This window comes from Rutidosis leptorrhynchoides, chromosome 4 (assembly GCF_046630445.1).
Source record: "Rutidosis leptorrhynchoides isolate AG116_Rl617_1_P2 chromosome 4, CSIRO_AGI_Rlap_v1, whole genome shotgun sequence".
Lineage (NCBI taxonomy): Eukaryota > Viridiplantae > Streptophyta > Magnoliopsida > Asterales > Asteraceae > Rutidosis > Rutidosis leptorrhynchoides.
The window spans coordinates 453,980,550-454,052,638 of NC_092336.1; the positions used below are offsets into that span (position 1 = coordinate 453,980,550).

At 32.2% G+C, this 72,089-nt stretch overlaps 1 long non-coding RNA gene and 2 other non-coding genes across 3 annotated transcripts; 2 read left to right on the top strand and 1 right to left on the bottom strand.

The window, feature by feature from the left end:
- The first annotated feature begins 2,366 nt into the window (after nt 1–2,366).
- Nucleotides 2,367–6,227, top strand: LOC139844419 (uncharacterized). Its single transcript, XR_011757935.1, has 4 exons — nt 2,367–2,997; nt 3,377–3,474; nt 3,838–4,101; nt 5,146–6,227. It is a non-coding gene; the product is annotated as an uncharacterized lncRNA (long non-coding RNA).
- Nucleotides 6,228–29,288: 23,061 nt separating this feature from the next.
- LOC139845936 (small nucleolar RNA R71) lies at nt 29,289–29,395 on the top strand. The gene has a single exon (XR_011758688.1). It is a non-coding gene; the product is annotated as a small nucleolar RNA R71 (small nucleolar RNA).
- A 1,755-nt stretch (nt 29,396–31,150) lies between these two features.
- On the bottom strand, nt 31,151–31,257 carry LOC139845937 (small nucleolar RNA R71). The gene has a single exon (XR_011758689.1). It is a non-coding gene; the product is annotated as a small nucleolar RNA R71 (small nucleolar RNA).
- Nucleotides 31,258–72,089: the final 40,832 nt, after the last annotated feature.

The following is a 72,089-nucleotide window of genomic DNA, read 5'->3' on the forward strand; positions in this document are numbered from 1 at the left end:
ATGAAAAAGGGGGTTCCAAAGTGTTATTGGATCCAAACCCTTTATAGAATTAGCTGTTAGCAATTGTGCTTATACATTCAACACTTAGCCAATGTAAAATAGTATCAATTAAAAGTTCATAAAAAAAACTGATCAATACATACATTTACAATCGTTAATTCTCATAAATTAACATTCTATACTTGCAGGGCTTTCTTTGTTTTGCTAAGCTCGCTGTATTTGCTGGTGGTGTGGTCAACAATTACCCCCATAGGTATCACTTGTAGTTTTTACCTCTCATTTTTCCTAAATTTTTCTAATACTTCACAACACTGACCAATAGTGATAACATTCCTTGATTTTAACTTGAAAATAACGGTATATAGTCCTTCTATTTGTTCAGGTTACCAAGACCGCACCTAAATCTCACCCATATTACAGCAGCAAACAACTACTCAATTGAGGTAATGTGGAACAACGTACTGTGATCTCCTTTAATTCTGTTCCTAATTAGGCACATTGTATTTGATTTTGTCCTTTTGTAAACTTTTGGTGCTGATGATTAAAGTATTACAATTGTTTATGTATTACTCTTTATGAGTTATGAAACTAAATGGAGTGAATTACCGGCAGCGTAACCTTCTAAATTAAATATTGATCAAAAGAATGTTTAACCAGTATTGATTAAGCTTGGTTGATAGACATTTGTGAGGTTTGAGCCTATGAGATGTTGAAGCTAACTATAGATATTTTAATTGAATCAGCGCTCGTAACTTTAATTTTTTTCCTTTGCAGGTGACATTATCCTATACTTTTCTTGATGTGGACGTTAAAGAACCAAAAAGGAAGTGTGATACTTGAGAGATCAAATGTAGGTTGTTGAAATTTCCAGCTTAGAAGAGATCAGAAGAGTATTTTGTTTATTGTTGTCTGTTAACTACTGTTTTTGAGATTTTGCAGTTTCAAGTTGAAACTATTTGTTACTGCTTTTAAATGGAATAATGAATATGAAATATGAATTTTATGTATTACATGGTTGCCATAGAAGTAGGCCACTTTTTCCTTCACAAATGGTCGGTGTAAGTGACCGCTTTTTGGTCACAAACGGTCGGTACGAGCTACCGTCTGTGCGAGAATGCCTCTCTCGTTAAGAGATCACACCTTTCGTGCGGTTTCCTTTTGAAAATGTAATGTAGATTATTTTAAAAGTCTAAGTTCCTCGCTATCCTCTCTAAAGGAGTTACCTTAAACGTTTATGATATTTATGTGTTTACTCTAAACATTTCTCTCTTCATTTGTTGCAACTAGATGTTATCCTAGTCGAGTTTCGACCTCTGTTTCAACATATAACTGAAATCATGATCATGAAGTTACATTATGCAAATGTGCTTTATTCCTTCCAAGGATAAGTTCACATGTATTATAATATACTGAACGATATCTTTCATTAATCGCTCAGACTATTCTGAGGGCACTTTAAGTAATTATGGCTTGCCTTGCATATGAGCCTGATTAATGACCCTTCATCTAGCATCTCGATTCGTTTATTCATACTAGACATTTCCTGAATACCAGGGGCATCATGTCTATGGTAACTTTTCAGGATTAAAACCTAGTACCATCTATAACAACAAACACAAGCCATGAATCAAATTTCATGACTGTGATCTCCACGTACTCCTCTTTGTTTGTCTGCCCTAGTATTGCGACATAAACGCTCAAGGTTTTAAATGAGCTCAATATTGTTCGTAACACATTTCATGTGTCCAATTTCCTGAAATGTTTGTATAGCGTCATCATCTCTTTTGAGGAAACTCTTGTTATCCCTTTGGATGACCTCCGCATTGATGATAAAATGCATTTCATAGAACCAATAGAGGTCGTGGACCAAACTGAAAAACGCTTGAAACAAAGCACTATTCCTATTGTCAAAATCCGTTGGAATTCACCTAGAGACCCCGAGTATACCTGGGAACGTGAAGACCAGACTAGGCGGAAATATCCCCATCTCTTCTCAACCGCTGATGCATCCGAGAAGTCTACCTAAAACTTCGGGACGAAGTTTTCATTAACGGAGAGGTACTATAACGACCCTCACTTTTCCGTTAAATCTATATATTCTGTTAAACTTTAAAATATATATATATATATATATATATATATATATATATATATATATATATATATATATATAAAAGTACCTTATATATATAATATAAAAAAAGAAAAAAAGAAATAGACTAAACAAATACCACCTATTGTTTGACTAAAAAAAATAATAAATAAAAAAAATCATAAACTAGTTCCTCCTCTTGTTGACTTAAACTCCATATTGTGTCTTATAAAAAGAAACCCAAACTAGCTCATTCTTTGCATCACAACAATTCACAACAATTCCATCTCCTTCTTTTGTTTCGGCAGTCATATTCCCCAACACCATCACCCTAAACCGATCCCCATCACCATCAAAACAGCCCAACAACCATCGCCACCCTCTGCTGCCATCTGCAGCCTCCAACCGACGCCCAATTACAGCAGCATCCTGCTGCTTCTGCTCGCCAAAACAGCAGCTTTTTGCTGCCCTTTTCGAGCCAAAACAGGCTGCCTTTTTGCAGCTGCAAACCGCCACCATCACAGCTACATTTCCCGCTGTTTTTCTGCAGCTTTTCGCCACTCAAAACAGCCCACAAGCAGGGGCGGATCTACTACCAAGAGAGCGGTAGCACGTGCCACCAGTGAAATAAGTCCATATAGTGTAAAAAATTGGGTTTTTTAGCTAGTGCCACCATTGAATTTTGCTGTTTTTATCTATGTGCTACCAGGAGCGAGCCAGCTCTGTTTGTGAGATTTTATACCAATAGTTTGTGAGAATTTTTTTAAAAAGAGTTTGATGTTTTAATGGAAGGTATATGAGAGTTGTTGAGTTGCAGAGGTTTGGGGTAAAAGAGATGAGAGATGAGAGATGAGAGATGATGAGTGAAAGAGATAATCCTTCTAAGGCCCACAGTATATAATGAAGTATGGTACATATTTCGTATTGAACCTTCATTTTTGAATATATATTCACTTTAAGCCTTATCTTATTTTTAAGTCAAAATACTTGTTTAAAAACCAAACACCTTTATTTGTTACTGTATTGGTTTACGGAGTACTTATTTACGTTTACTCCTAATTTTATTATTTCATGTTCTTAACTTGATATAAAGTGAATTTAATATATAGAGATGTTATCTCATCGTTATAGATGATACAAAAAAAAAAAAAGTTAGAACAGACTTTTATTCAAGCTTAAATGTAGTATGTATAAAGAAAGGAGTCAAAATGAGGCATCCCATGAAATTATAAAAATCCAACAACTAACACGAAAAATATATATGAATCTATACTAAACATCTAGGCATCTTGTTCCAAACAAACAAGCAAATGAGCACGAGAGCAGACTTGACAAAACAAGTGGGAAAGTACATGTGATAGTGCAGATGATACAAAGTTAAGGTATCCGTAAAAAAATACCTACTTTATCCTTTCTAATTTAATAGTCCAATTTTTTTAGTTTGTCCCAAATTCATATATTGTTTCCAGATAAAGAACACCACACAGTTAAATAAAAAAAAATTGTACTCTTAATAAAGTATTCATGTTAAACAAAAATATACACATAAAAAGTCAAAGTCAGTGGTGGTAAAAGTGTAAAGTAAAAAAATACACATTACGATCATGTAATTTATTAAACAGGTGTTTATTATTATTATTATTATTATTATTATTATTATTATTATTATTATTATTATTTAATAGTTTTATTAAATTAATATTATTATTTATTAAAATATTGATTATTATTATGTGTGCTACCAGTGGTCAGGATTCCTAGATCCGCCACTGCCCACAAGTCGCCATTGTTGCTGCTTATTTTGCTGCTGTTCCTACGCGCCAAAACAGCCCCAATTGCGCCCCCAAAACAGGCTATTGCTGCTGCGTTTTTGTTGCTGCTGTCCGCCGCTAAAAGCCACCTCAAACCACAACTTTTTGGCCACGATTTGCTCCTGTTTTTGCTGCTGCTGTTCGGGTTGTTTGTCACCATCAAAACCTCACTTTTTCCTTGTCTATAATCTCTTTAAGGTATCCTACAACCCTAACTAATAATACTTTTATTTGGTTAATTTCTTTAAGTTATATCCTAATGTTTATGAATAATGAATTTGGTTATGAACAATAAATAAGCTTTAAACATGAATAGATGAAGATGGTTAATAAATATGCACATGATTATTAACATGAGTTATGATTAGTAAAGAATGATGAATGTGATTATGAATTATAAGATTAAAAATAAAGATTTTTATGATTAAAAGTTAAGTATGATTAGTATGATGAATATGATATATGTCTGATATGAATTTAAAACATTAGTCATGAGTATTTAAATTAGAAACATGTAATAAAGGTTATGCTATATGTATTATATTATAAGATAATAAATATTGCTAAATATAAGTATTAAGATGATAATGTGATAAAGATGAATAATAAGATTTTAATTAATACTTAGTTGATAAGTTAAAGAGGTGAAAATGTAAAAGATAATTATGGTTAATAATAAAGTGATACTGATAAAAATACATGAGATAAGATAAAAGTTAGACTTATCTAGGTTACTTAAACTTATTGATATAAAATTATAATGATAATAATAAACATAAAAATATAAATTATTATTATACTAAAACCTTTTAATTCAACTAAATTATTATATACTAATTAATAAAACTATAATGTATAATAATACAAAAAATAATATTAACGTGTTATATTCCTATACGCACCTAAAACGTGGAAACTATAATCATACTGATAACGTCTGTCTTATACGAACCTCACTGCTACTTACGGTCATGTGGATGATGTCTAGGTTGCCATGATGGGAATAAGGTTTTGGATTAAACGAAAGGTTGTAGACTTATAGTCCAACTGAAAGATCCTGACCCCCGGTTACATCTGGTCATCCCGACTTACTTGATAGCACCGAGGTTTGAGCAATGTTATACAATATCTAAACTTGATTATAGTGGACACAACTTGATTGCAAACTCAACAACTCATAAGACTCTTATGAAAACTTACTCGTTAGATTGAACAAACTAATGACCAAGCTTATATCTCTAGGTTGAGAACCCGGTCATTTACTCCTGTTCATTCTTCTCTTTCGTGGAAACTTCAACTACTGTTAAGGTGAACTTCATAGCCCCACTTTTTACTATTTCATAACTGTTTACAAACTTTGGGGTGAGACACATGCTTGCTTTTAAAACTGCTTTACGCTTTAGACACAAGTACTCAAAACTGTTACACTGTGCTGCCATGCTATGTTTCATGCTAAATCCCTGCCATGATATCGTTAATTGCTACGCATAACGCAAACTTAGTTATTGTGAGTAGGCTTATTGAGAGCGACGTCTCTAACCAGTTGACCGTTAGTCTTTGGTTACATAATAATGATTTCAACGACACTGACAGTTCAAGGTGTCATAGGGTAACTTTGTTTAGTTTCGATATCATACTGATAATACTAAAAACGAACATATATTTCATAGCCTTATCCTTCCAGAAAGACAAGCTTTTAGTTGCAATTGTTCTATTTACAAGTGATATTCGTTTAAATAATAAAAGGAGAAGACAAAAGGCAGAATTGACGAATTGAAGACGCAATTGACCAGAATGCTCAAAAGTACAAGTTATAATCCAAGTGGTTCAATTTATTGATGTATAACGTCTAAATATTGATAAGAGTACAAGTCGCGGAATGCAAAGTACAAGATATCTAAGCATACGAAAAGACGTTTGAAAATCCGGAACCGGGACATAAACTGAGAAATAACGTACGACTCAACGGAGCTGAAAGTACAAGTCAACTATGCACAAGAATATAATATAATATATAATTAATTATATATATTATATTATATATTATTAAAATTCAGCAGCCCACGTTTTGAAAAGCCAAAAATATCTGATCCAGCTAGCCATGCGATCGCATGGCCTGGAAGAACAATTTCAATGCGATCGCATGGCCCCAAATCCCTGGCCAAGTCTATAAATTGCAACATTTTCAGCCGATTTTGTACACCAAGATTGATTTATTCAATCTTCTTTCTTTCTCTCTATTTTATATTTATATTTATATTATAATTTTAATTTAAGTTAATTTTAATAATAAGGTTATTGTAACAAATGTTTTAAGGTTTTGTAAGTCGAAACTATGTCCGTATAACACTACGCGATTAATACTCATTGTAAGTTATGTTCAACCTTTTTAAATTAATGTCTCGTAACTAAGTTATTATTATGCTTATTTGAGCTGAAGTAATCGTGATGTTAGACTAGATATTAAGACCGGGTTATTGGACTTTGGACCATAATTAATGTTTGGACAAAGACCGACACTTGTGGACATTGGCCTATGGACTATTAATAGATGGGGGGTATTGTCTAATCGAGTGACAACTCATTGGAGTCTGTCGAACCTATCTTCAGATTAATTAACCCAATAATTAATAATGATTATGGTTGTCCTATTTAATGACGTTCATACGAAGTCTATTATAATCATTTAATTAATTATTCGGGTTGGGTAATTGATTATTCAAACTGATCAAGTGGGTAAATTAATATTCATATCTAATTAAAACAGGGGTGGATTACATACAGTGATAACTGGTGTAATTGTTGACAGAAGTGATAACTGCGTCACAGTTTAAATCCTTAATTAGTTGGAATATTTGACTTAGGGTATAAGGTTAATTTGACGAGAACACTCGCACTTTATATTTATGACCGATGGACTATTATGGATAAAAACCAGATAGACGTATCAAATAAACTAGGACAAAGGACAATTAACTCAGGGTAATAAATTAAAATCAAAACGTCAAACATCATGATTACGGAAGTTTAAATAAGCATAATACTTTTATTTCATATTCCATCGCTATTTTATTTACCATCATTTTATTTATCGCAATTTAATTGTCGCAATTTATTTTATTGTCATTTATCTTTACGCAAAATATAAAAATTGACAAACCGGTCGTTAAACGGTAAAAATCCCCTTTTATAATAATAATAATAATAATAATAATAATAATAATAATAATACTATTTTTTATAAATATATATATATATTTTAAAATAAATAAATTTATGTTTTTATAGACACATAACAGCTCCCTGTGGAACGAACCGGACTTACTAAAAACTACACTACTCTACGATTAGGTACACTGCCTATAAGTGTGTATCAAGGTTTAGGTACATCCCATTTGTAATAAATAAATAAAACTTTTGTAAATTGTATCGTAAATAATAGTATTTTATATCCATTTATATACCACTCCGTTGTCACATCAAGTTTTTGGCGCCGCTGCCGGGGATTTGGGGCCATGCGATCGCATGGAAATTGTTCTTCCAGGCCCTGGGTTAATTGTCCTGTCCTAGTTTATTTGATACGTCTATCTGGTTTTTGTCCATAATAGTCCATCGGTCATAAATATAAAGTGCGAGTGTCCTCGTCAAATTACCCTTATACCCGAAGTTAACTATTCCAACTAATTAAGGATTTAAACTGTGACGCAGTTATCACTTCTGTCAATAATTACACCAGTTATCACTGTATGTAATCCACCTCTGTTTTAATTAGATATGAATATTAATTTACCCACTTGATCAGTTTGAATAATCAATTACCCAACCCGAATAATTAATTAAATGATTATAATAGACTCCGTATGAACGTCACTAAATAGGACAACCATAATCATTATTAATTATTGGGTTAATTAATCTGAAGATAGGTTCGACAGACTCCAATGAGTTGTCACTCGATTAGACAATACCCCCCATCTATTAATAGTCCATAGTCCAATGTCCACAAGTGTTGGTCTTTGTCCAAACATTAATTATGGTCCAAAGTCCAATAACCCGGTCTTAATATTTAGTCTAACATCACGATTACTTCGGCTCAAATAAGCATAATAATAACTTAATTACGAGACATTAATTTAAAAAGGTTGAACATAACTTACAATGAGTATTAATCGCGTAGTGTTATACGGACAGAGTTTCGACTTACAAAATCTTAAAACATTTGTTACAATAACCTTATTATTAAAATTAACTTAAATTAAAATTATAATATAAATATAAATATAAAATAGAGAGAAAGAAAGAAGATTGAATAAATCAATCTTGGTGTACAAAATCGGCCGAAAATGTTGCAATTTATAGACTTGGCCAGGGATTTGGGGCCATGCGATCGCATGGAAATTGTTCTTCCAGGCCATGCGATCGCATGGCTAGCTGGATCAGATATTTTTGGCTTTTCAAAACGTGGGCTGCTGAATTTTAATAATATATAATATATAATATAATATATATAATTAATTATATATTATATTATATTATATTATATTCTTGTGCATAGTTGACTTGTACTTTCAGATCCGTTGAGTCGTACGTTATTTCTCGGTTTATGTCCCGGTTCCGGATTTTCGAACGTCTTTTCGTATGCTTAGATATCTTGTACTTTGCGTTCCGCGACTTGTACTCTTATCAATATTTAGACGTTATTCATCAATAAATTGAACCACTTGGATTATAACTTGTACTTTTGAGCATTCTGGTCAATTGCGTCTTCAATTCGTCAATTCTGCCTTTTGTCTTCTCCTTTTATTATTTAAACGAATATCACTTGTAAATAGAACAATTGTAACTAAAAGCTTGTCTTTCTGGAAGGATAATGCTATGAAATATATGTTCATTTTTAGCATTATCAAATATTCTCACACTTGAGCGTTGCTTGTCCTCGAGCAATAGAGAACTTAAATCTTCACACTAATCACTTCTTTATTCTTCACACTTTATACATCAGTGATTTTGATACAGCAGTATGAACAATGATAGTAACGTTGTGGTTTACAGTCCCACATGACTATAAAAATTTAGATCCTTTAGGAAATAGGATCTTTATGAAAACATTTGATCTTTTGAAAATTCAAGCTAGATTTTACCCTAGACAGGTTTTCCGGAATAACCCTTCATCGGTGTTTGCGAAATTGTTTTTGTGGGTTGTGGGTTTCAGATTTTAAAATTTTAGCTCAAAACTTGTGGTTTTGCGTCACCCACTTGCTAACCTTGTATTAGGAAAGCACACGTCCAGTCTACTTGTCCCGTATATTACCTTTCGGTAAACGACCTTCCGGTTGTAAAGGAAAGCGATGAACAAGCAACTGTTAAGGCGATGTCTAATGACATGCAGATAATCATGGTCTAAAACGTGTCGGATGCAGTTACTATCCTTTGTAGGAGCAATAGTAAAGACCATCCTATAGTTTTTCGGTCTGGCACAAGGTCCTGTCTTCGACCATGCTATGCAACCACCGTTCTTACGGTTGACACCCGAATTGGTTCAGGTGACCTAATGAATTCTGATGAAATCTTAGGATTTTACGTTCAATGGTAATGAACGCATTGAAAATAGGTTTTTCAGAAAACAAATCGGTTTTAATTTTGATCAAAATATTTTCTCGTTCAAGCTCGAGTTTAGATATCATTGAATTCCATGAGTTTGAATTCTCAATCTTTAAGGTCAATCTCAAGGATTGAGTAATATCAGGCTTAAAAGCTGATTATTGATCTTTAAGGAGATTATCCTTTCTGGAGATCTGATTCATTACTCTTATCCAGCTAATTTGCACGGCACCCTCCCCATTTTACGAGATAGATCCTCTCATGGTTAGGATAAGTCTGACCACTTGGCGACCCTGTATGATGCTGAGGTCCGTGGATTTCCTGCTGATTTTAGAGATGACTTTTCTAGATTTTTCGTCAACCTACAGCTGGTCTGGACGACAACTTCTTCACCTAAATCAAGAAGCGCTTGTCTTTTTCAGAAGACTTTACTTCCTATAATGATGGAATTGATTCATCGTGTAGATCCATCTTTCTTTCATTTATATTACAGTAAACCGGGTAAAACTGATTAGTTTAGTCCAAAGCAAAAGTACCTGCAATAATCTTGACAAAAAATATGTGATATATGTTTTAAAGAACTTGGTAATTCTTCCCACACTTAGCTTTTATTTATTTTTTTCTTTGCCTTTTTATTCTCCTCTATTTCATTTTAAATGAATTCTCGCATTTAAGGTTGTTTCTCAATTTATGTCCTTTTTGAGGTAACAATAATTTCGGTAATAAAACCTAGTTTTATCGTTCATAAATATGTATAAACATGATTTTGAATTCATTTAATTGAAAATTTTTCAAATTTTTACAAAATTTGGCAATTAAACTAAGTGTATTAATAATATGTTTAAACCAAAAGAATTTAATCCCTTCCCACACTTAAGATCTTGCAATGCCCTCATTTGCAAGAAATCAGTAAAAATTTAAATTTATGAGGGTGATTAGCGTAGAAAAATGATTAAAATTTTACCAAAGTTTCCAAACATATTATTGTTTGTTTGAATGATAAATGGTATACATCATTTGTTCATTCTGTCATTTGTTACATCACATTTGTTTTTCATCTTGTCGTCAAAATTAGTAGCTTTTGCTGAACTTAATGCCAGTCTTTGAAAATGCAATGTTTTACCCTGTTGTGTACAATTGACAATATACATACAATACAGATATAAACATGCAATAATTTGAAATGGGACTTAGAATCCCACTTTCAAATTATAAATACAATATATGAACATAATAATAATAAAAGTTTTAAAAACTACAAAATAAAAAATATAATTGTTTAAACATAACAAGAAAGAAAATGTTAGAAACATAGATAATAAACAATGGAACAAATGATCAATCTGGATACGGGTTCCAGTTCATGTTGTCTTTCGGGTTCCATTATTGGTGATACGTGTCCTGGTAGGCTTGGTTCGGGTCATAAAGGTTGTAGGGTGGTCTCATATCGGGCTGAAATGGTGGATAGTATGCAGGTTGAATTGGAATGTAGTTCTGTGGTACCTGATATGATAGATGGCTCATGATTTGGTGCTGATGAACGTCCCATCTATCATGCTGTCGCTGCCTCGATTGCTCGTACTCATCTGCAGCTCTCCACTGTACATACTGATTATGCCGACTCTCGGCATTCATTTCCAACTCATCTATCCGCTGATATACATCAATATAACTATCTCGTACAACTTCCCTAATATCAGCCGCTTCCTCCATTTCCTCATCTGAGCCCCTTTCCACTTGTGGCCTGCTACCCTGATATGGTACTGCCCTATTCTGTCTCCGTGACAGTACCTGTGCCCCCTGATAAACCGAAAGACCTATAGGTTCGGTTTGTTCCGGAACCTCAATCATTGGACCCCCTTGATACATATTTACACTCAAATACTCTCCTATTAGAGTGACAAATATACCACCCCCTATTATGCCGTCTTCTTGTATACCTTCTACAATTCTAGACAAATAATATCCAACGCCATAGGGGATGTTGAGAAAGCCTCTTGGGTCTCTAATATACTTAAGGTAAAATAAATCATGTAACGTAATCGTTTCCTTATTTTTACCCCGTTGTGTAATCGAGTTTGCTAAAAACCTGTGAATTACGTGAAGCTCTGCTCTGTCAATATCTAAATAGGAGTGTTTTCCACCGCGCTTAAACACATTAAATTTTGACATTCGCCTCCAAATGGCATTAGCGTCAAAATTTCTATCTACCCTATCACCTTCATAAATCAAAGTTGTACAATCAGGTGATAATAAATCAGCGGGGGTGTAAATGAGTAAGGCCCTAGCCATGTCCAATAGGGACATCCTGTACATCCTACCTCCAAGCAAAAATCTAATAAAACTCCTATCTTCTAACAAAGATATATCAGTATTAATTACAATGGTTCTCATCAATTCAACGCACCACTCCTTATATACCAGCCTACGTATGGTAAACAAACGTTCCTAATCATGAAACAAAGAGTTTCCATACCTTTGGATCAGCAAATTCCTAACCGGGTCGGCTAGGTGAACCGTCTCTAAAGGCGCCCAATCTATTACCCTTGGTACTTCCACATTTTTCGTGTAAAGCTTATGTTTGTTGCGTTGGTACCTCTGATAATCTATCCAGTATCATTCAAATCTCAGATTGGGATGTAATTCTTGCTCATGAACAAATGGGTGAACTATTAATTCGAGCGACTGAAACTGTCGGTAGGCATTAGAGAATTCTGGGTTGGGCTCATGGTATGGCAAGTGTTGATCATAATGTTGCTGTTCTTGTTGTTGCTCAGGTTGTGGCTCTGGTTGTGGCTTTGGTTGTGGTTCTGGTTGTGGTTCTGGCTCTGGTTGTCTTGAAGATGATCCACAGCCATCAGTATTTGTATTTCTCTGCAAAACACATTAGAGACAAAATTTTGTGCATCCAAATAATGTATTAGTGTTAGCAAAATAACAAATCAAAATAATTACAATAACATGTTTAATCAATATTAAACCTATAACATTTTCATAAATTTAACAATTCTATATTTTTTTAAATAAGCATATATGAAAATGTATACAATGTTCATAAGCATTCATCTTCTAAAACATGTCAAAAATAATCATTATAGCAATTAAACGAGTTCCAAATCGCATTCATATCAAATTAATCAAGTTCATGCATTTTTGACTTAAAAAGTCAACAATCTTGCTCAAAAATCATGTTTAGGATCAAAGTTTGGATCATTTAGCAACCTAAATGAAATGTCCCGTTCTTATTGATTAAAAACGTTCCATATTAATTGATTTCGTTGCGAGGTTTTGACCTCTATATGAGACGTTTTTCAAAGACTGCATTCATTTTTAAACAAACCATAACCTTTATTTCATCAATAAAGGTTTAAAAAGCTTTACGTAGATTATCAAATAATGATAATCTAATATATCCTGTTTACACACGACCATTACATAATGGTTTACAATACAAATATGTTACAACAAAATAAGTTTCTTGAATGCAGTTTTTACACAATATCATACAAGCATGGACTCCAAATCTTGTCCTTATTTAAGTATGTGACAGCGGAAGCTCTTAATAATCACCTGAGAATAAACATGCTTAAAACGTCAACAAAAATGTTGGTGAGTTATAGGTTTAACCTATATATATCAAATCGTAACAATAGACCACAAGATTTCATATTTCAATACACATCCCATACATAGAGATAAAAATCATTCATATGGTGAACACCTGGTAACCGACAATAACAAGATGCATATATAAGAATATCCCCATCATTCCGGGACACCCTTCGGATATGATATAAATTTCGAAGTACTAAAGCATCCGGTACTTTGGATGGGGTTTGTTAGGCCCAATAGATCTATCTTTAGGATTCGCGTCAATTAGGGTGTCTGTTCCCTAATTCTTAGATTACCAGACTTAATAAAAAGGGGCATATTCGATTTCGATAATTCAACCATAGAATGTAGTTTCACGTACTTGTGTCTATTTTGTAAATCATTTATAAAACCTGCATGTATTCTCATCCCAAAAATATTAGATTTTAAAAGTGGGACTATAACTCACTTTCACAGATTTTTACTTCGTCGGGAAGTAAGACTTGGCCACTGGTTGATTCACGAACCTATAACAATATATACATATATATCAAAGTATGTTCAAAATATATTTACAACACTTTTAATATATTTTGATGTTTTAAGTTTATTAAGTCAGCTGTCCTCGTTAGTAACCTACAACTAGTTGTCCACAGTTAGATGTACAGAAATAAATCGATAAATATTATCTTGAATCAATCCACGACCCATTGTATACGTATCTCAGTATTGATCACAACTCAAACTATATATATTTTGGAATCAACCTCAACCCTGTATAGCTAACTCCAACATTCACATATAGAGTGTCTATGGTTGTTCCGAAATATATATAGATGTGTCGACATGATAGGTCGAAACATTGTATACGTGTCTATGGTATCTCAAGATTACATAATATATAATACAAGTTGATTAAGTTATGGTTGGAATAGATTTGTTACCAATTTTCACGTAGCTAAAATGAGAAAAATTATCCAATCTTGTTTTACCCATAACTTCTTCATTTTAAATCCGTTTTGAGTGAATCAAATTGCTATGGTTTCATATTGAACTCTATTTTATGAATCTAAACAAAAAAAGTATAGGTTTCTAGTCGGAAAAATAAGTTACAAGTCGTTTTTATAAAGGTAGTCATTTCAGTCGAAAGAACGACGTCTAGATGACCATTTTAGAAAACATACTTCCACTTTGAGTTTAACCATAATTTTTGGATATAGTTTCATGTTCATAATAAAAATCATTTTCTCAGAATAACAACTTTTAAATCAAAGTTTATCATAGTTTTTAATTAACTAACCCAAAACAGCCCGCGGTGTTACTACGACGGCGTAAATCCGGTTTTACGGTGTTTTTCGTGTTTCCAGGTTTTAAATCATTAAGTTAGCATATCATATAGATATAGAACATGTGTTTAGTTGATTTTAAAAGTCAAGTTAGAAGGATTAACTTTTGTTTGCGAACAAGTTTAGAATTAACTAAACTATGTTCTAGTGATTACAAGTTTAAACCTTCGAATAAGATAGCTTTATATGTATGAATCGAATGATGTTATGAACATCATTACTACCTTAAGTTCCTTGGATGAACCTACTGGAAAAGAGAAAAATGGATCTAGCTTCAATGGATCCTTGGATGGCTCAAAGTTCTTGAAGCAAAATCATGACACGAAAACAAGTTCAAGTAAGATCATCACTTGAAATAAGATTGTTATAGTTATAGAAATTGAACCAAAGTTTGAATATGATTATTACCTTGTATTAGAATGATAACCTACTGTAAGAAACAAAGATTTCTTGAGGTTGGATGATCACCTTACAAGATTGGAAGTGAGCTAGCAAACTTGAAAGTATGCTTGATTTTATGAAACTAGAACTTTTGGAATTTATGAAGAACACTTAGAACTTGAAGATAGAACTTGAGAGAGTTCAATTAGATGAAGAAAATTGAAGAATGAAAGTGTTTGTAGGTGTTTTTGGTCGTTGGTGTATGGATTAGATATAAAGGATATGTAATTTTGTTTTCATGTAAATAAGTCATGAATGATTACTCATATTTTTGTAATCTTATGAGATATTTCATGCTAGTTGCCAAATGATGGTTCCCACATGTGTTAGGTGACTCACATGGGCTGCTAAGAGCTGATCATTGGAGTGTATATACCAATAGTACATACATCTAAAAGCTGTGTATTGTACGAGTACGAATACGGGTGCATACGAGTAGAATTGTTGATGAAACTGAACGAGAATGTAATTGTAAGCATTTTTGTTAAGTAGAAGTATTTTGATAAGTGTATTGAAGTCTTTAAAAAGTGTATAAATACATATTAAAACACTACATGTATATACATTTTAACTGAGTCGTTAAGTCATCGTTAGTCGTTACATGTAAGTGTTGTTTTGAAACCTTTAGGTTAACGATCTTGTTAAATGTTGTTAACCCAATGTTTATAATAACAAAAGAGATTTTAAATTATTATATTATCATGATATTATGATGTACGAATATCTCTTAATATGATATATATACATTAAATGTCGTTACAACGATAAACGTTACATATATGTCTCGTTTCAAAATCATTAAGTTAGTAGTCTTGTTTTTACATATGTAGTTCATTGTTAATATAATTAATGATATGTTTACTTATCATAATATCATGTTAACTATATATATAACCATATATATGTCATCATATAGTTTTTTTTACAAGTTTTAACGTTCGTGAATCACCGGTCAACTTGGGTGGTCAATTGTCTATATGAAACCTATTTCAATTAATCAAGTCTTAACAAGTTTGATTGCTTAACATGTTGGAAACATTTAATCATGTAAACATCAATCTCAATTAATATATATAAACATGGAAAAGTTCGGGTCACTACAGTACCTACCCGTTAAATAAATTTCGTCCCGAAATTTTAAGCTGTTGAAGGTGTTGACGAATCTTCTGGAAATAGATGCGGGTATTTCTTCTTCATCTGATCTTCACGCTCCCAGGTGAACTCGGGTCCTCTACGAGCATTCCATCGAACCTTAACAATTGGTATCTTGTTTTGCTTAAGTCTTTTAACCTCACGATCCATTATTTCGACGGGTTCTTCGATGAATTGGAGTTTTTCGTTGATTTGGATTTCATCTAACGGAATAGTGAGATCTTCTTTAGCAAAACATTTCTTCAAATTCGAGACGTGGAAAGTGTTATGTACAGCCGCGAGTTGTTGAGGTAACTCAAGTCGGTAAGCTACTGGTCCGACACGATCAATAATCTTGAATGGTCCAATATACCTTGGATTTAATTTCCCTCGTTTACCAAATCGAACAACGCCTTTCCAAGGTGAAACTTTAAGCATGACCATCTCTCCAATTTCAAATTCTATATCTTTTCTTTTAATGTCAGCGTAGCTCTTTTGTCGACTTTGGGCGGTTTTCAACCGTTGTTGAATTTGGATGATCTTCTCGGTAGTTTCTTGTATAATCTCCGGACCCGTAATCTGTCTATCCCCCACCTCACTCCAACAAATCGGAGACCTGCACTTTCTACCATAAAGTGCTTCAAACGGCACCATCTCAATGCTTGAATGGTAGCTGTTGTTGTAGGAAAATTCTGCTAACGGTAGATGTCGATCCCAACTGTTTCCGAAATCAATAACACATGCTCGTAGCATGTCTTCAAGCGTTTGTATCGTCCTTTCACTCTGCCCATCAGTTTGTGGATGATAGGCAGTACTCATGTCTAAACGAGTTCCTAATGCTTGCTGTAATGTCTGCCAGAATCTTGAAATAAATCTGCCATCCCTATCAGAGATAATAGAGATTGGTATTCCATGTCTGGAGACGACTTCCTTCAAATACAGTCGTGCTAACTTCTCCATCTTGTCATCTTCTCTTATTGGTAGGAAGTGTGCTGATTTGGTGAGACGATCAACTATTACCCAAATAGTATCAAAACCACTTGCAGTCCTTGGCAATTTAGTGATGAAATCCATGGTAATGTTTTCCCATTTCCATTCCGGGATTTCGGGTTGTTGAAGTAGACCTGATGGTTTCTGATGCTCAGCTTTGACCTTAGAACACGTCAAACATTCTCCTACGTATTTAGCAACATCGGCTTTCATACCCGGCCACCAAAAATGTTTCTTGAGATCCTTGTACATCTTCCCCGTTCCAGGATGTATTGAGTATCTGGTTTTATGAGCTTCTCTAAGTACCATTTCTCTCATATCTCCAAATTTTGGTACCCAAATCCTTTCAGCCCTATACCGGGTTCCGTCTTCCCGAATATTAAGATGTTTCTCCGATCCTTTGGGTATTTCATCCTTTAAATTTCCCTCTTTTAAAACTCCTTGTTGCGCCTCCTTTATTTGAGTAGTAATGTTATTATGAATCATTATATTCATAGATTTTACTCGAATGGGTTCTCTATCCTTCCTGCTCAAGGCATCGGCTACCACATTTGCCTTCCCCGGGTGGTAACGAATCTCAAAATCGTAATCATTCAATAATTCAATCCACCTACGCTGCCTCATATTCAGTTGTTTCTGATTAAATATGTGTTGAAGACTTTTGTGGTCGGTATATATAATACTTTTGACCCCATATAAGTAGTGCCTCCAAGTCTTTAATGCAAAAACAACCGCGCCTAATTCCAAATCATGCGTCGTATAATTTTGTTCGTGAATCTTCAATTGTCTAGACGCATAAGCAATCACCTTCGTTCGTTGCATTAATACACAACCGAGACCTTGCTTTGATGCGTCACAATAAATCACAAAATCATCATTCCCTTCAGGCAATGACAATATAGGTGCCGTAGTTAGCTTTTTCTTCAATAACTGAAACGCTTTCTCTTGTTCATCATTCCATTCAAATTTCTTCCCTTTATGCGTTAATGCAGTCAAGGGTTTTGCTATTCTGGAAAAGTCTTGGATGAACCTTCTGTAGTAACCAGCTAGTCCTAAAAACTGGCGTATGTGTTTCGGAGTTTTCGGGGTTTCCCACTTTTCAACAGTTTCTATCTTTGCCGGATCCACCTTAATACCTTCTTTGTTCACTATGTGACCGAGGAATTGAACTTCTTCCAACCAAAATGCACACTTTGAAAACTTAGCGTACAATTCTTCCTTCCTCAATACTTCTAACACTTTTCTCAAATGTTCACCGTGTTCTTGGTCATTCTTTGAGTAAATAAGTATGTCATCAATGAAAACAATGACAAACTTGTCAAGGTATGGTCCACACACTCGGTTCATAAGGTCCATGAACACAGCTGGTGCATTAGTTAAACCAAACGGCATGACCATAAACTCGTAATGACCGTAACGTGTTCTGAAAGCAGTCTTTGGAATATCATCTTCTTTCACCCGCATTTGATGATACCCGGAACGTAAGTCAATCTTTGAATAAACAGACGAGCCTTGTAGTTGATCAAATAAGTCGTCGATTCTCGGTAGTGGGTAGCGGTTCTTGATGGTAAGTTTGTTCAACTCTCGGTAGTCGATACACAACCTGAATGTACCATCTTTCTTCTTGACAAACAAAACAGGAGCTCCCCACGGTGATGTGCTTGGTCGAATGAAACCACGCTCTAAAAGTTCTTGTAATTGGCTTTGCAGTTCTTTCATCTCGCTGGGTGCGAGTCTGTAAGGAGCACGAGCTATTGGTGCAGCTCCTGGTACAAGATCTATTTGAAATTCAACGGATCGATGTGGGGGTAATCCCGGTAATTCTTTCGGAAATACATCGGGAAATTCTTTTGCAATGGGAACATCATTGATGCTCTTTTCTTCAGTTTGTACTTTCTCGACGTGTGCTAGAACAGCATAGCAACCTTTTCTTATTAGTTTTTGTGCCTTCAAATTACTAATAAGATGTAGCTTCGTGTTGCCCTTTTCTCCGTACACCATTAAGGGTTTTCCTTTTTCTCGTATAATGCGAATTGCATTTTTGTAACAAACGATCTCCGCTTTCACTTCTTTCAACCAGTCCATACCGATTATCACATCAAAACTCCCTAACTCTACTGGTATCAAATCAATCTTAAATGTTTCGTTAACCAGTTTAATTTCTCGATTCCGACATATATTATCTGCTGAAATTAATTTACCATTTGCTAATTCGAGTAAAAATTTACTATCCAAAGGCGTCAATGGACAACTTAATTTAGCACAAAAATCTCTACTCATATAGCTTCTATCCGCACCCGAATCAAATAAAACGTAAGCAGATTTATTGTCAATAAGAAACGTACCCGTAACAAGCTCCGGGTCTTCCTGTGCCTCTACCGCATTAATATTGAAAACTCTTCCACGGCCTTGTCCATTCGTGTTCTCCTGGTTCGGGCAATTTCTAATAATGTGGCCTGGTTTTCCACATTTATAACAAACTACATTGGCATAACTTGCTCCGACACTACTTGCTCCGCCATTACTCGTTCCGACACCATTTGTTCCTTTCGTTCTATTAACCCCTGGTCCGTAGACCTCACACTTCGCCGCGCTATGACCATTTCTTTTACACTTGTTGCAAAATTTGGTGCAGAAACCCGAGTGATTCTTTTCACACCTTTGGCATAGTTGCTTCTGATTGTTGTTGTTGTTGCGGTTATTATTGTTGTTGGGATGATTGTTGTAGTTGCTGTTGTTGTTGTTGTTGTTGTTGTTGTTGGGCCGTTTGTTGTAGTTGCGATTGATGTTGCGATTGTTGGGATAATTGTTGCGATTATTGTTGTAATTGCTGTTGTTGTTGTATTGGTGATTCTTATCACCGTTTTCCTCCCACTTTCTTTTGACTTGCTTCACATTGGCCTCTTCAGCAGTCTGTTCTTTAATTCTTTCTTCAATCTGGTTCACTAGTTTGTGAGCCATTCTACATGCCTGTTGTATGGAGGCGGGCTCGTGTGAACTTATATCTTCTTGGATTCTTTCCGGTAATCCTTTCACAAACGCGTCGATCTTCTCTTCCTCATCTTCGAATGCTCCCGGACACAATAGGCACAATTCTGTGAATCGTCTTTCGTACGTGGTAATATCAAATCCTTGGGTTCGTAACCCTCTAAGTTCTGTCTTGAGCTTATTGACCTCGGTTCTGGGACGGTACTTCTCGTTCATCAAGTACTTGAATGCTGACCACGGTAGTGCGTACGCATCATCTTGTCCCACTTGCTCTAGATAGGTATTCCACCATGTTAACGCAGAACCTGTGAAGGTATGCGTAGCGTACTTCACTTTGTCCTCTTCAGTACACTTACTTATGGCAAACACCGATTCAACCTTCTCGGTCCACCGTTTCAATCCGATCGGTCCTTCGGTTCCATCAAATTCCAAAGGTTTGCAGGCAGTGAATTCTTTGTAGGTGCATCCTACACTATTTCCTGTACTGCTAGATCCAAGGTTATTGTTGGTATGTAGCGCAGCCTGTACTGCGGCTATGTTTGAAGCTAGAAAAGTACGGAATTCCTCTTCATTCATATTCACGGTGTGTCGAGTAGTCGGTGCCATTTCCTTCAAAATAGTTAAATGGAACAAGTTAATCATACAGAATATTAAGAGTAGTTAATAGTATTTCGTAGCATAATATGAACTCATTTATAAAAGCTTTTTCTTCATATTAGCGTTTTATAAGTTTAAATTCGGGTAGTACCTACCCGTTAAGTTCATACTTAGTAGCTAATATACAATTCAACTACTACAATTCTATATGAAAAACTGATTATAATAATATTTCGCGTTCAAACTTTTATACAATATTTTACAAACTTACAATACCGCTTATTTTACATAAAGCATGAAATATAGCACACAATAACTTTGATACAAGATAGTTGTGAAGACAATTCTAGCTAGTACACAAGTCGTTCAGCAAAGGCAATAAATACACGTAATTCATACGTCCAGAAACAAGTCATGCATTCTGGTTTTACTAGGACTACTTCCCATCCTTGGTCTTGTGCAACATAACCGTTATGGCCGTTGATAAGACAGCGTGTTGTAACGTCATCAAAGGGACGAGGGTTACGTAATGTCCAACAGTCCCGTAATAATCTAAAAACCTCATTTCTTACCCCACTCCGTCACTTGTGGAAACGTTTTGTTTAATAGTTGTAGCCCGATGTTCTTGTTCTCACTTTGGTGAGAAGCGAACATTACTAATCCGTAAGCATAACATGCTTCTTTATGTTGCATGTTAGCCGCTTTTTCTAAATCACGAAGTCCAATATTCGGATATATTGAGTCAAAATAATTTCTTAACCCGTTGCGTAAAATAGCATTTGGGTTCCCCGCAATATATGCGTCAAAGTAAACACATCGTAACTTATGGGTTTCCCAATGTGATATCCCCCATCTTTCAAACGAAAGTCTCTTATAAACCAAGACATTCTTGGAACGTTCTTCGAATGTCTTACAAACTGATCTCGCCTTAAATAGTTGTGCCGAAGAATTCTGGCCGACTCTAGACAAGATTTCATCAATCATGTCTCCGGGTAGGTCTCTTAAAATATTGGATTGTCTATCCATTTTGTATTTTTAAACTGTAAAATAGACAAGAGTTAGATTCATAAAAAAAAAATACTTATTAATACAAGCAATTTTTACATATATCATAAAGCATAAGAACACTATATTCCATATATTACACCACACGAATACAACTATCTTATTCCGACTCGCTCGTTTCTTCTTCTTCGGTTTTGGTTCGTTTTGCCAAGTTTCTAGGGATATATGATGTTCCCCTAATACGAACCGTCGTTGTCCACATTGGTTTAGAAAAACCTGGTGGTTTAGAGGTTCCCGGGTCATTGTTACAACTTAAGGACTTCGGGGGTTGACGATACATATAAAGTTCATCGGGGTTGGAATTAGATTTCTCTATTTTTATGCCCTTTCCCTTATTATTTTCTTTTGCCTTTTTAAATTCAGTTGGGGTAATTTCTATAACATCATCAGAATTCTCGTCGGAATCCGATTCATCGGAGAATTGGTAATCCTCCCAATATTTTGCTTCCTTGGCGGAAACACCATTGACCATAATTAACTTTGGTCGGTTGGTTGAGGATTTTCTTTTACTTAACCGTTTTATTATTTCCCCCACCGGTTCTATTTCTTCATCCGGTTCCGATTCTTCTTCCGGTTCCGATTCTTCTTCCGGTTCCGACTCTTCTTCCGGTTCCTCTTCGGGAACTTGTGAATCAGTCCACAAATTATTCCAATTTACATTTGACTCTTCATTATTATTAGGTGAGTCAATGGGACTTGTTCTAGAGGTAGACATCTATCACATAATATCAAACACGTTAAGAGATTAATATATCACATAATATTCATATGTTAAAAATATATAGTTTCCAACAAAAATGTTAAGCAATCATTTTTAAAGAAAACACGGTCGAAGTCCAGACTCACTAATGCATCCTAACAAACTCGATAAGACACACTAATGCAAATTTTCTGGTTCTCTAAGACCAACGCTCGGATACCAACTGAAATGTCCCGTTCTTATTGATTAAAAACGTTCCATATTAATTGATTTCGTTGCGAGGTTTTGACCTCTATATGAGACGTTTTTCAAAGACTGCATTCATTTTTAAACAAACCATAACCTTTATTTCATCAATAAAGGTTTAAAAAGCTTTACGTAGATTATCAAATAATGATAATCTAATATATCCTGTTTACACACGACCATTACATAATGGTTTACAATACAAATATGTTACAACAAAATAAGTTTCTTGAATGCAGTTTTTACACAATATCATACAAGCATGGACTCCAAATCTTGTCCTTATTTAAGTATGTGACAGCGGAAGCTCTTAATAATCACCTGAGAATAAACATGCTTAAAACGTCAACAAAAATGTTGGTGAGTTATAGGTTTAACCTATATATATCAAATCGTAACAATAGACCACAAGATTTCATATTTCAATACACATCCCATACATAGAGATAAAAATCATTCATATGGTGAACACCTGGTAACCGACAATAACAAGATGCATATATAAGAATATCCCCATCATTCCGGGACACCCTTCGGATATGATATAAATTTCGAAGTACTAAAGCATCCGGTACTTTGGATGGGGTTTGTTAGGCCCAATAGATCTATCTTTAGGATTCGCGTCAATTAGGGTGTCTGTTCCCTAATTCTTAGATTACCAGACTTAATAAAAAGGGGCATATTCGATTTCGATAATTCAACCATAGAATGTAGTTTCACGTACTTGTGTCTATTTTGTAAATCATTTATAAAACCTGCATGTATTCTCATTCCAAAAATATTAGATTTTAAAAGTGGGACTATAACTCACTTTCACAGATTTTTACTTCGTCGGGAAGTAAGACTTGGCCACTGGTTGATTCACGAACCTATAACAATATATACATATATATCAAAGTATGTTCAAAATATATTTACAACACTTTTAATATATTTTGATGTTTTAAGTTTATTAAGTCAGCTGTCCTCGTTAGTAACCTACAACTAGTTGTCCACAGTTAGATGTACAGAAATAAATCGATAAATATTATCTTGAATCAATCCACGACCCATTGTATACGTATCTCAGTATTGATCACAACTCAAACTATATATATTTTGGAATCAACCTCAACCCTGTATAGCTAACTCCAACATTCACATATAGAGTGTCTATGGTTGTTCCGAAATATATATAGATGTGTCGACATGATAGGTCGAAACATTGTATACGTGTCTATGGTATCTCAAGATTACATAATATATAATACAAGTTGATTAAGTTATGGTTGGAATAGATTTGTTACCAATTTTCACGTAGCTAAAATGAGAAAAATTATCCAATCTTGTTTTACCCATAACTTCTTCATTTTAAATCCGTTTTGAGTGAATCAAATTGCTATGGTTTCATATTGAACTCTATTTTATGAATCTAAACAAAAAAAGTATAGGTTTCTAGTCGGAAAAATAAGTTACAAGTCGTTTTTATAAAGGTAGTCATTTCAGTCGAAAGAACGACGTCTAGATGACCATTTTAGAAAACATACTTCCACTTTGAGTTTAACCATAATTTTTGGATATAGTTTCATGTTCATAATAAAAATCATTTTCTCAGAATAACAACTTTTAAATCAAAGTTTATCATAGTTTTTAATTAACTAACCCAAAACAGCCCGCGGTGTTACTACGACGGCGTAAATCCGGTTTTACGGTGTTTTTCGTGTTTCCAGGTTTTAAATCATTAAGTTAGCATATCATATAGATATAGAACATGTGTTTAGTTGATTTTAAAAGTCAAGTTAGAAGGATTAACTTTTGTTTGCGAACAAGTTTAGAATTAACTAAACTATGTTCTAGTGATTACAAGTTTAAACCTTCGAATAAGATAGCTTTATATGTATGAATCGAATGATGTTATGAACATCATTACTACCTTAAGTTCCTTGGATGAACCTACTGGAAAAGAGAAAAATGGATCTAGCTTCAATGGATCCTTGGATGGCTCAAAGTTCTTGAAGCAAAATCATGACACGAAAACAAGTTCAAGTAAGATCATCACTTGAAATAAGATTGTTATAGTTATAGAAATTGAACCAAAGTTTGAATATGATTATTACCTTGTATTAGAATGATAACCTACTGTAAGAAACAAAGATTTCTTGAGGTTGGATGATCACCTTACAAGATTGGAAGTGAGCTAGCAAACTTGAAAGTATGCTTGATTTTATGAAACTAGAACTTTTGGAATTTATGAAGAACACTTAGAACTTGAAGATAGAACTTGAGAGAGTTCAATTAGATGAAGAAAATTGAAGAATGAAAGTGTTTGTAGGTGTTTTTGGTCGTTGGTGTATGGATTAGATATAAAGGATATGTAATTTTGTTTTCATGTAAATAAGTCATGAATGATTACTCATATTTTTGTAATCTTATGAGATATTTCATGCTAGTTGCCAAATGATGGTTCCCACATGTGTTAGGTGACTCACATGGGCTGCTAAGAGCTGATCATTGGAGTGTATATACCAATAGTACATACATCTAAAAGCTGTGTATTGTACGAGTACGAATACGGGTGCATACGAGTAGAATTGTTGATGAAACTGAACGAGAATGTAATTGTAAGCATTTTTGTTAAGTAGAAGTATTTTGATAAGTGTATTGAAGTCTTTAAAAAGTGTATAAATACATATTAAAACACTACATGTATATACATTTTAACTGAGTCGTTAAGTCATCGTTAGTCGTTACATGTAAGTGTTGTTTTGAAACCTTTAGGTTAACGATCTTGTTAAATGTTGTTAACCCAATGTTTATAATAACAAAAGAGATTTTAAATTATTATATTATCATGATATTATGATGTACGAATATCTCTTAATATGATATATATACATTAAATGTCGTTACAACGATAAACGTTACATATATGTCTCGTTTCAAAATCATTAAGTTAGTAGTCTTGTTTTTACATATGTAGTTCATTGTTAATATAATTAATGATATGTTTACTTATCATAATATCATGTTAACTATATATATAACCATATATATGTCATCATATAGTTTTTTTTACAAGTTTTAACGTTCGTGAATCACCGGTCAACTTGGGTGGTCAATTGTCTATATGAAACCTATTTCAATTAATCAAGTCTTAACAAGTTTGATTGCTTAACATGTTGGAAACATTTAATCATGTAAACATCAATCTCAATTAATATATATAAACATGGAAAAGTTCGGGTCACTACACTAAACATGTTACACTACTTAATTTAGCATGAATTCGCAACAAAAATCGGCCATAACCCCTTTATATCAAAAAGCCCCAAATTGCTCAATAACACTAACCCTAAATTTCTAAAAATTTTGAAGTTTAAGGCTTCAAATCATGACAAATAGCTTCAATCTAGGCTATACAAGCATAATATACAAACAATTTAACTATAATTAAGCTAGAAATTATCAAAATTAAATTAGATAAAAATTGCTCATAATCACTAAAATTGAGAATTTAATGAATTTAGGGGTGAAATCGTTACCTTTTTCTTCCCAAATCCGAGGAAAGGTATGTTTATAGCGGATTGTAGCAACAAATTTGGAGTAATTTGGTGAAAAAATTCGTGATTTTAGAGAGGTTTTGAGGTTGAGTTCGTGTTTGTGTGTGTGTGAAATGGGAACCAGAGACAGTCGACTGGGAATTTTAATCCTGCCCAGATTTTGGTCCCCATGAGATCGCATGGGGTACCAGTGCAAATCCCATGCGATCGCATGGGGCCTGGTATTTTTTTTTTTTTAATAAAACCTTTAACATGTAAAACAATTAATTGATTAAATTTAAAATTTTGTTTTCCTTGGTAGGATGAGGTAGTTTCGGTACATTCACCTAGTTCGTCCCTCGACAAAATTTTAAAATTTGTCATTTTAAAGCGATTGTTTTAACAGCAAAGATTTTTGAATTTTTTTTTAATATTTTTGGCATACTTTATATCAATAAGATTAGAAATAATGATAACAAAATTTTTCGCCCCACCCTCGGGTAAAGCAATTTCGGTTCAAGACCTAGTGTTTAACTCACGACGAATTTTAGAAATCATTTTTTTAACTTAATGAAATAAAGTAGATTTTGTTTTTAATATCACACAAAACTTAAATTTAAAATGCATATTAATTTAAAAATAAATATTATTAATATTTATATACATTAATTTTTTTTAATTTATAAAAAATATATTATAATAAAATATTAAAATAAAATAGTTATATATTAATTATAAAAACAAGGAAAAATAAAAATAAAAATCTTTTTGTTCTTTTATCCCACTTTAATTAATCAAATATTAACAAAAATATACGTCCGTCTTTTGGGTAAAGTAATTTCGGCTATATTACCTAGTTTTACTCCTGACGAATTTTTGAAATATTTTGAGTTGATTGATTAAAGATATTAATACCTTATGAATAAACGTTAAATTTCGCAGTGATGGATTAAATTTTTGTCTTAATATTAATAATTTCGGTTTATTATACCTATTTTTAATGAATATCAATTTAATGCTTTATAGCGACAATTTAGCGTTTAAAAACAAAAGGTTAAAAGCATAAAATAAATAAAAACTTACCTTTGAAGCTTATTAGACCATGGCTGATATGATATGCATGCTTCATCTTGTAAAACCTAAAAACAAAAATTTCAGAATGGGGGGAGAAAACTAGTTCTTTAGGGTCTGCTAGTAGAAAAAACCAATCGGATTCCATTCTTGGAACTACACAAAAACAGAATATCTCACTTTAGATAGCATGAAATTATCTTTAAAACTTTTGAATCTCCCCACACTTAGTTAGCTGTGGTGTCGAAATTGTAATTAACTTCATCGTCAACTTCCATCGGACCATTATCAACTTGCATATCTGTGATTTTTGCTTTAAGCCATTGGTCGGTTTCTTTTGTAATCTTCACAAAATCAACTAATTTCTCTTTTTCTTTGGATGACAGATTGGATACTAACCGGTTACATAACTTAAAGTTCCCCTTAATCCTAGCATCGTGAACTCGTTTATAAAGTTTTTTCATTGAACTGTTAATAACGAGGTCATCTAATTTCGTATCAATAATGGGGTTCTTTGTTATCTGGTCATCATTAGGTGTTACTTCATCTTCCCCACACTTAGGCGTTTTATCATTGTTAAGCACTACCGTTGGAGTTATTGGTTCAACGATTTTGGTTGGTGGAGATTTAGACTTTGGAATCACAAAGGTGATCGATTTTTCACCATCATTAAGTGTCATTCTACCTTCTCTTACATCATTTAACACCTTGGTGGATGCTAAGAATGGTCGACCTAAAAGTAGAGGAAAGTTTGAGTCCTCTTCTATATCTATGACAACAAATTCGACTAGAAAGGTTAAATTACCTACTTGAATGGGTAGGTTGTCAGCAATTCCAATTGGGTGTCTAATGGTTTGGTCAAAGAATCGAACACTCATATTTGTTGGACTTAACCCACCTATACCTAATCTCTTATATAATGAAAGAGGCATAATACTCACACTTGCACCTAGATCAGCTAGTGCATCATACAAAACACAATCACTAAGTAAACAAGGAACAATAAATTCACCCGGATCACCCGACTTGGGTGTAAATTCCGGTGGAACTGTATTCAATGGTTTTATTTTTACGGCTTTAGTTTCTTGTTCTTGCTTATTCTTCCTCTTCCTTCCTGAGGTATCACCAACACAAACTTTATTACCTATTCCTTGCTCATATTCAACTTTCATTGGAAACAGAGTAGGTGGTCTGTATGGTGCATACATTAGTTTTTCAAAACCTGGTGGTGGTGTGATTTCTTCATCGTCACTCATATCTGAAATCTTCCTATCTTCTATTTGTGGTTTTTCAGAATTCGTTGAAACCATGTTAACATTCTCATTCCGACAATTTACTTCAGTATTACTTGGTAGTTTTCCTTGTTTCCTTTCACTCATCAGGCCCGCTAGAGTACCTACTTATTTTTCTAGATTTAAAATGGAAGCTTGTTGAGTTCTAAATGACTGATCAAACCTCTCATTCGTTTGGGTTTGAGATGCAATAAATTGTTTTTGAGATTCAACTAGCTTTAATACCATTTCTTCCAGATTTGACTTTTTCTCTTCGGTTTGTTGTGGTGGTTTATATAAGCATGGCCTTTGTTGATTGAAAGTGTTGTTTTGATTATTCGAGTTATTGTTGGATCCATTTGGATTGTAAAGAATGTTTTGATTTCCATTGTGGTTTTGCCTTGGCGGTTGATAATTATTTTGATAATTATTTCCCTGCATTTGGTTTATGTAGGAAACATTCTCACGTTGTTCCATCGTTTGCTCGACATTACAATCTTTTGTTAAGTGTGGTCCACCGCATTGCTCACAACTGATTTGTATTGTGTGAATATCTTTAGTCATCTTTTCCATTCGTCTTTCAAAAGCATCTATTTTTGCGGAAACGGAATCAAAGTCATGGCTAGAGTTGGCTCTAGCCGCTTTAGATGAATGTAAGATATCTTTCTCTTGGTGCCACTCATGCGAGTGGGAGGCTGTTTTATCGATAATCTTGTGAGCTTCGATTGAGGTTTTCTTCATAATGGAACCACCATCGGCTGTGTCGATGTCTTTTCTTGTAGCGACATTGATGCCTTTATAAAGTATTTGAACTATTTGGAAAGTGTCTAAACCGTGTTGAGGACATCCTCTCAACATCTTTCCGAATCTTGTCCACGCCTCAAATAACGTTTCATTTGGCTTTTGTGCGAACGTGGCAATTTCTCCTTGAAGTCTCACGGCTTTAGATGCTGGAAAGAATCTTTGAAGAAATTTTTCCACTAAGACATCCCATGCATCAATTGCTCCTTCGGGTAATGATTCTAACCAATCTTTAGCTTCCCCAATTAAAGTCCAAGGGAACAACATAAGATAGATTGTTTCATCCTCAATTTCTCGGATTTTAAATAGAGTACAAATCCTATTAAAGGTTCGAAGATGTTCGTTTGGATCTTCTTTTGCTGTACCACCGAATTGGCATTGATTAGTAACCATGTGTATGATTTGTCCTTTGATTTCAAAATTTGGTGCATTAACATCTGGCTGATTAATGGCATGACCTTGGCACGTACGTGTGGCTCTCATTCGGTCTTCCATAGTTTGAGGTTCCAGATCTTCCATATTTTGAATAGTTGAATCCGAATCACTAGAAGATTCTGATTTAATGGTTCCTTCTTCGACAACCTCGAGATAAATAATTTGTGGCTCAGGAGGAATGTTTAGTGGTTCAGGATCTTGGAATTGTCCTTGAATATCCTCCGGGTCCTCAATTGTGAAGTCAGGTTTAAAAAATGGATTATCGGAAATTTGAATTGAAGTACTTGTTCGACTAGATGATTCTAAAGAAAAATCAATGGTGGCAATATTGGCAAGATGTCTTGATCGAGTTATAGGTGGTGAACGTATGAAAGGTTGTGAACGTTTTGCTCGGTACATTCACTGAATATCCTATTAGTTGAAAAGATAAAAATTATATAAGTTATCAAATTAATAGACTTTTCTGATTTTACCCACGTTTCGAATAGCCAAAAGATGCAGCAGGTAGCCAGGACCCTTTAAAGGGAGTTGTGGACTTCCGATTTAAAGGGTCCTGGCTACCTGCTGCATCTTTTAAAGGGACCCTTTAAAGGGAGTTGTGGATTTGTTAGTGGCGAGTTGTGGACTTCCGATTTAAAGGGTCCTGGCTACCTGCTGCATCTTTTGGCTATTCGAAATGTGGGCAAAATCAGAAAAGTCTATTAATTCGATAACTTATATAATTTTTATCTTTTCAACTAATAGGATATTCAGTGAATGCACCGAGCAAAACGTTCACCACCTTTCATACGTTCACCACCTATAACTAGATCAAGACATCTTGCCAATATTGCCGCCATTGATTTTTCTTTAGAATCATCTAGTCGAATAAGTACTTCAATTCAAATTTTCGATAATCCATTTTTTGAACTCGACTACACAATTGAGGACCCGGAGGATATTCAAGGACAATTCCAAGATCCTGAACCACTAAAAATTTCTCGTGAGCCACAAATTATTTATCCAGAGGTTGTCGAAGAAGGAACCATTAAATCAGAATCTTCTAGTGATTTGGATTCAACTATTCAAAATATGGAAGATCTAGAACGTCAAACTATGGAAGACCGAATGAGAGCCACACGTACGGGCCAAGGTCATGCCATTAATCAGCCAGATGTTAATGCACCAAATTTTGAAATCAAAGGACAAATCCTACACATGGTTACTAATCAATGCCAATTCGGTCGTACAGCAAAAGAAGATTCAAACGAACATCTTCGAACCTTTAATAGGATTTGTACTCTATTTAAAATCCGAGAAATTGAGGATGAAACGATCTATCTTATGTTGTTCCCTTGGACTTTAATTGGGGAAGCTAAAGATTGGTTAGAATCATTACCCGAAGGAGCAATTGATACATGGGATGTCTTAGTGGAGAAATTTCTTCAAAGATTCTTTCCGGCATCTAAAGTCGTGAGACTTCAAGGAGAAATTGCCACGTTCGCACAAAAGCCAAATGAAACGTTATTTGAGGCGTGGACAAGATTCGGAAAGATGTTGAGAGGATGTCCTCAACACGGTTTAGACACTTTACAAATAGTTCAAATATTTTATAAAGGCGTCAACGTCGCTGCAAGAAAAGACATCGACACAGCCGCTGGTGGTTCCATTATGAAGAAAACCGCAACCGAAGCTCACAAAATTATCGATAAAACAGCCTCCCACTCGCATGAGTGGCACTAAGAGAAAGATATCTTACATTCATCTAAAGCGGCTAGAGCTGACTCTAGCCATGACTTTGATTCCGTTTCCGCAAAAATAGATGCTTTCAAAAGACTAATGGAAAAGACGACTAAAGATATTCACGCAATACAAATCAGTTGTGAGCAATGCGGTGGACCACACTTAATGAAAGATTGTAATGTCGAGAAAATGATGGAACAACGTGAGAATGTTTCCTACATAAACCAAAGGCAGGGAAATAATTATCAAAATAATTATCAACCACCAAGGTAAAACCTCAATCGAAATCAAAACATTCTTTACAATCCAAATGGATTCAACAATAACTCGAATAATCAAAATAACACTTTCAATCAACAAAGGCCAGGCTTATATAAACTACCACAACAAACTGAAGAGAAAAAGTCAAATCTGGAAGAAATGGTATTAAAGCTAGTTGAATCTGAAAAACAATTTATTGCATCTCAAACCCAAACGAATGAGAGGTTTGATCAGTCATTTAGAACTCAAAAAGTTTCTATTTTAAATCTAGAAAAACAAGTAGGTACTCTAGCGGGCCTGATGAGTGAAAGGAAACAAGGAAAGCTACCAAGTAATACTGAAGTAAATCCTCGGAATGAGAATGTTAACATGGTTTCAACGAATTCTGAAAAACCAGAAATAGAAGATAGGAAGATTTCAGATATGAGTTTTGATGAAGAAATCACACCACCACCAGGTTTTGAAAAACCAATGTATGCACCATACAGACCACCTATTCCGTTTCCAATGAAAGTTGAATATGAGCAAGGAATAGGTAATAAAGTTTGTGTTGGTGATACCTCAGGAAGGAAGAGGAAGAATAAGCAAAAACAAGAAACTAAAGCCGTAAAAATAAAACCATTGAATACAGTTCCACCGGAATTTCCACCCAAGTCGGGTGATCTGGGTGAATTTATTGTTCCTTGTTTACTTAGTGATTGTGTTATGTATGATGCACTAGCTGATCTAGGTGCAAGTGTGAGTATTATGCCTCTTTCATTATATAAGAGATTAGGGAAGTTGTACGAGATAGTTATACTGATGTATATCAGCGGATAGATGAGTTGGAAATGAATGCCGAGAGTCGGCATAATCCGTATGTACAGTGGAGAGCTGCAGATGAGTACGAGCAATCGAGGCAGCGACAGCATGATAGATGGGACGTTCATCAACACCAAATCATGAGCCATCTATCATATCAGGTACCACAGAACTACATTCCAATTCAACCTGCATACTATCCACCATTTCAGCCCGATATGAGACCACCCTACAACCTTTATGACCCGAACCAAGCCTACCAGGACACGTATCACCAACAATGGAACCCGGAAGACAACATGAACTGGAACCCGTATCCAGATTGATCATTTGTTCCATTTTTTATTATCTATGTTTCTAACATTTTCTTTCTTGTTATGTTTAAACAATTATATTTTCTATTTTGTAGTTTTTAAAACTTTTATTATTATTATGTTCATATATTGTATTTATAATTTGAAAGTGGGATTCTAATTCCCATTTCAAATTATTGCATGTTTATATCTGTATTGTATGTATATTGTCAATTGTACACAACAGGGTAAATCAACGCATTTTCAAAGACTGACATTAAGTTCAACAAAAGCTACTAATTTTGATGTGCACCATTTATCATTCAAACAAACAACAATATGTTTGGAAACTTTGGTAAAATTTTAATCATTTTTCTACGCTAATCACCCTCATGAATTTAAATTTTTACTGATTTCTTGCAAATGAGGGCATTGCAAGATCTTAAGTGTGGGAAGGGATTAAATTCTTTCGGTTTAAACATATTATTAATACACTTAGTTATTGTGAGTAGGCCTATTGAGAGCGATGTCTCTAACCAGTTGACCGTTGGTCTTTGGTTACATAATAATGATTTCAACGACACTGACAGTTCAAGGTGTCATAGGATAACTTTGTTTAGTATCGATATCATACTGATAATGCTAAAAACGAACATATATTTCATAGCATTATCCTTCCAGAAAGACAAGCTTTTAGTTGCAATTGTTCTATTTACAAGTGATATTCGTTTAAATAATAAAAGGAGAAGACAAAAGGCAGAATTGACGAATTGAAGACGCAATTGACCAGAATGCTCAAAAGTACAAGTTATAATCTAAGTGGTTCAATTTATTGATGGATAACGTCTAAATATTGATAAGAGTATAAGTCGCGGAACGCAAAGTACAAGATATCTAAGCATACGAAAAGACGTTCGAAAATCCGGAACCGTGACATAAACCGAGAAATAACGTATGACTCAATGGAGCTGAAAGTACAAGTTAACTATGCACAAGAATATAATATAATATATAATTAATTATATATATTATATTATATATTATTAAAATTCAGCAGCTCACGTTTTGAAAAGCCAAAAATATCTGATCCAGCTAGCCATGCGATCACATGGCCTGGAAGAACAATTTCCATGCGATCGCATGGCCCCAAATCCCTGGCCAAGTCTATAAATTGCAACACTTTCGGCCGATTTTGTACACCAAGATTGATTTATTCAATCTTCTTTCTTTCTCTCTATTTTATATTTATATTTATATTATAACTTTAATTTAAGTTAATTTTAATAATAAGGTTATTGTAACAAATGTTTTAAGGTATTGTAAGTCGAAACTCTGTCCGTATAACACTACGCGATTAATACTCATTGTAAGTTATGTTCAACCTTTTTAAATTAATGTCTCGTAACTAAGTTATTATTATGCTTATTTGAGCCGAAGTAATCGTGATGTTAGACTAAATATTAAGACCGGGTTATTGGACTTTGGACCATAATTAATGTTTGAACAAAGACCGACACTTGTGGACATTGGACTATGGACTATTAATAGATGGGGGGTATTGTCTAATCGAGTGACAACTCATTGGAGTCTGTCGAACCTATCTTCGGATTAATTAACCTAATAATTAATAATGATTATGGTTGTCCTATTTAGTGACGTTCATACGGAGTCTATTATAATCATTTAATTAATTATTCGGGTTGGGTAATTGATTATTCAAACTGATCAAGTGGGTAAATTAATATTCATATCTAATTAAAACAGGGGTGGATTACATACAGTGATAACTGGTGTAATTGTTGACAGAAGTGATAAATGCGTCACAGTTTAAATCCTTAATTAGTTGGAATATTTGACTTCGAGTATAAGGGTAATTTAACGAGGACACTCACGCTTTATATTTATGACCGATGGACTATTATGGATAAAAACCAGATAGACGTATCAAATAAACTAGGACAAAGGACAATTAACCCAGGATAATAAATTAAAATCAAAACATCAAACATCATGATTACGGAAGTTTAAATAAGCATAATACTTTTATTTCATATTTCATCGCTATTTTATTTACCGTACTTTTATTTATCGCAATTTAATTATCGCAATTTATTTTATTGTCATTTATCTTTACGCAAAATATAAAAATTGACAAACCGGTCGTTAAACGGTAAACCCTCCCCCCCCCCCCCTTTATAATAATAATAATAATAATAATAATAATAATAATAATAATAATAATAATAATAATAATAATAATAATACTATATTTTATATATATAAACTTATATTTTAAAATAAATAAATTTATGTTTTTATAGACACATAGCAGCTCCCTGTGGAACGAACCGGACTTACTAAAAACTACACTACTCTACGATTAGGTACACTGCCTATAAGTGTGTAGTAAGGTTTAGGTATATCCCATTTGTAATAAATAAATAAAACTTGTGTAAATTGTATCGTAAATAATAGTATTTTATATCTATTTATATACCACTCCGTTGTCACATCACATACACTTTAGCACTACTTACAACTGTTTTAAACTAAATCTTGTGATCTAAAAACAAAAACTTGGTTACTATTGATAAACCTATGAATTCACCAACCTTTTTGGTTGACACTTTTAAGCATGTTTTGTCTCAGGTACCTATATATTATGCTTCCGCTGTAGAACTTTGTTGTACTTAGAAGTCAAGTCATGCACTGGGACCAAATGTTAACATCTGTGTCAATGGCGATTTTGACAGGGTGTTACATGATGTTGATGAAATAACATGCGTACGTACTCTACTGTTATTTTAGATCTTGTTATCTCGTCCAACTATATAAAGCAAATAAATAAATGATAGTTCACTACAATAAAAAATACTTTTAGTGACAAGCACTATTTGGTCACTAACCACACAAAAATGGCCACTAAGTCAAATTAGTGACCAAAATAAGTTGGTCACTTCTCGTCACTATAGGTCCGTCACAAAATACAATTAGAGACCAAAATATCAAATTGGTCACTATAGTGACTACTCTATAGTGGTCACTTTATATAGTCACTATTATTAGTGACCAAAAAATGGTCACTTACATTGGCCATTTGTGACCAAAGAATGGTCACTAACACCGACCCTTTGTGACCAAAAAGTGATCACTCACACCGAACGTCTGTGACAAAAGAAGTGGTCACTCACACCGACCGTTTGTGACCAAGAAGTGGTCACTCACACTGAACGTTTGTGACAAAAGAAGTGGTCACACACCTACCGTTTGTGACCAAAAAGTGGTCACTCGGTGAGTCGATCTATGATTCACTTATGAGTTTAAGTGCGGATGAGAAGAAATGTGAATCATTGGCTATAAAGAATAGTTTCCACCAGGTGAGAAAATCTTCGAAAGATGATTTCTCGTGCCACAAAATATAGAATTGACATTTGCGAGGGTGTTGCGGTTTAGCAGTGAAATATCATAAGTAGAAACTTCTCAACGAGCTTAGAGAAATCTCTATCTGTGATACCCACTGTAATAACAGTTAGGGTAGAAACCTACTAAGTGTATTTCCAATAACTAGGGTGACCACTGATCGTACTTCAAACATTGATTTTTACAGCCCGCATTTATGCCAAGACCGATCCTAAAAGGAATAGTTGAGGAACACAAAGAGGTATGTTGTGTTCTCGCACGGAGGATGAGAAGAACTGTGATCCAATCATAGTGTAGAGTAATACAAAAAAAAAATTACAAAATGCGCCGAAGAAATTTTGAAAAAGTTTAAGTCTTTTAATGTTACAATAGTAATGGAACGAAGTTCTTAGTAAAATGTGTACCATTTTAAGTAGAATAAGTTGAGCTAGTTAAACCACCAATAAAAGAATTTGATTTGAAAGAAAAGAAAATATGTACTAACTAAAAAAAATAAGTAAAGGTAATTTTATTTACTTTATTTTATATATATATATATATATATATATATATATATATATATATATATATATGTTTTATAAAATTTGCACGAGTGGCAGTAAATAAATTTATTGATAAAATTTCGAGAGGACCGCACAAGGAAATGATGTGTGTAAAAATTTGATAAACAGAATAATCATATTTTGGAGGTTACGAGTCGGAGAAAGATAGAGGAAAAATAAAGTGAAGAACCTTGAAAATTGCGAATGACATTTGAGTAACAAATGTTACCAATGAATTTAAATGTGGTTCATGACTATTATCAGGGCATAGGTGTCTTGGACCTAAAACATTCATGTGTGAAGCTGTTGCTGACAAGTGAGGTATGAATAATGGAGTATGAGGATGAGAAGTTATTTACCTATTAATTTTGTAAAATGCCAAACTGGTTATTTTAAGTCGGAAATGTGGTCTTAATATCACCAAGTGAGTAATCTTTTGGATTGAGTTAAGGTTTAGAGTTATGTAAGAAAGGGTATTATTCCGATAGGTGTGGAAAATAAGATCCTTGGGTAGTCCGTAACTTAGAATTTGAATCATTCAAGTGATAATTGATGTTCGAGGGCTCTGTATGACGTGTCATGAATCGCCTGATTCTGATGGTCCTAAAGATTTCAAGATCACTTGAATATGAATAATCCGATGTCCGCTTAGACAAGTATGAGGACATGCTAAAGCAGTGGCTTTTGTGATAATTTGAAAATTCAATTTATCACATTCTTAATAAAGATGTGATTATTGCCAGGATAGTATGAATTCCCCAATGGGTAAGGGTGATGTAAAGGCATGATTTCATGTGCTACTAACATGCGTGGATAGGTCTATTGTAACGAGTAAACTTCGCAGCTCTTATGAACCAACAAGCATAAGGTTCACTCACTAAAGTGAGTGTTCGGATGGTGAGGTTATGACGTGAAATTGAAGATTGCAACTTTTATCTATGTGGAAGTTTGTGTGAGAAGAATATGATATCTAACACACATTGTTGTTAATGAGGAAGTGCCAATCTCAATGTGAGGTTAGGCAATGCAATCTAACGGGACTGAGGTATTGCGAGCAATATATCCGTTACAAAACGTAAGCTCTACACTTCTATAAAGTGAATAGTGATTAATTAGAGCAAGTCATGATTTTAACACCGAGGCAAAAAGAAGTATCGTAAGATTTTCAGGAATTGGTTAACTATTCAAAGGTCGTGATTTATTGTTTAGGTACAACAAATTACGCAATATTTGACCTTAGGTAACATAATGATAATCACATCAATGCTACCCATGATCATATTGAGCGTGTGAAGGATCACATGATTCCAATGTAGTGATAGAACACATATTTAAACTGCAGCCTTTACCGGCCCGAGGGGAAGTTACGTTAGTTTGTGATGGAATTTCTATCATAGTTTTCAGATGTGATTAGGATGAATTTGGCTCATGCCGCATCCCGTAGGCAAAAAGAGAAACTTCTGATGGTGTACCTCACCTTAGATTTAGATTTTGAATTGACAGGGATCGATTATCATTTAGGTACGATAGCATTACTCGCATGATGCAAAGTAATCGAGCGTGAAAATTTTCTTGATAATCAAAAAGATACCCGCAAGAAGGTTCTATTCTTTAAAAGGTTATGCCTGTGAGATATTTACCATCTCGGCATAGAGACCGTGATAGTGAATGGATTCGTGAAAATTATATGAAAGTTTACACCAAGGGCGTAATAATAGAGTGAACCCGGATACAACAAGTGATGATTAAACGTCAAGGATAAAGAGATATGTCGTTAGGAAAAATGAACGTAAAGTTTCAAGGTTCCTTGGTTCACAACCTTTATGGCGTGGGAGAGATTGTCAATCTACTCATAAGTATGAGGTAAATAGTTTGGTTAAAATGAGTTCTACGAATAAGAAGATGATTATTTTTCACCCGTTATGTAATAACATTGGGATTTTTGAATGAATCACATGAGAAGTTTCTTTGATTCACTTTCTATTCCTCATGTCATGATATTGGAATTTCTATATGAATTACCGTAATGTAATCACGTTGATCAGGTGCCATTACATTTCACTAATTCATACTTCCATTCCAATCACACTCCATAAGGTCAGGATACGTGATCAAACTTCGATGGTTGACGTTGGAGTGTCGAGCATTTCAGAAGTCATGAGTGACATTCCTCGGTTTCACTAACCAAGGTGGTCTTATAAAGATAATTCGCGTGAGTCAAAGAATATCTTGAATCATAATGGGAGTTCCTCCCGGATTCAGAGAGTAAGAGATATGTATTTATATGATGCAAGTAATAATATTCTAAAGCTATAGGTCAGGCTGTAGACTAGACTCTAATGCACCCTATTAATCAGGGTTATCCACATTAAGACTGCCTAGTTCCCTACAACCACCGCTCTGATACCAACTGTAACACCCTGTCAAAATCGCCATTGACGCATATGTTAACTTTTGGTCCCAGTGCATGGCTTGACTTCTAAGTACAACAAAGTTCTACAGCGGAAGCATAATATATAGGTACCTGAGACAATACATGCTTAAAAGTGTCAACCAAAAAGGTTGGTGAATTCATAGGTTTATCAATAGTAACCAAGTTTTTGTTTTTAGACCACAAGATTTAGTTTAAAACAGTTGAAAGTAGTGCTGAAGTGTATGATATCGAAACTAAACAAAGTTACCCTATGACACCTTGAACTGTCAGTGTCGTTGAAATCATTATTATGTAACTAAAGACCAACAGTCAACTAGTTAGAGACATCGCTCTCAATAGGCCTACTTACAATAACTAAGTTTGCATTATGCATAGAAATTAACGATATTATGCTAGATATTTAGCATGAAACATAGCATGGCAGCACAGTGTAACAGTTTTGAGTACTTTTGTCTAAAGCGTAAAGCAGTTTTAAAAGCAAGCATGTGTCTCACCCCAAAGTTTGTAAACAGTTATGAAATAGTAAAAAGTGGGGCTATGAAGTTCACCTTAACAGTAGTTGAAGTTTCCACGAAAGAGAAGAATGAACGGGAGTAAATGACCGGGTTCTCAACCTAAAGATATAAGCTTGGTCATTAGTTTGTTCAATCTAATAAGTAAGTTTTCATAAGAGTCTTATGAGTTGTTGAGTTTGCAATCAAGTTCTGTCCACTATAATCAAGTTTAGATATTGTACAACTTTGCTCAAACCTCGATGCTATCAAGTAAGTCGGGATGACCAGATATAACCGGGGGTCAGGATCTTTCAGTTGGACTATAAGTCTACAACCTTTTGTTTAATCCAAAACCTTATTTCCATCATGGTACCCTAGACATCATCCACATGACCGTAAGTAGCGGTGAGGTTCGTATAAGCCAGACATTATCGATATGATTATAGTTTCCACGTTTTAGGTGCGTATAGGAATACGACACGTTGATATTATTTTTTGTATTATTATACATTATAGTTTTATTAATTAGTATATAATAATTTAGTTGGATTAAAAGGTTTTAGTATAATAATAATTTATATTTATATGTTTATTATTATCATTATAATTTTATATCATTAAGTTTAAGTAACCTAGATAAGTCTAACTTTTATCTTATCTCATTTATTTTTATCATTATCACTTTATTATTAACCATAATTATCTTTTACATTTTCACCTCTTTAACTTATCAACTAAGTATTAATTAAAATCTTATTATTCATCTTTATCACATTATCATCTTAATACTTATATTTAGCAATATTTATTATCTTATAATATAATATATATAGCATAACCTTTATTACATGTTTCTAATTTATATACTCATGATTAATGTTTTAAATTCATATCATACATATATCATATTCATCATACTAATCATACTTAATTTTAATCATAAAAATCTTTATTTTAAATCTTATAATTCATAATCACATTCATCATTCTTTACTAATCATAACTCATGTTAATAATCATGTGCATATTTATTAACCATCTTCATCTATTCATGTTTAAAGCTTATTTATTGATCATAACCAAATTCATTATTCATAAACATTAGGATATAACTTAAAGAAATTAACCAAATAAAAGTATTATTAGTTAGGGTTGTAGGATACCTTAAAGAGATTATAGACAAGGAAAAAGTGAGGTTTTGAAGGTGAAAAACAACCCGAACAGTAGCAGCAAAAACAGGAGCAAATCATGGCCAAAAAGTTGTGGTTTGAGGAGGCTTTTAGCGACGGACAGCAGCAACAAAAATGCAGCAGCAATAGCCTATTTTGGGGGCGTAATTGGGACTGTTTTGGCACGCAGGAACTGATGGAAAATCATGTATACTTTTAGATTTTATAAATGCAGCGGAACAATTAAAATAAACATATTTTTATTTATTAATAAATATCTTTTATTAACATTAAAATAAACATCATTTATTTTATTATAAACTTTTACACGATTAACGATTTCCAACAAGATCCAATTACACCATTAATAATTGTCAACTAATAAATTCACAAAGAAAAGTTTAGATATACCTTTAGTGAGCGATGCAAGAGCGGTAGAATCAACTGTCCACGTCTAGGTTGAAACATATATTTAAAGTGTATGAATATCTCTATGGTTGATCCACACAGCAAGTCAAACAACACCAATTGGATGCTAGTCCGTATATAACCCAAAAACAATATTTCTATACTACTTGACAAACGTTTGAGATGTAAAACAAATAGAACAAAACCCTTTTGTTTATTTGCTTTATGTCGACCAAAGAAAAGAACCACAAAGATGTGGTGTTTTGATAGTTGATAAAAAGAAAAGTGTTCTCATATTTTGTATCACGTCAATCAAAAACCACAGCCGAAGAAACGAGAGGGATTAGCAGCAGAAAGAATGTTGTTAAATCAAAATGTTTAAGAACGCCATAACTTGTGTGTTTTTAATGTGTATAGATTGCTGGTTTATATAATTGATCAATAATTGCATAGAAAGTGAACTTGAAAAACAAATGTATTGGACGGTAGTACAAGTTGCAAGTTGCAAGTTGCAAGTTGATATTTACTCTACAAGTTGCAAGTTGATATTTACTCCGTACAACTCAATTATTTACATGTTCTATTTGCAATTTTATATAAGCCAAAAGAGATTTTGCTTTTAACACAAATCACGGCTAAAATTGAGGAGACTTTTCTTAGCCGTAGTTTAATTAATTACATATTAATTAAAATTGAAATAAAACTAAAACTCTTATTATTTAATTTAATTAAATCATATTTAATTAAATTATGTTTTCTTAAACTATAGGTTATAATTATGTATCAACAATATATAATAACTGGTGTCTAAATGCTAAAGTGTGTGACCCCATAGGCCTGTACATAATCGGTAGTATAGATTTGTGTTATGATGTTCACACTAAACCAACAAACTCCCACTTGTTCATGACATAACATCTAGAAAAATATACAGGCATATATTGGCGTCTTGCAACACGTCAATGCCCCCGAAAACATACAAGTGTTTGTTTCATCTAAACGAACTATCATTATTATTTAAAATGATTTAATGATTGAGTGTCTAATGTTCCTTTATTGCGAGATACCAAGTTGACATGAGACATGGATCTAGTCATTCTCATTTGTCAACTAATTCTATTTCTCGATCTAGAAAGATTGAATGTGATTACAAAGTTAAAATTGATCTACAATCAATATAGCCTGGACACGGCCGTGTAAATATCCATTCACTTTCATCGAGGGGCCCAGTGGTATCATACTCTCATGTAGAGGAATAAATCCCATTTTGATTATATGTGTTTGTCATGTACTTCACATCATACCCAATGATGGCCTTTATAACTACCTTGTTCTGGACAGCGTTTAACCATATCAAAGTATAATATGTCATACAATCGAAAACCAACATATACATCTCAGGTCTAAGGACACAAAGACATAACCATTATGAGATTCACTATTGACGACGATCCATGTAGTGATATCTCATGATTGGGTCATTCCAATATTCATCATCAATGAATACATATGAATTTTGGCCTCAGCTAGTTAACTATTCACCATCAGTGAATAAAACCAAATTTCATAATAATCTTAATTCATGTTACTCCCATAACATGACCGATTATGGAGATTTAGAATAATCAACAATTATTCATGGATTAAACATGCTAATATAGAACACAATGATATAAATAAAAACGACCATACCAAGTATCTCAATTCATTAAGATAAAACTGCTTAATGTTCTGGAAATATCCAAATACTAAATTACATATGAAAAAGATTAGTAGCTTAACGAAGTTCAATATTACTAGCATGATCATCATGCTGGTTGTGCATCAAGGACTTCGTGAACGGGTCAACCACGATATCATCTGTATGAACCTTAAGAATACTTATTTCATTCCTCGTGACTTCACAAATGTAGTCAAACTTTAGAAGAATGTGTCGTCGAATACTTTTATGTACTTGTGATTATTTTGATAGTATATTAACACTCGAATGATCACAATACACCTTTAGTAGAAGATTTAATGTTGTGAACTACTCCGGGTTCATCAACAAACATCTAAATCCAGACAGCTTCCTGAGCAGCTTCTCAAGCAACAATGTATTATGCTTTTGTTGTAGATTGTTCAACCGTGCTCTTCTTAGAGCTCTTCCAATTAACTGTCTCATCCATCATGACAAAGACACAACCTGACTGGGATCGAGAATCATCTCGATCAGTTTGGAAACTAGCATATGTATTATGGTTAATACTTAATTCCTTTTTCAAACCATCGTAAACCAAGAACATATCTTTAGTACTCTACAAATACTTAAGAATGTTCTTAACAACAATCAAATATTTTTAACCTAGATTTTGTTGATAAAGACTCGTCAAACTCAAAAATAATGAGACATCATTTTAGTACATAACACGGTATACATAATGGATCCTATAGCCGAAGCATATGGGATACATTTCATTTGTCTTATCTCATCATGTGTGATAAGACTTTAAGACTTGCTCAAGGATATGTCCTTTTAAACATGCAATGTTCCAAGGTTGGAGTAATGCATGCTAAATCTCTGCAAGATAAGATATGTACATTAATTCAAAACAATAAGCCATTTGAATTTATTTCTATAGATCATGATTCCAAGTATATAAGTAGCTTCACCAAGATCCTTTATGGAAAAACATTTTCAAGCTAAGACTTGACATCTTGCAAGTTGAAATGTTATTTCCAGTAAGCAGTATGTCATCAACATACAAGATCAAGAAGACTACTTTGCTCTCACTAGATTTAATGTAAACACATAGCTCATCTTGTTTTTGAGAAAAACCATACTCTTCGATATTCTCATCAAACTTAAGATTCTAGCTCCTGAATGCTTGCTTTAATCTATAATTGGATTTTAGAAGCTTGCATACTTTATTAGGATGCTTAGGATATATAGATCCTTTCGGCTGAACCATATATAAGTCCTCGCTTAGGTCACCATTTAGAAAAGCGATTATGATATCCATTTACCATACTTCATAATCATGAAAAGTAGCTATGGCAATAAGTATCCTAATTTATAAAGCTCGCGATCAGTGAAAAAGTTTCATCATAACCTTTTGCTACAAATCGAGCTTTAAAAGTGTTTACATTACCGTCCATGCTAGTCTTCTATTTGAAGACTCATTTACACCCCATTGTCTTACAATTGGGTGGAAGATCAATCAAGTCACATACTTGATTATCTTTCATGGACTGCATATTTGCATTCATAGTATCTTGCCATTTTTAAGATTCATGATCTTATATGGCCTCACGGTAGCTAGAGGTTTCATAATCCTTTAGGTGAGGTTCATCCGAATTAATCAGATAATCAAACCTATTATGCCGATGAGAAGTTCTACCAGACCTATGAAGTTCAGGTGCAACACGTTCTGACTCACCAACAATGCATTCAGATTCAACGTGTGGATTACTAGTGCTTAAAGAAGATATGTTACTTTGTGGTTCTTGAATTTCTTCAAGATCTACTTTACTCCCACTAAATCCTTATAAGAGAAGATCTTCTTTTTAAGAATTTAGTAGACCGTGCAGAAAACACTTTGTTTTCAGCTTCGTAGTAGAAGTAGTAACCCATTATTTCCTTTGGGTATCCCATAAAGTGAAATTTAATACTTCGGGGTTTTAATTTGTTTGAAGTGTCATGCTTCACATACACTTCACAACCCCAGAATTTCAAATAAGACAACTTGGGAATCTTCCCATGCCATACTTCATATGGTGTCTTTTCTACCTTCTTGGTTGGAACCATATTGAGTATGCGTGCAGCAAACTCTAATGCATAACTCCAAAAAGACATTGGTAGAGTATTTAGACTCATCATAGATCGAACCATATTAAGTAAAGTTCGATTCCTCCACTGACACACACCACTGTTTTGTGGTGTCTAAGATGGAGTGAATTGTGAGACAATCTCATAATTCTTCAGGTGGTCCAAAAACTCTTGACTCATAAATTCATCTCCTCCATTAAAGTGAAGTGATTTAATGGTCTTTCCAAGCTGACTCTTTACTTCATTTTGAAAGACTTTTGAACATTTCAAAAACTTCATGTTTATGTTTCAGCAATTAAAACATAACCATATCTACTATAACCATCGGTTATTGTAAAGAAGTAAGACTTACCATTTCTAGACATTGTTCTAAAGGGCCACATACATCAATATGTATTAGTCCTAAAAGATATGTAGCTCTTTCACCTAAGTCGGAGAAATGAGCTTTTGTCATCCTTTCACATAAACATTACTCACATACATCAAATGACTCAAAGACATTTGATTCCAAAAGTCCATTAGAATAGATTTTGAAATGCATTGTTTGTTTATATGACCAAGATGACGATGTCATAGATTGGTCTTATTCATCTCTTTCTTGAATCGTTTAGCAGTACAAGTATACATAGAATTCTCATTTGAAATCACACCATACATATCAATTTCAAAAATACCATCACTTGGATAGGCATTAAGGTAAAAAAAAAATTAACCTTAGAAACTGAAATACCAAAGTGCGTAAATGCAAGTTCAAAACCAGCATCTTTCAAATCATATTGCTCCTAATACTAGGAGCCTAATAACATTGTTTCAACAAAACAATAAGACCACTTGGAAGAGTAAGCTCATAGTGACCAATGGCTTCAATCGAAGCTTGATTTCCATTGCCCACTCGCAAATCCAGTGTGCCTTTCTTCGGTCTATTATTTCTTCTCATTCCCTTTATATTGTGACAGGTGTGAAGACCACAACCGGTTAACAATGATCTATGAATCACTAGAAGAAGTATATAACTGTATATGAAATATACTTGAGATTTCTAGTCTTACCAGCATTGCCTTTTCTCAGCTCAGATTGGTAGATAGAACAACTTCCTTCTCCAATTGCCAACCTTTCCACAATGGAAACATTCGGCGTCTTTTGTTGGGATTTCCTTATTGGAAGTTGGAATATTTTTCCTGAAAAATGATTTGTCATTTCCCTTTCACAAGGTATTCGACTTACCCTTCCATCATATTTCTTCCTGATCATCAAACAACATCCGATAAGCATTTTGCTGAGCAGCAGGAGCTGCGCAAACAGGAGGATCGGATAAGGGTTCTAATTTTGTTCAACTTCCATTCATGCTTGAGTGCAATTCCCTGGTTGTTGTGCCAGTAGAGGAAGTTTGAACATTGAGTTTGTCCTTCTCCAACAAAGAAGGAAGTGTGTTTTGATTATTTGACATCTACAATAGATATAAGATTCAATTTAGTATTTTCGATATTGAGCTTTAATAAATTAACTACCCAAGTTTTTATAATATATATATTTTTTTAAACAATTAATTTACGAAAGCCTAAGATCCACATAGAGGTTCCATAGCCACATCTGTTAATCAGCTAGCAGTTATGGAGTCTATTGGTAGGTAGCGGGTACCAATTGCATTACAAGTGCAACTCTTAGATCTTTATGGAACCTAGAGATATATGTAGTCTAACAAACCACTATTATCTACTGGCATGTTTGTCCCATCCTTGCCTCGAACTCAGGTCTCACTGAATACGATTAAATCGTTCAATTTGGAAACAGTGAAAATTCACGCTAGTCTCAGTAGATCGAAAAATCCACCTCGTGGCAATAATTCAGCCTAGTCTCACTAGATCAGAAAAAAAAATAACGAGGAGTGTTTGCAAGCTCATTGGATGGCATGACTTAAATTTGACGGGTATTTTGAAAATGTTTGTGTCAACGAATAATGCATGCACACAAGATTCGCTACACTATTAGTTAAAAACAATTTAACCAATTATATATGTCGATTATGTTTGTGTGACTAATTTGTTATTTAATTTATAGGATATAAAAATAACAAATACACAAACGTGTATCGTTTTAAAATAATTTTAAAAGATGTCATCCATATATATTATTTGACTTTCAAAATCATTTAACATTAAACTCGTTAGAGTTTAACTTATTTTCAAATCATCAATTATAATCTTTGAAACTCGTTTAGAGTTTTATTTAATGTTTCCATAAAAAAAACATTTAGCATATATTATAATCAACAATTATATATAAATGCAAAAATAAAATACAACCATGCATCACACACACACACACATAGCCTAGCCCAAAAATCATATGCTTGATCCCATGAGCCGACATGGGATCAAGAGGTCAAACTAAGGATATTATCGTAGCTCCCACTTGATTCAAGAATCAAGTGAAAACTTATCGAACGCCATTGTTGTTAACTTGATCTATTCGCCATCTTCTAAGCCAATCTCCATGTTGCATCTTTATTTTCAATCTTCATCTTGTTACATTTATTTAAATTTAAAAATACAACTAAACTAGTACTTTTACAAATTGAAATAAACTTAAATACAATACTATGAAAATGAAAAATAAATATAATACAACTTTGGCTTCAAAATGGTCTTTCTAATAAAATAAATAATCAACATGACATAATATTGCCGTAATCAACAATCACAACAATTATACATAGGTCGGGGCATTATGGGCTATGTGTGCAATCACAATTTTGATAACTACATTATTAAAAATTATATATGGCTTGTCCATGGTTACAATGTATGTGTACAACCATGGAATGAAATAAACAACAATTATTCAATCCATAATAAATAAATTCAAAATTTATAACAGTGATTTTTTTCAGATCTTATTCGTGCATCATGAGGTAATCAACAAAGTTGACTTTCAAAACCATAAAGGTTTTGACTTTTACCAATTCACCACAAAGCTAAATCTAAAGAAAATCACGCGACAATTAAGATGGTGTAAAAGCGGCTCGGATACCACTGATGGAAAATCGTGTATACTTTTAGATTTTATAAACGCAGCGGAACAATTAAAATAAACATATTTTTATTTATTAATAAACATCTTTTATTAACATTAAAATAAACATCATTTATTTTATTATAAACTTTCACATGATTAACGATTCCCAACAAGATCCAATTACACCACTAATAATTGTCAACTAATAAATTCACAAAGCAAAGTTTAGATATACCTTTAGTGAGCGATGCAAGAGTGGTAGAATCAATTGTCCACGTCTAGGTTGAAACATATATTCAAAGTGTATGAATATCTCTATGGTTGATCCACACAGCACATCGAACAACACCAATCGGATGCTAGTCCGTATATAACCCAAAAACAATATCTCTATACTACTTGACAAACGTTTGAGATGTAAAACAAATAGAACAAAACCCTTTTGTTTATTTTCTTTCTGTCGACCAAAGAAAAGAACCACAAAGATGTGACGTTTTGATAGTTGATAAAAAGAAAAGTGTTCTCATATTTTGTATCACGTCAATCAAAAACCACAGCCGAAGAAACGAGAGGGATTAGCAGCAGAAAGAATGTTGTTAATCCAAAATGTTTAAGAACGCCATAACTTGTGTGTTTTTAATGTGTATAGATTGCTGGCTTATATAATTGATGAATAATTGCATAGAAAGTGAACTTGAAAAACAAATGTGTTGGACGGTAGTACAAGTTGCAAGTTGCAAGTTGATATTTACTCTACAAGTTGCAAGTTGATATTTACTCCGTACAACTCAATTATTTACATGTTCTATTCACAATTTTATATAAGCCAAAAGAGATTTTGCTTTTAACACAAATCACGGCTAAAATTGAGGAGACTTTTCTTAGTCGTAGTTTAATTAATTACATATTAATTAAAACTGAAATAAAACTACAACTCTTATTATTTAATTTAATTAAATCATATTTAATTAAATTATGTTTTCTCAAACTATAGGTTATTATTATATATCAACAATATATAATAACTGGTGTCTAAATGCTAAAGTGTGTGACCCCATAGGCTTGTACATAATCGGTAGTATAGATTTGTGTTATGACGTGCACACTAAACTAACAGGAACAGCAGCAAAATAAGCAGCAACAATGGCGACTTGTGGGCTGTTTTGAGTGGCGAAAAGCTGCAGAAAAACACCAGGAAATGGAGCTGTGATGGTGGCGGTTTGCAGCTGCAAAAAGGCAGCCTGTTTTGGCTCGAAAAGGGCAGCAAAAAGCTGCCGTTTTGGCTAGCAGAAGCAGCAGGATGCTGCTGTAATTGGGCGTCTGTTAGAGGCTGCAGATGGCAGCATAGGGTGGCGATGGTTGTTGGGCTGTTTTGATGGTGATGGGGATCGGTTTAGGGTGATGGTGTTGGGGAATATGACTGTCGAAACGAAAGAAGGAGAGGAAATTATTGTGAATTGTTGTGATGCAAAGAATGAGCTAGTTTGGGTCTCTTTTTATAGGACACAATATGGAGTTTAAGTCAACAAGAGGACGAACTAGTTTATGATTTTTTTTTGATTATTTTTTTTAGTCAACAATAGGTGGTATTTGTTTAGTCTATTTTTTTATATATTATATATAGAAGGTACTTATATATTTATATATATATATATTTTATATATATATATATATATATATATATATATATATATATATATATATATATATATATATATATATATATATATATTTTAAAGTTTAACAGAATATATAGATTTAACGGAAAAGTGATGGTCGTTATACATCATCTTCAAAATCTACCTCTTCTGAATCAACATATTCTTTTTGCATCAAATAAGGAGGTGGAAATGGATCATCGGATAATTGGTACTCTTCCTATAGAAATAATCAAAACACATGAATGTAAATAAACATGCAAAAAAGTAGTAACGAATATGTGATTTTTAACTAGACTCTTAAATCTGTGCGATTAAATTATTTAACTTACAAAATAAAGATATGTATGTAAGCTAATTAGTGTAAAGGCCCGTCCTAAACCATCTGGACGAAGTCTTCAATATCTGGTCCCATTGCGAGGTTCTGAACTCTATATGATACGTTTTGCAAACATTGCATTCGTTTAAAAGACAAACTCATTTTAAAATATAATCTTTTGATACAAATGATATATGAATCTCATAATATGAATGACTAACGGTCATTGACTTGATAATACTCTTGTTGAACTCAAATGAATTGAATGCAACATCTTTTGAAATATGCCATGAATGACTCCAAGTAATCTCTTTAAAATGAGCAAATGCACAGCGGAAGATTTCTTTCATACCTGAGAATAAACATGCTTAAAAGTGTCAACCAAAAGGTTGGTGAGTTCATTAGTTTATCATAAATAATCATTTCAATAATTTTAATAGACCACAAGATTTCATTTTCATTTTCATTTCCATAATCATTACACAGGCATTTCGCAATCTGCATAAAGATAAAATCATTCATATGGTGAACACTTAGTAACCGAACTAACAGGATGCATATAGAATATCCCCCGCATACAGGGATTTCGCAATCTGCATGCTATATACCGGCCGTCGCAATCAGTATATATATATCGAAGTACTAAAGCATTCGTAACCCGAATGGGACGTGTCAAGGTCCATAGATCTATCTTTAGGATTCGGGTCAATTAGGGGCCATTTCCCTAATTCTTAGGCTACCAAGCTAACAAGGGGCGATATTCGATATTCGTAATCCAACCATATAATATAGTTTTAAGTACTTGTGTCCATTTCGTAAAATAGTTTATAAAAACCAGTGCATGTATTCTCAGCCCAAATATATATATATATATATATATATATAAAGGGAGTAATGAAACTCACGATACGATATTTTATAGTAAAAATATGCATACGACTGAACTCAACAATTGCAGGGTTGGCCTCGGATTCACGAACCGATATCATTCATATATATATATTAAAACATATACTTGTAATCGAACAAATATATATATATATATATATATATATATATATATATATATATATATATATATATATATATATATATATATATATATATATATATATATATATATATATATATATATATATATATATTATTAGTGATATAAATTTGTATATCAATAACTTATATATTTCATTATATATTCATTTTATATATTTTAAATAAATAAAAGTATTAATATATTTAAATTATGTATATTGATATATTTTTATATAGATAATCTTTTGTTTGCAAAATAATAGTTATAATAGTATTAGAATAAGTATAATAATAGTAATAATAATTTTAATAATAATAATAATAATAATAATAATGATAGTAATAATAATAGTTTTAATAAAAATGATAGGTTTAAAGTAATGATAATCTTAGTAATAATTATAATAATCCTAATTATAATTATAATAATAATACATATATTAGCAATAATAATAATAATAATAATAATAATAATAATAATAATAATAATAGTAATAATATTTATAATTGTAACTATAATCATAATAATAATAATAAATGATAATTAACACTTATATTAGTGACAAAATTAAATTTTTAATGATAATAATAATATTAGTAGTAACAATAATGGTAATAATATTAATTGTACTAATAATCTTGTTAATAATAATAATAATTACTTAATAACAAAAATAATAAATAATAATAATAATAATAATAACAATAATAATAATAATAATAATAATAATAATAATAATAATAATAATAATAATAATAATAATAATAATAATAATAATAATATTACTAATACTAACAACAATGATAATAATATTAATTGTACTAATGATAATAATAATTATATTTTTAATCTTAGTAATAATAATATTTAACATAATAATAACAATAATTAATTAATAATATCTAAGATAATAATAATAATAATAATAATAATAATAATAATAATAATAATAATAATAATAATAATAATAATAATACTTATTAAGATAATAATACTACCTTAGAAGCTTTTCCAAAAAAAATATGCCTCTGACCAGGTTCGAACCCTCGACCACTCACTAAACTGTCAACACCCTAACCATTCCTCTAATCCTTCATTTCTGTTATAGATTATAACTTAAATCCTTTAAACTAACTGTCTGTTTTTCTTCCTCTTCTTCAAGCATCGTTCGACCAGAGGTAAAAACGTATAACCAAAACAATAACAACTAGTTTAAATTAAAATTCGTATTTGAAACAGAACAACCGATTGAGATGATTTCGATTGACAGAGAAAAAAATATATGTAAAAAAAAAACTGCAGTAGGTTCATTTCCTCTTATGAACTCCAAAATTAAATTCGATATTTGAATGACTTTTACGAATTAATTTCTTCATGAAACTGGATCATAATCCCTCTAGTAACACTCGTCAATAATTCTTATTAACTTAAATAACATAAATCGTGCGAATTTGATTGATTACAAAACAGTTGACTTTTTGAAGGAAACTTTGACCTCGAAAATTCATCTTCGTTTTATCGAATTAGATTCTGAGATTGTACATACACATTCACGTCATGAAGTAGAAGAGATCTTCATTTTTACTTTCCTTCAATTTGGTCCGAATCAATTCGAATGTTAAATGCTTTCGGGTTTATGAAAGAAGAGAAAAAAAATATGAAAAAGCTTTTGGATTTTTCAATTAACAATAAAGGATTTCAAGCGTACAAGTTGTGATTGAAGCATCAACAAATATAGATCGAGAGCTTGTTTTGTAGTGAATGATTGGGTCAACAGCACTTCACGAGCAAGAAGAAAAAAAAGCAGAAAAAAAAGGATGATAGGGATCTATTAATCAATTACGCGTAAATATATATTTATATCTTATATTTATTTAATATTGATAATTAATAAATACAATTATATTAACAATATTACTTTTAATATTAATAATTAATATTAACAATAACATTAATGATAAATATAACAAGTTGTATTATAATATTAACATTATTTATAATAATTTTAGTAATAATGATAATACTATTATATTAATAATTATATTAGAAATAATATCAGTGATAATAATAATTAATAATAATAATAATAATATTAATAATAATGATAATAATAATTATCAATGATAATAATTATAATAATAATAATGTATCAAGTTACATGTATCAAAATCTATATAATAATTTTATTAGTATTAATAATATAATAATATTAATATTTACTATAATTTAACTTGTAATCAAATTTAATATACTATTGTTACATTTTATTCATTATGTAACATTTACTAATTATATAATATATCTTATAACATATTTAAAATATTAATATTTATACATTTTAATATATTATAACATACATTCAACAATTATGTTTTAAATATTAAGTAGATAACTATATTAATTGTATACATTGAAACAAATAACTCCAAGTACACGTTTAATACTTTGTTAACGTTGATCAATTATGTTCAAAATCATTTACCTTCAGTATACTCTTTATAATAAACTAAACAGTTTTAAACAACAAGTTTTAAGTTATATTAAGTTATCTTTCATTATAACTAAATCACATAATAGTTTAATTTATAATATATAATTATTTACATATATAATTTATACATTTCTATTTACCATTAATGGTTCGTGAATCATCGGAAATAGTCACATGGTAATTTAATATATAAAAGAGTTCAAAAATTTTGAGACTCAACAATACAGACTTTGCTTATTGTGTCGAAATCATATAAAGATAAAGTTTAAATTTGGTCGGAAATTTTCGGGTCGTCACAGTACCTACCCGTTAAAGAAATTTCGTCCCGAAATTTGAGTGACGTTGTCATGGCTAACAACTAGAATATTTTTATAACGAATATGATTTGATAAGTAGAGTTTATCACCATTGATTATATTGAACATAATAATTAGATTACTCGAAACGTATGAGAGAAGTTATCGCAAAAGATTTGAAATAAGAAAAATAAAGATTCGCCTTAGCTTTTGACGTAGTCATGGTTGAATTCCGGAATTCAAGGGATTAAAGAAAATCTTCATAATCTGAATAAGATCTGGTTCTCCGGGATTCAAGGAAATTAGGATCTCTATAATTAAATGCGGTGATCTGCCTCGATTGCTACCTCTGATATTTCCATTATAAATTAAATCTTCCGTTCCATTATTCTTACCATTCCTATACTTTCTTTCTTAGTTCATAAATCCAAAAGTTTTGAAAATGCTTAATCCAGTTCTAATCCGTGATATTTTTCCTAACTATCGCATATGTTATTTTTCTTTTCAATCTTCCACCAGAAGAATCTGTTTACTTTTACTATTACCTTGGGGTGATACTATTCTTAATTCTACCGTGTCTTTATATTGCTATTCGTATTAATATCCACGGTTTGTAATCTCCGTGTTGTTATTGGGCTTTATATTTTCCCTTATATTTCGGAGCTCTTTGCCTTTTTATTCTCTTCTCGACCTCTAGTAAAGCGAGTAATGGTCCAGAATTCGTAAGTATGGAATTTCGAATGATCACAATGTTCTAAGCAGAAAGGAACGTAGTAGCACGATTTGATTTGTTATATTACTAGAATCACTGAGGATGGAACTATCAAGAATATATTTTCTTGATATGTTCCGAAGTTAAGCAGAATGAAAGAGTTATGTAACATGGCACATGATGACGGTATGATCTGTGAACCATCATCACGTTCCATTAAAAATTTTCCTATGACTTACTGTAATATAACCATGTTGGCCATGCGCCATTATATTATACTAACTCATGCTTCAATTCTCAACACTTCTCCAGAAATCATTCATAATTTAATCTTTGAATTTTTACAGAATAGAGAAACTAAAACAGTTTCCTTTATGATGCAATACTGATAGCACGAAGAGATAGATAATTTCGGACAAGAATATCTATGAAAATATCCTCAGAAATATCGAAGATATTTATGATGATATTTTCATAAATTTCTAAGATCGAAGGTCGATGAATAAAGATTTTTCGCAAGATTTAACATGAGTACGGAGCAAGATACTTGCTAAAGATTTCATTGGATACAGAATTATCTGGATTCTTTGAATATAGGGTTTGGTCCTTGTATTTATCCTTGGTCTCCTTCATGGTTTGCTCAATCTGTTTTTCCAGTACCAAATTTTCTATCGAGCATTCCTAACACTCCATTCTTTATCGTCAAACTTTTGGCCATTAAGACCATCTACAATTTTGTTGTTTCCTCTGCATTTAATGTTACCATATCTGAATCAGTGGTTATCAATTCGAGGTGTTTTGAGAAGATTTTGTTTTTAGATGATTGAATGCTGATTGTAATCGTCAAGATTCATATGATGTTTACGATGAAGTCAAGTGGCAAACTCGAAGAAATGTTTAGTTTCATATATTATAATCAATATTTTAATACCTTTTAATTGTCCACAGTTAGTAGTCCACAGTTAGTAGTCCAAATATAGTCCAATAGTCCATATATAGTTTATTATATAATCTTCGAATTAATTAAGACGTATTGTATATGTAATATCTGCGACCCATTGTACAACTATTGTCTTTGAAGTAATCTCGACGTATTGTGTACATGTGTCTTAAGATTTATTCGACGTATTTAATTCGAAGATTATATTATATTGTCCCAGGATTAACCAAGACTAGTAAATTATAAGGAATAGTCATAAAGGATATAGGAATAGTTAGCTAGGATATTGTTAGCGTGGGTTCTTAACAAAATTCTCATACAGTATTAGTTTGTTTTCTAATAAATTTTATTGTGTCCATTATTTCTTCATTATGCCACTTGTTAAATCTTGACTTAGATTCTGATCGGTCAAAATCCGAATATGTAATTGAATTGGAATGAAAGTGGTTATTATTTGAATGAACGGATACGTATATCTGTGCTTGTAAAGAGTATAGCTAATGACGGTTGAATCAGAATTGAAGAATGTACAGTGTAGCATATTAATGTGAAATCTAAATTTTTTCGGGTATTACCTACCCGTTAAAATATTTCCACAATTAATTGTTTGTACGAACGAATTTTCAATTACAAACTTTATGAAAATATATATACATATATATCTTTTCTTCAGATGTAATCATGGATGTAATGGGTTAATATAATACTAACTCATATGATTTACGATTAGAACTAGAATACATAATCTCTAAAACTTTAAAGATTACATAATCGTCATTTAGAACAAAGATAAACGATGTAGAATAATATGTATCACGAAGATAATCGATATAGAAAGATACGTAGAACGAAGATAAATGATATAGAACGATAGGTAGAAAGAAGATTATACTTGAGGTATAGTTTGTGATGTTGTGGTGTGTGATGTGGAGGCTTGTGTTATTGGTGGTACAGGTACTGTTGGTGCCGGTGATGTTGCTGGTGGTGCCTCTGAGGCCTTCAAGTTATGCATTATACTCTCCAAATCCACTACTCGAGCACGAAGCTCGTTGACTTCTTCTATTACCCCGGGATGATGAGTGGTGGAAACGAGCGGATGGATAAGGTTTAGAATAGTAGATAATATGTAATTGTTGCGAGCTGCTCTGGCAATGAGGGTGAAAATGGTGTTTCGGACGAGTTCGCGGTAAGTGCTTTAGGTTCGTCGTCAAGAGGTGAATTCGATTGGTGGAAAGGATCGCCTTCTTCTTGTCTCCATTGATTAAGTCGACTATGAACCCATACCCAATTCATCCAAAATTGATGATGGCTAATCGGTTGCTCCATTCCGGTTACACTGCTTTCAGAGTTCGAATGAATATCCAAATCGGAATAGCTGTCGGAGTCCGAGGAACTCGAACTAGTTGCAGGATCCATCTTACATGATCAGATAGAGGATTTTTGATATGAAATGATTTTCGGATATCAGATGATATTCTAATTACATAGAATACCTTTATGTAGTACAGAAGATCTCGTAGATTACGGCGGAACTTTCGGGAGCTGTCAGGCAAAGTTAAAATAACAGATACGCTAAGATATGAATTTTGTCTATACACTATCTATGCAGTAAATGCAGTAAGACGTGTCTAGACTAAGAATGATAAGCTGGTAATTTTCGACAAGAAATGATAAGCAAAACTTTTGACATGCAGACACGGTCAAAGTTCAGACTTACTAATGTATCATAACAACTATCAGTTAGACACACTAATGCAAGACCTGGTTCGCTAAGACCAATGCTTTGATACCAACTATAAAGGCCAATCCTAAATCATCTGGACGAAGTCTTCAACATCTGGTAACATTGCGAGGTTCTGACCTATATATGATACGTTTTGTAAACATTGCATTCGTTTAAAAGACAAACTCATTTCAAAATATAATCTTTTGATACAAATGATATATGAATCTCATAATATGAATGACTAACTGTCATTGACTTGACAATACTCTTGTTGAACTCGAATGACTTGAATGCAACGTCTTTTGAAATATGCCATGAATGACTCCAAGTAATCTCTTTAAAATGAGCAAATGCACAGCGGAAGATTTCTTTCATACCTGAGAATAAACATGCTTAAAAGTGTCAACCAAAAGGTTTGTGAGTTCATTAGTTTATCATAAATAATTATTTCAATAATTTTAATAGACCACAAGATTTCATTTTCATTTTCATTTCCATAATCATTACACAGGCATTTCGCAATCTGCATAAAGATAAAATCATTCATATGGTGAACACTTGGTAACCGAACTAACATGATGCATATAGAATATCCCCCGCATACTGGCATTTCGCAATCTGCATGCTATATACCGGTCGTCGAAATCAGTATATATCAATCGAAGAACTAAAGCATTCGTAACCCGAATGGGACGTGTCAAGGTCCATAGATCTATCTTTAGGATTCGCATCAATTAGGGGCCATTTCCCTAATTCTTAGGCTACCAAGCTAACAAGGAGCGATATTCGGTATTCGTAATCCAACAATAGAATATAGTTTTAAGTACTTGTGACCATTTCGTAAAATAGTTTATAAAAACCAGTGCATTTATTCTCAGCCCAAAATATATATATATATATATATATATATATATATATATATATATATATATATATATATATATATATATATATATATATATATATATATATATATATATATATATATATATATATATATAAAGGGAGTAATGAAACTCACGATACGATATTTTGTAGTAAAAATATGCATACGACTGAACTCAACAATTACAGGGTTGGCCTCGGATTCACGAACCTATATCATTAATATATATATTAAAACATATACTTGTAATCGAACAAATATATATATATATATATATATATATATATATATATATATATATATATATATATATATATATATATTATTAGTGATATAAATTTGTATATCAATAACTTATATATTTCATTATATATTTATTTTATATATTTTAAATAAATAAAAGTATTAATATATTTAAAGTATGTATATTGATATATTTTTATATAGATAATATTTTGTTTACAAAATAATAGTTATAATAGTATTAGAATAAGTATAATAATAGTAATAATAATTTTAATACTAATAATAATAATAATGATAGTAATAATAATAGTTTTAATAAAAATGATAGGTTTAAAGTAATGATAATCTTAGTAATAATTATAATAATCCTAATCATAATTATAATAATAATACATATATTAGCAATAATAATAATAATAATAATAATAATAATAATAATAATAATAATAATAGTAATAATATTTATAATTATAACTATAATCATAATAATAATAAATGATAATTAACACTTATATTAGTGATAAAATTATATTTTTAATGATAATAATAATATTAGTAGTAACAATAATGGTAATAATATTAATTGTACTAATAGTCTTGTTAATAATAATAATAATTACTTAATAACAACAATAAATAATAATAATAATAATAATAATAATAATAATAATAATAATAATAATAATAATAATAACAATAACAATAATAATAATAATAATAATAATAATAATAATAATAATAATATTAATTATAATAATAATATTACTAATACTAACAACAATGATAATAATATTAATTGTACTAATGATAATAATAATTATATTTTTAATCTTAGTAATAATAATATTTAACATAATAATAACAATAATTAATTAATAATAACAAAGATAATAATAATAATAATATTAATAATAATAATAATAATAATAATACTTATTAAGATAATAATACTACCTTAGAAGCTTTTCCAAAAAAAATATGCCTCTGACCAGGTTCGAACCCTCGACCACTCGCTAAACCGTCAACACCCTAACCATTCCTCTAATCCTTCATTTCTGTTATAGATTATAACTTAAATCCTTTAAACTAACTGTCTGTTTTTCTTCCTCTTCTTCAAGCATCGTTCGACCAGAGGTAAAAACATATAACCAAAACAACAATAACCAGTTTAAATTAAAATTCGTATTTGAAACAGAACAACCGGTTGAGATGATTTCGATTGACAAAGAAAAAAAATATATATATAAAAAAAACTGCAGCAGGTTCGTTTCCTCGTATGAACTCCAAAATTAAATTCGATATTTGAATGACTTTTACGAATTAATTTCTTCATGAAACTGGATCATAATCCCTCTAGTAACACTCGTCAATAATTCTTATTAACTTAAATGACATAAATCGTGCGAATTCGATTGATTACAAAATAGTTAACTTTTTGAATGAAACTTTGACCTCGAAAATTCATCTTCGTTTTATCGAATTAGATTCTGAGATTGTACATACACATTCACATCATGAAGAAGAAGAGATCTTCATTTTTACTTTCCTTTAATTTGGTCCGAATCAATTCGAATGTTAAATGCTTTCGGGTTTATGAAAGAAGAGAAAAAAAATATGAAAAACCTGTTGGATTTTTCAATTAACAATAAAGGATTTCAAGCGTACAAGTTGTGATTGAAGAATCAACAAATATAGATCGAGAGCTTGTTTTGTTGTGAATGATTGGGTCGACAGCACTTCATGAGCAAGAAGAAAAAAAAGCATAAAAAAATAAGGATGATAGGGATCTATTAATCAATTACGCGTAAATATATATTTATATCTTATATTTATTTAATATTGATAATTAATAAATATAATTATATTAATAATATTACTTTTAATATTAATAATTAATATTAACAATAACATTAATGATAAATATAACAAGTTGTATTATAATATTAACATTATTTATAATAATTTTAATAATTTTAGTAATAATGATAATACTATTATATTAATAATTATATTAGAAATAATATCAGTGATAATAATAATTAATAATAATAATAATAATATTAATAATAATGATAATAATAATTATCAATGATAATAATTATAATAATAATAATGTATCAAGTTACATGTATCAAAATCTATATAATAATTTTATTAGTATTAATAATATAATAATATTAATATTTACTATAATTTAACTTGTAATTTAATATAATATTGTTACATTTTATTCATTATGTAACATTTACTAATTATATAATATATCTTATAACATATTTTAAATATTAATATTTATGCATTTTAATATATTATAACATACATTCAACAATTATGTTTTAAATATTAAGTAGATAACTATATTAATTATATACATTGAAACAAATAACTCCAAGTACACGTTTAATACTTTGTTAACGTTGATCAATTATGTTCAAAATCATTTACCTTCAGTATACTCTTTATGATAAACTAAACAGTTTTAAACAATAAGTTTTAAGTTATATTAAGTTATCTTTCATTATAACTAAATCACATAATAGTTTAATTTATAATATATAATTATTTACATATATAATTTATACATTTCTATTTACCATTAATGGTTCGTGAATCATCGGAAATAGTCACAGCGTAATTTAATATATAAAAGAGTTCAAAAATTTTGAGACTCAACAATACAGACTTTGCTTATTGTGTCAAAATCATATAAAGATAAAGTTTAAATTTGGTCGGAAATTTCCGGGTCGTCACAGTACCTACCCGTTAAAGAAATTTCGTCCTGAAATTTGAGTGACGTTGTCATGGTTAACAACTAGAATATTTTTATAATGAATATGATTTGATAAGTAAAGTTTATCACCATTGATTATATTGAACAGAATAATTAGATTACTCGAAAAGTATGAGAGAAGTTATTGCAAAAGATTTGAAATGAGAAAAATAAAGATTCGCCTTAGCTTTTGACGTAGTCAGGGTTGAATTCCGGAATTCAAGGGATTAAAGAAAATCTTCATAATCTGAATAAGATCTGGTTCTCCGGGATTCAAGGAAATTAGGATCTCTATAATTAAATGTGGTGATCTGCCTCGATTGCTACATCTGATATTTCCATTATAAATTAAATCTTTTGTTCCATTATTCTTACCATTCCTATACTTTCTTTCTTAGTTCATAAATCCAAAAGATTGTGAAAATGCTTAATCCAGTTCTAATCCTTGATATTTTTCCTAACTATCGCATCTGTTATTTTTCTTTTCAATCTTCCACCAGAAGAATCTGTTTACTTTTACTATTACCTTGGGGTGATACTATTCTTAATTCTACCGTGTCTTTATATTACTATTCGTATTAATATCCACGGTTTGTAATCTCCGTGTTGTTATTGGGCTTTATATTTTCCCTTATATTTCGGAGCTCTTTGCCTTTTTATTCTCTTCTCGACCTCTAGTAAAGCGAGTAATGGTCCAGAATTCGTAAGTATGGAATTTCGAATGATCAAAATGTTCTAAGCAGAAAGGAACGTAGTAGCACGATTTGATTTGTTATATTACCAGAATCACTGAGGATGGAACTATCAAGAATATATTTTCTTGATATGTTCTGAAGTTAAGCAGAATGAAAGAGTTATGTAACATGGCACATGATGACGGTATGATCTGTGAACCATCATCACGTTCCATTAAAAATTTCAGCATGACTTACTGTAATATAACCACGTTGGCCAGGCGCCATTATATTATACTAACTCATGCTTCAATTCTCAACACTTCTCCAGAAATCATTCATAATTTAATCTTTGAATTTTTACAGAATAGAGACACTAAAACAGTTTCCTTTATGATGTAATACTGATAGCACGAAGAGATAGATAATTTCGGACAAGAATATTTATGAAAATATCCTCAGAAATATCGAAGATATTTATGATGATATTTTCAGAATTTCTAAGATCGAAGGTCGATGAATAAAGATTTTTCGCAAGATTTAACATGAGTACGGAGCAAGATACTTGCTAAAGATTTCATTGGATACAGAATTATCTGGATTCTTTGAATATAGGATTTGGTCCTTGTATTTGTCCTTGGTCTCCTTCATGGTTTGCTCAATCTGTTTTTCAAGTACCAAATTTTCTATCGAGCGTTCCTAACACTCCATTCTTTATCGTCAAACTTTTGGCTATTAAGACCATCTACAATTTTGCTGTTTCCTCTGCATTTAATGTTACCATATCTGAATCAGTGGTTATCAATTCGAGGTGTTTCGAGAAGATTTTGTTTTTAGATGATTGAATGCTGATTGTAATCGTCAAGATTCATATGATGTTTATGATGAAGTCAAGTGGCAAACTTTAAGAAATGTTTAGTTTCATATATTATAATCAATATTTTAATACCTTTTAATTGTCCAATGTTAGTAGTCCACAGTTAGTAGTCCAAATATAGTCCAATAGTCCATATATAGTTTATTATATAATCTTCGAATTAATTAAGACGTATTGTATATGTAATATCTACGACCCATTGTACAACTATTGTCTTTGAAGTAATCTCGACGTATTGTGTACATGTGTCTTAAGATTTATTCGACGTATTTAATTCGAAGATTATATTATATTGTCCCGGTATTAACCAAGACTAGTAAATTATAAGGAATAGTCATAAAGGATATAGGAATAGTTAGCTAGGATATTGTTAGCGTGGATTCTTAATAAAATTCTCATACAGTATTAGTTTGTTTTCTAACAAATTCTATTGTGTCCATTATTTCTTCATTGTGCCACTTGTTAAATCTTGACTTGGATTCTGATCGGTCAAAATTCGAATATGTAATTGAATTGGAATGAAAGTGGTTATGCTTTGAATGAACGGATACGTATATCTGTGGTTGTAAAGAGTATAGCTAATGACGGTTGTATCAGAATTGAAGAATGTACAGTGTAGCATATTAATGTGAAATCTAAATATTTTTCGGGTATTACCTACCCGTTAAAATATTTCCACAATTAACTGTTTGTACGAACGAATTTTCAATTACAAACTTTATGAAAATATATATATACATATATATCTTTTCTTCAGATGTAATCATGGATTTAATGGATTAATATAATACTAACTCATATGATTTACGATTAGAACTAGAATACATAATCTCTAAAACTTTAAAGATTACATAATCGTCATTTAGAACGAAGATAAACGATGTAGAATAATATGTATCACGAAGATAATCGATATAGAAAGATACGTAGAAAGAAGATAAATGATATAGAACGATAGGTATAACGAAGATTATACTTGAGGTATAGTTTATGATGTTGTGGCATGTGATGTGGAGGCTTGTGTTGTTGGTGGTACAGGTACTGTTGGTGCCGGTGATGTTGCTGGTGGTTCCTGTGAGGCCTGCAAGTTGTGCATTATACTCTCGAAATCCACTACTCGAGCACGAAGCTCGTTGACTTCTTCTATTACCCCGGGATGATGAGTGATGGAAACGAGCGGATGGATAAGGTTTAGAATAGTAGATAATATGTAATCGTTGCCAGCTGTTCTGGCAATGAGGGTGAAAATGGTGTTTCTGAAGGGTTCGCCGGTAAGTGCTTCAGGTTCGTCGTCAAGAGGTGAATTCGATTGGTGGAAAGGATCGTCTTCTTCTTGTCTCCATCGATTAAGTCAACTACAAACCCATTCCCAATTCATCTAAAATTGATGATGGCTAATCAGTTGCTCCATTCCGGTTACATTGCTTTCGGAGTTCGAATGAATATCCAAATCGGAATAGCTGTCGGAGTCCGAGGAACTCGAACTAGTTGCAGGATCCATCTTACACGATCAGATAGAGGATTTTCGATATGAAATGATTTTTGAATATCGGATGATATTCTAATTACATAGAATACCTTTATGTAGTACAGAAGATCTCGTAGATTACGGCGGAACTTTCGGGAGCTGTCAGGCAAAGTTAAAATAACAGATACACTAAGATATGAATTTTGTCTATACACTATCTATGCAGTAAATGCAATAAGACGTGTCTAGACTGAGAATGATAAGCTGGTAATTTTTGACAAGAAATGATAAGCAAAACTTTTGACATGCAGACACGGTCAAAGTCTAGACTTACTAATGTATCATAACAACTATCAGTTAGACACACTAATGCAAGACCTGGTTCGCTAAGACCAACGCTCTGATACCAACTGTAAAGGCCCATCCTAAACCCTCTGGACGAAGTCTTCAACATCTGGTCCCATTGCGAGGTTCTGACCTCTATATGATACGTTTTGCAAACATTGCATTCGTTTAAAAGACAAACTCATTTCAAAATATAATCTTTTGATACAAATGATATATGAATCTCATAATATGAATGACTAACTGTCATTGACTTGACAATACTCTTGTTGAACTCGAATGACTTGAATGCAACGTCTTTTGAAATATGCCATGAATGACTCCAAGTAATCTCTTTAAAATGAGCAAATGCACAGCGGAAGATTTCTTTCATACCTGAGAATAAACATGCTTAAAAGTATCAACCAAAAGGTTGGTGAGTTTATTAGTTTATCATAAATAATCATTTCAATAATTTTAATAGACCACAAGATTTCATTTTCATTTTCATTTTCATAATCATTACACAGGCATTTCGCAATCTGCATAAAGATAAAATCATTCATATGGTGAACACTTGGTAACCGAACTAACAAGATGCATATAGAATATCCCCCGCATACAGGCATTTCACAATCTGCATGCTATATACCGGCCGTCGCAATCAGTATATATCAATCGAAGTACTAAAGCATTCGTAACCCGAATGGGACGTGTCAAGGTCCATAGATCTATGTTTAGGATTTGCGTCAATTAGGGGTCATTTCCCTAATTCTTAGGCTACCAAGCTAACAAGGAGTGATATTCGGTATTCGTAATCCAACCATAGAATATAGTTTTAAGTACTTGTGTCCATTTCGTAAAATAGTTTATAAAAACCAGTGCATGTATTCTCAGCCCAATATATATATATATATATATATATAAAGGGAGTAATGAAACTCACAATACGATATTTTGTAGTAAAAATATGCATACGACTAAACTCAACAATTGCAGGGTTGGCCTCGGATTCACGAACCTATATCATTCATATATATATTTAAACATATACTTGTAATCGAACAAATATATATATATATATATATATATATATATATATATATATATATATATATATATATATATATATATATATATATATATATATATATATATATTATTAGTGATATAAATTTGTATATCAATAACTTATATATTTCATTATATATTCATTTTATATATTTTAAATAAATAAAAGTATTAATATATTTAAATTATGTATATTGATATATTTTTATATAGATAATCTTTTGTTTGAGAAATAATAGTTATAATAGTATTAGAATAAGTATAATAATAGTAATAATAATTTTAATACTAATAATAATAATAATAATGATAGTAATAATAATAGTTTTAATAAAAATGATAGGTTTAAAGTAATGATAATCTTAGTAATAGTTATAATAATCCTAATCATAATTATAATAATAATACATATATTAGCAATAATAACAATAATAATAATATTTATAATTGTAACTATAATCATAATAATAATAATAAATGATAATTAACACTTATATTAGTGATAAAATTATATTTTTAATGATAATAATAATATTAGTAGTAACAATAATGGTAATAATATTAATTGTACTAATAATCTTGTTAATAATAATAATAATTACTTAATAACAACAATAAATAATAATAATAATAATAATAATAATAATAATAATAATAATAATAATAATAATAATAATAATAATAATAATGATGATGATGATGATAATAATAATAATTTTAATTATAATAATAATATTACTAATACTAACAACAATGATAATAATATTAATTGTACTAATGATAATAATAATTATATTTTTAATCTTAGTAATAATAATATTTAACATAATAATAACAATAATTAATTTATAATATCAAAGAAAATAATAATATTAATATTAATAATAATAATAATAATAATAATAATAATAATAATAATAATAATAATAATAATAATAATAATACTTATTAAGATAATAATACTACCTTAAAAGCTTTTCCAAAAAAAATATGCCTCTGACCAGGTTCGAACCCTCGACCACTCGCTAAACCGTCAACACCCTAACCATTCCTCTAATCCTTCATTTCTGTTATAGATTATAACTTAAATCCTGTAAACTAACTGTCTATTTTTCTTCCTCTTCTTCAAGCATCGTTCGACCAGAGTTAAAAACGTATAACCAAAACAACAACAACCAGTTTAAATTAAAATTCGTATTTGAAACAGAACAACCGGTTGAGATGATTTCGATTGACAGAGGAAAAAAATATATACATAACAAAAACTGCAGCAGGTTCGTTTCCTCGTATGAACTCCAAAATTAAATTCGATATTTGAATGACTTTTACGAATTAATTTCTTCATGAAACTGGATCATAATCCCTCTAGTAACACTCGTCAATAATTCTTATTAACTTAAATGTGACAACCCGGAAATTTCTGACCAAATTTAAACTTAATCTTTATATGTTAACACTATTCTGACATGATAAGCAATGAATTTTGACAAGTTTTAAAACTTTTGAAATGAGTTTTATACCAACAATTGACCACCATTTGTCTGACGATTCACGAATGTCATAACTTGTTTAATTGTTTAATTGTGTGTGTGTATATATATATATATATATATATATATATATATATATATATATATATATATATATATATATAACTTGAAAATATGATAAATAAGTATCTCATTAAGTATATTAACAATGGTTTATATACATAAAATGAGACTACTAACTTAAGGGTTTCGAAACGATATATATATGTAACGTTTAACGACTTAATAACTCTTAAGTTAAAATGAATATATATGTATTGTATTAAGAAGTATTAATACATGTTTAAAAGTATTGAATACATATATTAACATACTTATACTCAACAAAGATAGCTATACTCATATTCCCATTCGATTTCATCAAGAATTATACTCGTATTTATACGATATTTATACGTGTATTATACGCAGCTTTTATACGTACTTACTATTGGTATATATCAATAGAAATCTGCAATTATTTGTGTAATATGTCATCCATGACATAATCAATTTAATATGTCATGCATGACTTGATACATTTTAACTTATACTAGATATTTTTTACAAAACAACAAAAATCAACTTATATATAATATATTACATACTTACACACTTTAAACTATATTTTTCATTCTTCTTCCTCCCTCCTTCATAAATCACGACCAAAATCACTAAAATCTTCATTCCTTTGATCAAAAATTCAATCTATAATCATCTTATAAGAATCATTCACATCTTCAACAATTGCTTGATCATAAAATCGTTTGCATATTTGGATTCCTCTCATCGTGCTCTACACATCTATACCAATAATTGTATGATTAGGGTATGATTTAAAAACTCTATTTTTCCAGATTCAATTATTAATCATAATATTTAGATGTTCTATTGCTCAATTGGTCGCGTTTGTACATGTAATTAGTCGTTATATTGTCCGAATTGCGAGTTAGAGTTTAATCACAAATTGTATTGCTATGCTACTGGTTTTGTGACTTTATTTTCTATAATTGAAAAGTGTTTAGATGGATAGCTATCGAAAAACTATTGAGTTTTCTCGCTTGAATCGTATGATTTGGTTTTGTATAGCTTAAGTTATGCTCGTTTGAAGTTTCGGTATGTAATTATGCTATATTTCAAAAACTGCAATTTTTGTGATTTGAATTGGCTTATGAACTGATACTAGATAGATACATAATTTAAAAACACATAAAATGGACTAGGATATCATAGTAATTGGATTTGTAAAAGTCGTTTTATGACTACTTAAATGTTTGCGGTAAAACGTGTTGACTAGAAATTTGTTCATGAACCAAACGACCATTTAACATGCTTTTTGCTAACCAAGCTTTTATATTATGTAAAGTAAATGATTAGTACTTGATGTTTCATGTAGACTTAACATGCTAATTATTTCTAGATGTTTGTATATTCGACCCCGAAAATGACTACTTAAATTGGATCGAATCTGTCTAGTTTTCACAAATAATTGTCTAGCATGAAGTAGAAGTGGAATTGGACCTTTTGCTTCTGGTATGATGTTAAATATATGTTTCTTAGCATATATTGTTTTTTTATATCCAGCCCTGAATGCTTTGTTTTCTATGTGTTGTATGCGTACCGAAACTGAAGGTCTGAATTCGGTCTAAATCAGAAAATCCGACTTGTTGGTCAAAACTGTACAAATTGGCTAAATGGTTTTCTTTGATCTTTTTACCACTGATAATTTGAGGTGTTGAGAATCACATCTAATTGTCTGTTTGTTAATTTCTATTTTCTAGATTAAATGAGAATTAAAATGAAACTGATGCGCAAACAGAAATTGAACTTGAATGTTTTGCATGCTATGTGAGTTCTAGGAATCTTATAATAGCGTGTTTGGTCTTTTTAGAAAGCTTATGACATGAACTTATGATCTGGAGCTTCTCATAATTGTTTGATGTGTTATTTGTAAACTATGCTTGTCCGATTGCATGACCGTTGCGAAAACGTACGATAGCTAAACTAGTAAACGTTAATTGGCTAAATGAATGTGTGAAACTCATGAGTTGACCTTGGTTTGACTTTGTGACATCATTGACATGACCTACTGATGTAGTTGAATTAGGTTGACCAAATGGACCAAGTGTGACTTTTTTTGACTTTTACTATACAATGCGTCAGTCTAGAGAGAGAGTTGGAGTTTAGTAAGAGAAAGCTCACTTTGGGGAAGAAGAAGAAGGAATCTTGCCTAAGCCCGAGTTTTAAAGTTGTTCCCTACGTCTCTAGCTACATTTTGGTAGTGTTGGTAAGTCTTAACTCCGTGTTTTGAGTTTAATTTGATTTATGGCTAGGGTTTTGTTTATTAAGGCTTGTAAGACCCATTTGGGGGTTAAATGGGTGAACTTGGGTTAATTTGGTGTATGGAAACCCTAAGAATTGTAATTTAGGGTTTGGTCATGGTTTTGGTGTTTGTAAGTGTTAATTGTGTTATTAGATCACTAATACACTTGTTAAATGATGAAAGAATTGTTAATGGAATAAGTTTGACTAAAATTGTAAGTCTAAGTGTTAAAATGGGTCAAATGAGTAATGGTTGACCTAATTGGGCGAAATGGGTATGAAATACCCTAAGTATGTGTTAGTTGGTGTTAGTAGACGTTAATCACTATCTTTTAGTGATTAATGATGAGTCTCGGCGTTTAATGGGCGGTTTTGGTGTAAAGGGGGTCATTTAGTGCATTTGGGTCATTAAATGCTCAAGGTTAAGTGTTGGTGGTTAGTTCCACTAGTTTGTATGTTGATTTGGGTACTTAATGTATTAGGTACTTCGCTTGGAGCTTACAGAAGTATTTAATCACCACCGACGTGATAAGGTGAGTGGAATAATTATATGCTTGCATATATGATGTATTTATTTGTGTAGTATGAGTTGTGAAGTGTCGACGTGTTAAGACACCACTTCTCATGTGGCGAGTGAAGTGTCGACGTGTTAAGACACCACTTGGGAGTGAAGCATCGACGTGTTAAGATGCCACTCCAAGAGATGTAACGAGTGAAGTGTCGACATGTTAAGACACCACTCGGGGTGAAGTGTCGACGTGTTAAGACACCACCCGGGGTGAAGTATCGACGTGTTAAGATGCCACCTGTGGGGTTAGTGTACGATGTGTTAAGTGCACTAACGGTTGTTATGAACACCGATGGGAAATTCAAGTACCATTCCTTGTACGATTGGTTAACCATGGTTGTGTGTTGTAATGTAGCATATTATATTTCGAGTTATATGCTATCGTTATGCTAACTTGTGTGGTCGAAGGTTTAGTTGTTATACTTGTGATGGTATGATTATTTATATTGCTAGCATGTATGCGGTAACTGCGTAAGTGATTGCAAGTAAGTAGGTTGTATATGTAATCGTATAATTGTTGCACTTACTAAGCATTAGCTTACCCCTCTCGTTGTTTATCTTTTTAGATGCAGGTGCGGAGAAGGGGAAGGGGGTTGTTGGGCACTAGTTACCCCTTGTTGGATGCTTGTTGAAGCTTTTGAAGTCGGCCTAGTGTTTTGGGTAGTTTAGCCCCAAACCTTGCTCGAAGTGTTGTTTGGATTAAAACTATCATTTTAAATGGGTCGAACTTGTATTACATTAGTTATTGGCCTTCGTGCCAAGTATATAAACTTTGGATTATTGGATGCTTAAACGTTTTGTAAGAAACGGTTCATTTCATGTAACCATTTAAACGGCGCACTAATGGTTTATTATTTAAAAAAAAAATTTACTCGTGTTAAATACGGGTTGGGTTGTTTCAAGTGGTATCAGAGCATGGTCTAAGGGATTTAGGCGACTTGAGATAGGTGCCTAGACTTAGACTTTATTGTGTGTGCGCTTTATGCGGGACTTGTAGGATTTCGGGTCGGACCGGGTTTGGTTAGTGCCTAGGTTTAGGTGAACTAACCATGTGCTAATTATTTTGTGTTGTGTTTGTAATCATCAAGAGAGATAGACGTTGTACTAGCAAGTTGACGCGGCTTGCTCGCGTAACAATGACTAGCTACCATTGTTACAGGTTCAAATCGTGCCAAACAAGCGATGTACGACGATTGTCGAGCAAGATGGAGCATTGTAGTGCGAGTGAGTTTATATGCATTCTTGGTTTGATCGTTTTTGCATTCCTTAGAATGAAGACGGAAGATGAATACGGAATGGACGGGCCTATTCGTGAAGGGAAGGATGAGTTAACGTTAAGGATTGAGGCCGAGTTCAAACGCTATATTTCGATTTTTGCCGACAAGGTTAAACAAGTTCTCCAAGAGTCGTTCGAGGGAATAGTAACCGAGATGGTCCGAGACCAAGTGTCTAAGGCCGTAAGGGAAGAGTTTGAAAAGTGGTTTCTTAAACCTCAAGGTAGTGTTGATGAAGAAGTACTTGCAAGGTTAGAGTCGCATGGTGCTCCTGTTAAAAGGGCAAGAGGTACACCCGAAGATGTCGGGAACGTGAGTAAGAGGTGTAAGGGAGGTTACGGACCTACGTGCTATAATTATGGACAACGGGGTCATTTGTCGCGTGATTGCCCAAATGTACCTTCTAACAACGACACATGTTTTAAGTGTCAAAAAGAGGGAAACCGAAAGGCGGAGTGTCCCGAGATGTTCAATGATCAAGGTAAAAGTGTAGTGGAGAGCACGGGTAGTATGGTGAAAGGAGTGTCGGGACCCAGTGTGTCAAAATGTTACAATTGTGGGCAAAGGGGACATAAGTCTCGCGAGTGTTCGTCGGACAAGACTGTATGTTTTCACTGTCGGAAGGAAGGGCACCAGAAGTCAGAGTGTCCCGAATAGGTTGTTAAACAGAATTGTAAGTTGGGAGATTTAGCGCCAACGTGTTATAATTGTCTACAACGAGGTCATTTGGCACGGGATTGTGCGAGTATACCTTTAAGCACGATCAAGTGCTTTATTTGCCAGAAGGAGGGACACCGAAAGTCTGAGTGTTCTGAATCATTTGCCGATCGGGTTAAGAGGTTA